Here is a 72,089-nt window from a genome sequence, read left to right on the forward strand (position 1 = left end):
TGAGTGGACAGTACACATAGCTTTCTACTGGCAGTCCTGCCACTCCCCCATATAGTGTCTCTGTTCAGGTAGACTGAGTGGACAGTACACATAGCTTTCTACTGGCAGTCCTGCCACTCCCATATAGTGTCTCTGTTCAGGTAGACTGAGAGGACAGTACACATAGCTTTCTACTGGCAGTCCTGCCACTCCCATATAGTGTCTCTGTTCAGGTAGACTGAGAGGACAGTACACATAGCTTTCTACTGGCAGTCCTGCCACTCCCATATAGTGTCTCTGTTCAGGTAGACTGAGTGGACAGTACACATAGCTTTCTACTGGCAGTCCTGCCACTCCCATATAGTGTCTCTGTTCAGGTAGACTGAGTGGACAGTACACATAGCTTTCTACTGGCAGTCCTGCCACTCCCATATAGTGTCTCTGTTCAGGTAGACTGAGAAGACAGTACATTCCAGCAGGTAGAATACAGATACAGTACATGAGACAAAGGTGAACATAGGTTTTTCCTTTTTACCAAAACTGTGTTTTCATTATTTATATAGGGACTTGTGAGTTAAAATACGAACAATAACTTGTACCAATTGTTGAACATGATTGATGCTTGGGCTGCCATGGTGCATGATGGTAGATTTGGTTGTTGGGCCACCATCAGGGTTTTGTGACTCCCGCTCTTCCTGGGCTAAAATTACTGTGTATCTCCATGTGGAGGTACGTGGTGTGGGGAAATACAGAACGTTGGAAGATGACGTCAGTTTTCTCGTCACAAATAGACGTTTGTCTAAGAAATGACGTGAGACTGTGATATCTGGTTGTTCAAACATCCAGCTAATGGTACAGCTGCTGCTGTGTGTTTTTCTCTTTTCGTCACAAATAGACACTACACACACACACACACACACACACACACACACACACACACACACACACACACACACACACACACACACACACACACACACACACACACACACACACACACACACACACACACACACACACACACACACACACACGTGTCCCTTTCTGTTTGTGCTTGTGGATGGCACATGTGACTGAGCCAATTAGCATGAAGACGGTTAACAGCCTTTTTGAGGTGATGTAGCTGAGTTGTTATATTTGAAGTAGAGACTATGCATGCTGCTGTGGAATTAGGGCAGATTGAGGATGTTTGTGCTGTGTGTCTGCGCTCTGCCTATGTGGCGTATACACACAGCTTTGGGTTATAAAAGGGCTTTTTGTTACCTTTCTGTGAGTCAGTGTCACAGGAATGTCAGTCTCAGGGTTAGTGCAGAGCAGCAGCAGCAGGGGGGGAGTGCACATTGATCTTCCTGTAGAGTACAGATAGCGTCATTTAACTTACTACTGAGGTACTTTTGGGGAGAGATACTGCTGGGGAGAGGGAATGGTGGGGAGAGGTTCTGTTGTTCAGAGATACTGCTGGGGAGAGGAAATGGTGGGGAGAGGTTCTGTTGGTCAGAGATACTACTGGGGAGAGGTTCTGTTGGGGAGAGATACTGCTGGGGAGAGGTAATGGTGGAGAGAGGTTCTGTTGGGAAGAGATACTACTGGGGAGAGGTTCTGCTGGGGAGAGATACTGCTGGGGAGAGGTAATGGTGGGGAGAGGTTCTGTTGGGGAGAGATACTGCTGGGGAGAGATACTACTGGGGAGAGGTTCTGTTGGGGAGAGATACTGCTGGGGAGAGGTAATGGTGGGGAGAGGTTCTGTTGGGAAGAGATACTACTGGGGAGAGGTTCAGTTGGGAAGAGATACTACTGGGGAGAGGTTCTGTTGGGGAGAGATACTACTGGGGAGAGGTAATGGTGGGGAGAGATACTGCTGGGGAGAGGTAATGGTGGGGAGAGGTTCTGTTGGGAAGAGATACTACTGGGGAGAGGTATACTGCTGGGGAGAGGTACTGCTGGGGAGAGGTGATGTGTGCTGCCCCTGAAAATAGCCCAGAAAATATTGATGAATTTTGTGCATTCTAATTAGTTGGGAATATGGACATGGGCATGCTGTCTTGTAATTGGTTAACACTTTCTACACTAACGTCATGTCTCTTAACACATTCATAATAAATACTGTCTATCTATAGTCGTTGAATGATATAATCACAAGATAATAATCAGATAATGATTCAGTCTAGCAGATGGACGGAGGTGAGATGAAGAGGTGCATCCTCTTTGGGTCCTCATTCTTCAATTTAACTCACTTAGTCTGTGTATAAAGGTCTCATTAATTTCAGTGACACCCAGACTTCCAAACATACTCCTCTACACAGTGCAGAAATGTAGAGGTGCTCATACATCTCTATTTCACTGTGATATTTCTCTTTGTCGAGAGGCAAAATGATCTTCTAATGTGTGTTAGAAGCAGAAACAATGGACAGCAGTCATGTGTGGTGGTGTGGTTCTATGATGGGGAGATCACTCTTGTTTTTATCCAATCTCTGTTTAGAGATAATCACTGGTTGTCCCAAACACCTGCGCTTCGATTGGCCTGACCTGCCGCCCAAATGAGCGCAATTAATGACAATTACCCCCTAGGTGTCAACACAGAGACATTAACGAATAGGAAACTAGGGATGCGTCCCAAATGGTATCCTATTCCCTATATAATCAACCACTTTTCCATCAGGAGAGCCCAGGCGTTTGTCCTCCAAGTAAATATGTAATGATTACTTCTGTAAAGCAGCATGGTTGGAGTAGGTTGGTGAGGCGAGGCTCACTACCAAGGCAATCTATTTGTGTTTGCCTCAGCTCTATGGTGGCTGGTTAAGCAGGCTGGACAAAGCAGAATGGATGGACTTGAGTCTCTGGTGCAGCCAGGCTAGGTGGAGGGGAGCAGTAACTAGACCAGAGGTGTGTGAATGGGATTTCTCATCAGATGATAATCAGAGTGGATGCAATGGTCCAGAAATAGTTTCTACACTGGTGTCTGGTTGTATAGGGAATGATGTTGTATTTCACCTTGACTGTTCTTCTAGTATCAAATCAAATCAAATGTTGTTGGTCACATGCACCGAATACAACAGGTGTAGACTTTACAGTGAAATGCTTACTTACAAGCCCATTCCCAACATTGTAGAGTTAAAATGTAAGACAAATATTTGCTAAATAAAAAGGAAATAGTAACACAATAAAAACAATGACAAGGCAATACAGTATATGAGGAGTACCAGTACTGAGTCAATGTGCAGGGGTACGAGGTAGTTGAGGTAATTGAGTACCGAGTCAATGTGCAGGGGTACAAGGTAGTTGAGGTAATTGAGTACTGAGTCAATGTGCAGGGGTACGAGGTAGTTGAGGTAATTGAGGTAATACAAATATTGAAGTAATAGTATGCACTATATATCAATAGCTATGCAGCTCCATGGTTGAACTATATTCCATAAAGTACTGTATTTATAATTATTTAATCCTTCGTGGGTAATATATGGAAATGTGTTAACATTTGTTTACAAATGGCTTCATATTCTTACACATTGTTGTTATTATCATTTCCTCCATAATTCATTCTGCATGGTAATGTTTATTTGACTGCATGGTGGCAGTACTTGGCAGTTGGAAGCAGCCCTGTATGTAAATAGTGTTGTCTGTAAGGGCAGTGTAGGGCCGGGTCCTGAGCCTGTTTCCCACGTGGCAGAACTCTCTCAGGTGCAGAACTCTAACCCCCTTTTTCCTTCTGTGGGCTTAGCCCCTGTTCCCTCTCCATTCCCTCTCACCTAGCATTAGCATAAATGCATTAAAATATGAATAGGAATTAATTTGGACTTTCCCCTCCATAGGAATTAATGGAAGTTTGTACAGCGTCTCTTCTCTCTCAGACGTCGGCAGTGATGGCTTGGTGGCGGGCTCACTCTCTCCTCAACAGTCCATAAATATTAATATTAATACGGCATCACATTTAAAGGTAGCGCTTGGGTAAAGCGTATACAGAATATTATTAGAGATCACGATACGCTTCTCATGAGAAGAACACTTGATGGAGTGCCGTTGTGATCTGTAAAATCCAATCTACAAACAGATACAAAAATAAGTTATTTTCAGAAAGACTTGGAGATTAGGCTGGGTGAATGGCGTCTGTCTAAAGCCATTAGCCTGGTTGGGATTTACACTGCACAGACTTGAGAGAAGGCAGGCAGGCAGGCAGAGACCTTCTTCTTCCTCTTTGTGCATCCCAAATGACACCCTATTCCCTATATAGTACACTACTTTGACCAGGGCCCATAGGGAATAGGGTTCCATTTTGGGATGCAGGCTCTACCAGAGTTGGTCCACACGGCTGTATCTACATTATACAGCTCAGCAGATAATCACAGCAGATAACTATTATCATCGTCTCAACGCATCACTTCAGTCTAGTCAGTCACAGAATAAAACGTTTTCAGACTTTTCATAGAAAAATCACCATATTCAGATTCCTTCTCAAGGACTGTAGGTCCCTGCCTGTTGTGTTTGGGCCATTGGATGCCATCAAGCATACTGGGGTGCTCAGATGACAACAACACGTTTAGTTATTCATTCAGTGCTTCATTTTTAATGCCAGTCTTTCTTTGTGTCAGATGGTTTACCAATGTGTGGCCTGTGGATGTTGTTTTGTTGGCCTTTCTACTCAAGCCTGATTGTTGCATCACTGTGTGAACAGGTTTTATTGTTTTGGTCAGAACTCAGTAGAGCATCAGAGTTGTCTACAGAGCAAGGAGGGGGTCTGTCAATATATTCCTCAGGCTGAGGGGCTCCCTCCACCAAATTTATTAGGAAATTTATAGGCACACAACATATTATTATTATTAGACACACACACACACACACACACACACACACACACACACACACACATACACACACACACACACACACACACACACACACACACACAACACACACACACACACACACACACACACACACACACACACACACACACACACACACACACACACACACACACACACACACACACACACACACACACACACACACACACACACACACACACAGACACACACACACACACACACACACACACACACACACACACACACACACACACACACACACACACACACACACACACACACACACACAGCACACACACACACACACAGACACACACACACACACACACACACACACACACACACACACACACACACACACACACACACACACACACACACACACACACACACACACACACACACACACACACCACACACACACACACACACACACACACACACACACACACACACACACACACACAGCACACACACAATCACACACATAACATTACACACACACACACACACACACACACACACACACACACAGAATACAACACAGACACACACACAAATCACAGACACACACACACACACACACACACACACCACACACACACACACACACACAAAACACACAGTTATTCATTCACACACATTTTTAATGCCACACACACACACACACACACACACACATGTTGTTTTGTTGGCACACACACAAGCACACATCACACACACACACACACACACACACAGAACACAGAGTTGTCACAGAGCACACACACACACACAATACACACACACACACACACACACACACACACACACACACACACACACACACACACACACACACACACACACACACACACACACACACACACACACACACACACACACACACACACACAACACACAGGAACACACACACACACACACACAACAAATTACACACACACACACACACACACACACACACACACACACACACACACACAGCACACACACACACACACACACACACACACACACACACACACACACACACACACACACACACACACACACACACACACACACACACACACACACACACACACACACACACACACACACACACACACACACACACACACACACACACACACACACACACACACACACACACACACACACACACACACACACACACACACACACACACACACACACACAGCCTGCCTGAGGAGTGCTGATCCAGACAGGTCAGAGTGATCAAGGTGAGACATTGTGCTGTTGAGCCCAGTCAGGGAAGTACATTGAAGAGGGAGGCCTGTATAGGTGTGGGTGAGCTGAACGCTGCAGGCAGCAACCCTCTGTGGTTCAGTCAACACTACCGCCTTTAATCTTTGGCACTGCAATCTTTTACTCCACTTGCATTAGTCAATAGACTTTGACTTTGTTCTGGGAGAGAATGCGGGTGTGAGGCTGGAGATGTATGATGTGAACGAAGAAAAGAAAAGTAACAACAGAATGCACAAAATCAATTACTGGGGCAAAGACGCCATGGACAGCTTGACATTATGTCAATATTATTCACATGCTGAGCGATAATAGGCCCAAGCATGTTTTTATGCCAAGTATTGTGATTCAGATATATCTCCATTGACAGAAATATAATAGCCTACAGGGAAGGACTGGATTTTGAAATAAAATGACCACAATGCATTTTGACATTTTCATTAGTCAATGCACAATACTGGCTACTTGAAAAATAAAAAAAGACCTCTGTGCCCTATGATATGTTAATTCCATGCTTATATAATATAATTTACATCTATATTTAATCATCTGCATTGCAACATGGCTTAAGATAACAGAACAGCAGCATTTAGTATGGCGCAATACAAGTGCCCATTATAGTGCAGCATCTGCTTGTGTGGTTGTGTTGCATTGGCAGCCATCTTGTTTTTCCTGTCATTCAGAGCTGAGCTGAGGTTATGTTTGTGCATCGGGTCACTCCTGTAGCGGGTTCATCCGGGTCGCCCAGCTCCCCTCTGTGAGCCCTCATCACCAGGCCAGCCAATGACTCTCTCTGCCACTCGCCCACTCTGCCCGCCGATCGCTTACTCTTCTCCACTCCTTCACAATCCCTATAAACTCTCATAATTGCCGCATTAAACTTTAGTTTATTATTTTTCTCCAGGTGCAGGTGTGCGGATGATATGAGCCTCAGGTTGCATTTACATACAAATTGAAGGTTTTTATTAATCAGGCGGGCAACAGGAATCAAACGGCAACACTCCATCAGCCCTTTAAATACATTTGGTGACATTTTTACCGAGCATTAGCATGATAGGGCAAGCGGAGTATAATGTACCAATGATTGCTTTTCCATTGAAAGCACAAACGGTTTCATTTTTCCTGTCATCTCAAATAAGTGTTAAAGAGGGTTTGGAGGCTATTGTGCGAGCGCCGTATGCTGGGGACTTGGGACCGCTGATGGCCATATTAAATAACCATTAGCGCCTGAGCTTAGATCATTGTGGCATCCGCCTCCCTCCTCTCTGAATTTATACTGGGATTTCAAATGAAGGCAAGCTGTGCCCTGCTCTTTCATAAAGTGCTCCAACCCTCTCCATTTTTCCTCAAACAAAATGCATTACAACGGTAATTTTGTGACTGTTAAGATAACTAGCGTTAACAAGCACTTAATTAAATTGTACAATAAATAGCCGTCTGCAGCCTTATCTCTCCTCCAGAGCGGCGGCGGTAGGAGGCTCCAATGCTCAGACCGGCTGTTCCCCAGCTCGTTTGCAGATTAATTGCTTTTCTGTCTGGCGAAAGCTGCCTCTTCTGCAGCCAGATCGTAAATAGCCAGATAGGGAGTTTATCAATCAGGGGCTCTACCTCACTGATCTCCTCATCCACACACTGCCTGCCTGCATATCTGTCTGCATAGGCCTCTCTCTCATCACACACAGAAACACAACACAGGCTGCCATTACCACAGAACAGTGATCAGTAGAGAGCAGTGTTTTGTTTGTGTGTTCTTGCATTTGTGCATTAGCTTATATGAGTGTTTTCTTTACATGTTTGTCCATGGAAGTACCTAACAGGAGGATTGTTTGTACGTTCCTGAATGTTTTCATAACCTGTATTCGGCACTGCATTTATGTCTTGTCTGTATAGGTAGGAATACATATTTATACATTTTATAGGTTGGACATTTGTATTTCATTTAAGTGTGTACTGGGTGTGTACAAATGGGCCTAGAGTGTATCACAGGGGTTAATCAAACACAAGCTGAACGTAAACCCAGCCGGGGCCTTGTGAGACATGAGAGAAGTGACTGGTAGTATTTACTGTAATAAAAGTTAACAGCGGTCAGTCAAACCCCTCAGGATCACATTACTCCTCAGACATGTGGCTGCATAGAGCTACCTACCTCCTCCCAGGATGCGTCACAAATGGCACCCTATTCCTTTTATAGTGCACTACTTTTGACCAGGGCCCATTGGGCTGGAGTCAAAAGTAGTTCACTACGTAGGGAAAAAGGTGCCATTTGGAATGCAGATGTCCTTCTAGCTGCTTTATGGACTTTGTCCTCAGAGAGCAACCTGTGTGAAGTTGAACTCGTTGTTTTCAAAAGGGAGAAAAGAAAAGAGGTAAAAGCAAACTTCCCTGGATCAGCTGCCCCCTGAAGCTGTCCTTGGTCTGTGTCCCACCCTTAACCCTTCAGGTGATAAATCTGCCCTGAGTTACTGTGTGTGTGTGGGGGGGGTCTGGGGGAAGACCCCCATGCAGAACGACCCCTGTCTGTACCACACAACACATCCTGTTAGTGTCATTAACACAGTCATATTTCATGTGAACACATGTTCACCTACATTTTGCAGTGATTTAGTGAGTCAACATTTATATTCTATTTACTTTTTATTAGATGTCGATGCAACATTGATGTATCTATGTATGTTTCAATAGAAATAATGAAAACAAGCTGTTAGTGTATCTGTCTCAGGATTGTAATAGTTAGTTAACAAGTTATTTTCCTTTATAGGTTCTAGGATCCTTGGCCACAACAAAACAGACAGCGAGTCAGAGGTAAGTACAAAATATACGCCTATCACTCGGACATATCTGCAGTAAGTTCTAGAAAGCTGGAATGCGTACCCCCTGAAATCAGTCCTTTCAAAAAGAGTCACAGTGCTCCATGCTAGAGAACTTGACTCTGTAAAATAAACATTAATTTGCCAGGCAGGTTTAAACAAACATATTCTTGCTCTTGTCACATAGATTTCCCATGACACCGCCACAGTCACTTTGTTTTAGTGTTGAATGACTATGGGAAATTGAAAATGATATTTGTGGAGCTGTTGTGTATGAGGGCCCCTCAGTTCAGTAGCTGCAACCTTTACATTATTAGAAAGGGGTGTCAGATTCGTTAGTGGCTAGCCTAATGCTATAGCTGTTGGCTAATGCTTGTGGCTAGCCTAATGCTATAGCTGTTGGCTAATGCTAGTGGCTAGCCTAATGCTGTAGCTGTTGGCTAATGCTAGTGGCTAGGCTAATGGTTAGGCTAAAGATAAGTCTAGGGCTATAGCTAAGGGCTAAACTCCAGGGGTACCTTCCTGGGTCAATGGGTGGACAGGACAGGTCTGGTGGTCTATGGGGTCTGTGGGCTGTCTGGCAGGGAGATCAGAGAGTAGCACCATCCTCCAGAAATGCTACAGTTATCCGACTCACTTTGTCTGGAATGATTTATAATGTGGGAACATTAAGTGAGCTAGCGAGGCGGCTGGCTGAGGAGGCTGGGGGAGGGAGGTCAAGGATGGCTCTGTCAGTTCCAGGCCTGGAAGCTTCACAGAGGGGGAAGAATAACAGAGGGACAGCCCTGGGAGCCCTGATCAGAGGGAGCGGGAGTCCTACGCCCTGCCTGTCGTAAATCAGCAGCCCTACAGGACCCCAGACACCCTGCCATCGGCCCCCAGCACACGCGCCTCTTCTCTCTTCCACATTCTCTAGCATCCACAAGGAGTTGTGCTCTGGACCGTGTTTAGTGGGTGGCAAACATTTTCAAACACAGTGAAACAGGGACAGAGATTTTGCAAAACGTTTTGCACTACTGAATACAAACCTGCTCTTTGGAACATTGCTTTTTGGGTAGTTTCTCTCTGTTGATATCTTCTTTCCAGATAGATGGCCCTGTATCTGTTCTCTCAGTGAATGACTAGCTGTGATACTGTTGCCTCTGATTATTTTCAGAGACAATAAAGCTCAACTCATCCTTTCTCATCGTTACCCTGTGTTGTGACAGTAAGAACGGATAGAATCAATACCAATATCAATAGCAGCTAAGTGGGTCAACAGGGAAAGACAACTCATCTTTTAAGGAGCTCAGGGAGCACTGGACATTCTGGAAATAGATTAAACTGGAAAACAAAAGAACATTGAAGCAGTTATAACAAAAAGTTATTTTTCTACTATGTTATTGTCCCAAGAAGAGGAAATTAAGTTGTGAATGGCTCTTATGAAAGTCATTGCTTACACACACACACACACACGCACACGCACACACACGCACACTCACATGCACACACACACACACACACACACACACACACACACACACACACACACACACACACATGCACACGCACACACACACACACACACCCACACACACACGCACACACACGCACACACACACCACACACACACACACACACACACACACACACACACACACACACACACACACACACACACACACACACACACACACACACACACACACACACACACACACACACACACACACACACACACACACACACACACACACACACAACACACACACACACACACACACACACACACACACACACACACACACACACACACACACACACACACACACACACACACACACACACACACACACACACACACACACACACACGCACACACACACACACACACACACAACACACACACACACACACACACACACACACACACACACACACACACACACACACACACACACACACACACACACACACACACACACACACACACACACACACACACACACACACACACACACACACACACACACACACACACACACACACACACACACACACACACACACACACACACACACACACACACACCTCCCCGGCCCCCATCCGCCTGCATCCTACATTGGTGTATGATTTGTGCGTTCATGTTCCTGTATACCCCGGCCTCCACCGACAGTAATTCAACACAGAGTATATTTTACATAAATCATTTGCTGCTCATTGATTTCCAATGCAGGGGAGAAATATGCTGGTCCTTACCTCTGGGTGCTGGGGATGTATCAGGTGCTCAGTTTGCGGTGAAAGTTGTGACAGGCAGAGAACCATATCTCGCGATCACATGTCCCGGCCCTTATTTATGGCTGTTCAGGGGCCCACTCGTCAGGGCCACAGGTGTCATTAAGGAAAAGCCAGGAGGTAGCACAGGGAACTGGAGACCATTCAGGGGCCATGGAGCTCACTGCTGGCCCTCAGCTTCCAGCCCCCAGCCTGAACCTGCCCTGGCCTGATTCACTCAGTCATTAGACCTAACCACCCCATGTGTGGCTCTTGGATACAGGGACAACAATGTCCACTAGATAAGTTCTAGAGGTCAAATGTCAGTGATTAGAGGTTAGAATCAGTGGCTCTTTGCCTATTTTTCACCCTCCACTTCCTGAAGTCTAGTGGCCACTAGTGAAGGAGTGTCTCCTCTAGCCTGTTCTGTCATCAGGTAACATGTTGTTGTCCATTTTGTATTGGTGGTACCTCCTGATGGATCAGTGATCAGTCTGTGGATTGGGGTTTTGGGTGTTTGTTGGCACCTCAGAGGAGAAGAGCAGGACTTTATGAGTCCTAATTGGCCTCATTAGCTGCCCTTTTAACGCTATCTGATGGTGTGACTTTATCACACTTAGACCTGGTTAATGCTGTGTGTGTTGTTGAATGGAAGTGTTATCTGTACCCTAGGTGTGGCGGTGGTTCCCTGATCAATAGGGATAAAGCCCACTGGAGAGGGGATCACTCTCACACCATTCATAATGCTCTTCTGTTCTTCATTCACACTTCACAAACGACCTTACTCACTCATCTTATTCTCACCTGTTTTAAACACAGTTGACTATTAGTCTGACCAGTGTACTAATAATATTGAATTAGTCAGATTATAATAAAAGGTCTCCACTTGACAACACTCCAAGACCCCTCACTACGAGGACCTCAGTATAAAGACTGTAAGGGTATTGACATGTTGTTAGCACCATTAGCATGTAGGCAGACACTGGTTACGTCCCAAATGACACCCTATTCCCTATATAGTGCACTACTTTCTGGTCAAAAGTAGTGCACTATATGGGGAATAGAATGATATTTGGGACACAACAATTGACACTGATACCATTCCCATAATGCATTGCCATCCTTGTTCCGTGGCATCTGAGTGACAGACGTTGAGACGCCTCCGGCACGGCAGTGACAATTGGTGAGGACGTGGCAGGGATCCGTGGAATTTGCCTCTGACGCTCGTTGACGGCTCTCGGAGGGCTAGGGTGTCACTCCACTGATGAAACCTCCACTAAGAGCTTTTCATTTTAAACCCTGAGTCTTCCGTCTCCCCTAAGTAACTGGATCCCTCTCGCATGGCTACACTCCTAAATATACATGTTTGTATTTACAGAGAGACTTACCGAGGGAGTTCCCTGGTGACTTCATCAGGAGGATATGATGGATCTTAACTAATGGGATAGCCTGTGTGTGTGTGTGTGTGAGTCTGTGTGCATAGTCAGGAACCCTTTGCGTTGGTGTCCTTTATTGGGATCTTGTCTTGGTAGTGATCACAGAGATATGATACCTCTGTGTTGCTGCCCCAGAGAGGCTATCTTAAGACGCCACATGGTGGTCTGGCATCCACTCTCCCCCCCCTCGGGCTCGGAGGGCTGGGACTGGGCCAGGGCAGGCAGTGGGATGGGATGGGAGAGACGCCTGTGGCCAGGGTTACCCTAACCACCCTCCTACCCCCTCCTCTCTACTCCTACCTCCTCTCTTTGGATGGCATAGGCCCTGTAACAGAACTAGGTAAGCAGTCCTCAAACTTGGCCATGAAACTGCAGCTACAGTGATACTACAATATTTCACTTCGATGTGCCCTTGAGCAAGACACTTAACCCTAATTGCTCCAGGGTCAGCTGTTGATAATGGCAGACCCTGGCTGTGACCCCACTCTCCGAGGGTGTCTCAGGGAGAGTTGGGATATGCAAAAATAGATTTCCAATTCACACTTGTGTATAATACATACTTTTACTTGTGTGAAATAGGACAAATATGAGCACCCAACTAATTATTAAATGATTAATGTCAAGATGACTGGCATGTGTGATGGTAGCACACACATGCACTGTGAATGACAGGCTGTTTTTCTCTTCTCCAAGGCCGGGTGCTGGGCTGCACGGAGCTGGGGGGATAAGCTAAGCGGGCTGCTGCTCTGCTCTGAGGCTGTGTCTGTGTGTGTGTGTGTGGGGGGGGGGATCCTGGCAGCTTCTGGGGTTGTGGCAGATGGTTGAGGGCCAGGCAGAGCCTCCTGGCCGGGCCTGTCTTTGACCTGCATCAGGGGGAGGAGGAGGAGATCTGCTGGGAGACCATGCCCTGACTTTTCCTTCCATCTCCCATCTCCTCCCCCAGCAGCACCAGGCTGGCTGCCTAGCTCCCTCCTCCCTCCCACAGGTTATCCCTCAGATAGGGCCACCAGGAAATGACTGGCTCTCTGATGGTGCATGTACAATAACTTCAGAAAGTTCTTACACCCTTTGACTTATTCCACATGTTGTTGTGTTACAGCCTGAATTTAAAATGGATTACATTGAGATGTTGTGTCACTGGCCTACACACAATACCCTACACACAATAATTAAAACAGTTTAAGAGATTAATGGCTATGATGGGAGAAAAAGCTGAGGATGGATCAACATTGCAGTTTCTCCACAATTACTAACCTAAGTGAAAAGAAGGAAGCCTGTACAGAATAAAAATATTCCAAAACATGCATCCTGTTTGCAATAAGGCACTAAAGTAAAACTGCAAAAATGTGGCAAAGAAATTAACTTTATGTCCTGAATACAAAGCGCTGTTTGGGGAAAATCCAACAAAACACATCACTGTGTACCGCTCTTCTTATTTTCAAGCATGGTGGTGGCTGCATCATGTTATGTGAATGCTTGTTATTAGCAAAGAATACAGCTAAGCACATGCAAAATCCTAGAGGAAAAACTGGTTCAGTCAGCTTTCCAACAGATGCTGGGAGACAAATTCACCTTTCTGCAAGACAATAACCAAAAACACAAGGGCAAATATACACTGGAGTTGCTTACTAAGCTGACATTTAATATTCCTGAGTCACCTAGTTACAGTTTTGACTTAAATCGGCTTGAAAATCTATGGTAAGACTTCAAAACGGCTGTCTAGCAATGATCAGCAATCAACTTGACAAAGCTTGAGATTATTTTGAAATAATAATGGGCAAATATTGTACAATCCACGTGGGCCTAAAATTCTTAGAGACTTACTCAGAAAGACTCACAGCTCCTAGAGACTTACTCAGAAAGACTCACAGTTCTTAGAGACTTACTCAGAAAGACTCACAGCTCTTAGAGACTTACTCAGAAAGACTCACAGCTCTTAGAGACCTACTCAGAAAGACTCACAGCTCTTAGAGACTTACTCAGAAAGACTCACAGCTCTTAGAGACTTACTCAGAAAGACTCACAGCTCTTAGAGACTTACTCAGAAAGACTCACAGCTCTTAGAGACGTACTCAGAAAGACTCACAGCTCTTAGAGACTTACTCAGAAAGACTCACAGCTCTTAGAGACTTACTCAGAAAGACTCACAGCTCTTAGAGACGTACTCAGAAAGACTCACAGCTCTTAGAGACTTACTCAGAAAGACTCACAGCTCTTAGAGACTGTGACTCAGAAAGACTCACAGCTCTTAGAGACAATGCTCAGAAAGAAGGACAGCTCTTAGAGACTTACTCAGAAAGACTCACAGCTCTTAGAGACTTACTCAGAAAGACTCACAGCTCTTAGAGACTTACTCAGAAAGACTCACAGCTCTTAGAGACTTATCTTAGAGACTTACTCAGAAAGACTCACAGCTCTTAGAGACTTACTCAGAAAGACTCACAGCTCTTAGAGACTTACTCAGAAAGACTCACAGCTCTTAGAGACTTACTCAGAAAGACTCACAGCTCTTAGAGACTTACTCAGAAAGACTCACAGCTCTTAGAGACTTACTCAGAAAGACTCACAGCTCTTAGAGACAATACTCAGAAAGACTCACAGCTCTTAGAGACTTTAATATTCCTGAGTCACTCAGAAAGACTCACAGCTCTTAGAGACTTACTCAGAAAGACTCACAGCTCTTAGAGACTTACTCAGAAAGACTCACAGCTCTTAGAGACTTCAGAAAGACTCACAGCTCTTAGAGACTTACTCAGAAAGACTCACAGCTCTTAGAAAGACTTACTCAGAAAGACTCACAGCTCTTAGAGACTTACTCAGAAAGACTCACAGCTCTTAGAGACTTACTCAGAAAGACTCACAGCTCTTAGAGACTTACTCAGAAAGACTCACAGCTCTTAGAGACTTACTCAGAAAGACTCACAGCTCTTAGAGACTTACTCAGAAAGACTCACAGCTCTTAGAGACTTACTCAGAAAGACTCACAGCTCTTAGAGACTTACTCAGAAAGACTCACAGCTCTTAGAGACTTACTCAGAAAGACTCACAGCTCTTAGAGACTTACTCAGAAAGACTCACAGCTCTTAGAGACTTACTCAGAAAGACTCACAGCTCTTAGAGACTTACTCAGAAAGACTCACAGCTCTTAGAGACTTACTCAGAAAGACTCACAGCTCTTAGAGACTTACTCAGAAAGACTCACAGCTCTTAGAGACTTACTCAGAAAGACTCACAGCTCTTAGAGACTTACTCAGAAAGACTCACAGCTCTTAGAGACTTACTCAGAAAGAATCACAGCTCTTAGAGACTTACTCAGAAAGACTCACAGCTCTTAGAGACTTACTCAGAAAGACTCACAGCTCTTAGAGACTTACTCAGAAAGACTCACAGCTCTTAGAGACTTAGAAAGACTCACAGCTCTTAGAGACTTACTCAGAAACAGCTCTTAGAGACGTACTCAGAAAGACTCACAGCTCTTAGAGACTTACTCAGAAAGAATCACAGCTCTTAGAGACTTACTCAGAAAGAATCACAGCTCTTAGAGACTTACTCAGAAAGAATCACAGCTCTTAGAGACTTACTCAGAAAGACTCACAGCTCTTAGAGACTTACTCAGAAAGACTCACAGCTCTTAGAGACTTACTCAGAAAGACTCACAGCTCTTAGAGAATTACTCAGAAAGACTCACAGCTCTAATCATTGCCAAATATGATCATAACTTGTATGGACTCAGAGGTGTAAATACTTATGTGTATGAGATATTTCTGTGTTCCATTTTCCATAAATGTGATAACATTTCTAAAAACGTATTTTCACTTTGTCATTATGGGGTATTGTGTGTAGATGGCTGAGAGAATTTAAATTTGATTTTATTTTAAATTCATGCTGTAACACAACAACATGTGGAATAATTCAAAGGGTATGAATACTTTCTGAAGGCACCGTACATGTCCACCTGTAGTGGATGTTGTTCAAGGATTTCTAATACTACAGGGTTTGTTAAACATTACTGTCATTACCTCTACTGTAAATTCTAGTATGGACAGACGTTTGTGACCAGTCCACAGTCTGTTGGTGAGAGAGTAGCATCACATTAGATTCAGGTCTCAGAATAGAGGAACAGTTTCAACCTCCTGTCTGCACCTGTCTGGGTGAAAGACCCCTCCTCCTCACCGAAGTGTGATGCGGCATTAGGCATTAGGCCTCGCTGAGATAGAGAGAAAGAGGGAGAGGAAAAAGGAGGTTGTTGTAAAGTGAGGAGCGTAGCGTGTCCTGGAGGATCTAATAAGCAGGTTGAGGCTGATAAGACTAAGCTGTCCCTCTGGCTCTGGGGAGGGAGGGAGACTCAGTGTTTTTATTCCATCTCTTCTTATTTCCAGAAACAGCAGAGGCACCTCAGATGCCGCTGCGGTGGAAAAGAGGAGTGTGTGTGTGTGTGTGTGTGTGTGTGTGTGTGTGTGTCAGGGCTCAGGCCTGCCCCTGTCCTCTGGGAATAGGGGAAGAAAAGAGAGAAAGGACATTGACCTTGCATTATTTATATTTAGTGGTATTGGCTGAGGCAGCCGCCGTGTCTTCCCATTGTGTCTTCATAATGAGGAGTAGGACTGAACAGGAGGGAGGGAGGGAGGGAGGGAGGGAGGGAGGGAGGGAGGGAGGGAGGGAGGGAGGGAGGGAGAAACATCACTGAGAGGAGAAGAGGGGAGGAGGAGGGGAGGATGGTCAGTATGTTTGTCTCGCTCCTAAGGTTGGGGGTCCAGGCTGTTAAATGAACAAGGAGAGAGGAGGGATGCGCCAAGGGGGGTATGTGTTGAACGGGTACAACACATATACATGCACACACAGACATGCACACACAGATGTGCACACGTGCACACAAACACGCATGCACGCTTGCAGACACAACCTCCCTCCCTCCCTCATGTGTTCTGTCTGGTGAGAGAGCGGGGCCTGCCCTGTTAAGGTGTTAACAGTCTGAGTGAATAGGAGGGAAGGATAGGTCATGCAGGGTCAGCTATCATTTCCTGAGCTTCACATTGATGTTCTTATGGCAGCTGTGGGACAGGGGAGGTATGGAGCGAGGGAGAAGAAGGAGAAGAATAGAGGGAGCGAGGGAGCACATTAAAGCATGGTTCAGTCAACCAGTTAGTGGTAGAGGAGTTGTACTCTCTCTTAACTTTGTCCAACTGCCAATGTCAGGTGACATGCAGTGTAGAATGTGTTTCATGATACATTATCCCTCTCTATTTAAACCTCCCCCTTCTCACACACACATAGACATACTCCTCTAAACAGGGCCTATACAGTATATGGGGGCTCAAATCCACCTACTGCAGTCATTCCTCTGTAACAGATATGGCCTGTGTCATTAAAACTTAACATTATGCCACTGAGCTCCTCCCCTTTACCTTTGACCCCCTCCAGTGCATGTTTGGCTCATCCACTGTCAGTTTCTCATTTAATTGCATCAGCAAAAAAAGAAATTTTCACTTCAACTGCATTTATTTTCAGCAAACTTAAATATTTGTATGAACATATATTTGACATACACAGTCTCACCCCATCATTACCCTGGCTGTCTGTCTTTTCCCACCCCCCCCACATCAGATCCTGTTCCCTGTTCCAGCCCACTGCTGAGAGGTGTGTGTGTGTGAGAGAGAGAGGCTCCTCATGCACCCCTCTCTCCCTCTGTATGCCTGGGATGTGGAGATTTGTATGGCATGTTAGTCACACTCAGTGTTATCAGAATCTCTGTGATGAGCATAAGCATAGCCTGAGGGGAGTGTCACAGATGGTCCAGTGTCAGGCTCTCAATAAAGGCCCTCGTTCCCTTCCCTCTGTGCCCCCTTGTACCCTCCTGCCCTGGCAGTGCCAAGGTGCCACCTCTCACCCGGGTATGACTGATCCTGTACCCTGCGACCCGCGTCAGACCCCTTTCTAACCAGCCCACCAAATGTGGCAATCGATGCTTCCCAGAGCCCCCTTCCCTTCTAATCCTATTATCCCTTCCCTTCAACAACCTGGAAGGGACAAGGGGCGGGACCCCAAATGTCAGCAGCCAAGAGAGCCGTGCCGAGCCTGCTTCTATCGCTGTGAAAGCGGGCTTAGCCTGGGCACAATAGGTGTGTAATTTCAGGTTTTTGTTAAGCCAAAATCCAATCACATACATGACTGCTAGATCACAGAGAGACACAACAAGGATAGGATAGTGGAGGTGGGGGGTGGTGGCTCTACCTCACACAATCTCCACGCAACTGAGACACCTCTGATGCCTTGATGCCAGCCCACTAACTGCTCACTCTTGACAATGAGATTAAGGAGAGGAGCACAGCTCTCCCAGAATCTCCACTAACAGGGGATGAGCAGGCTGACACCTGACTCTCACTATCCTTCTTCCCTTTCCTCCTCTCTTCCTCTCTCCTAACCTGCCAGATGCTTGCTCAGATTAAGGAGCTGTGGATTCCACTCGTCTTTATAACTAACACTCTCTGCTGCTTTTCCACTTCCATTTAGCTCCACCCCAGGGTGGCACCAGTGTTTCGTGTTCATGTAGCTCTCCTAGTGTCATTGTGTTTCCATCAGGAGAGATACTAAAGACTTGGGGCAGGCAGAATCAATGACCTCTGCATCATTCAAGACTGTTGCTTTGTGAGAAGGTGTTAAAGGCCTAGTGCAGTCAAAAATTACCTGTGTTGTGTATATATTTCCACACTGTGAGATTAGAATAATACTAAGAAATTGTGAAAACTATGATAATGCACTTTTAGTGTAAGAGCTGTTCAAAAGACCGCCTGAAATTGCTGTCTGTTTTGGTGGGATGGAGTTTTGGTCAGCCTGGTTATATCACCAGGCGGTAAATTATTTAATAGACCAATAAGAAAGAGAACTCCAAACCTCTCTGCCAATAACAGATAGCTTCCGTTTTCCCACTTAGACCACTCCCAGACAGTCCTAGCTAATTTCTTGCTTGAGAAATTGTTCTTGCTAAGAAGCTATTAATATTTCTGTTTCTTTTTGACCATTTGGATTGAAAGTAAGGTACAGTAAGGTACTTAACTGTTACCCAGAAATAATTTGTTATTGAGATAAAAATAACGTCTGTATAAATTTCACAGTTAGCCATTGTTATGTAAATGCAGATGAAAAAGTACTGAGGGCCTGGGCTTGGCACCAAGTTAGAGCATGTCTGCTGGAGCCACGGCCCAATGAGGCACGGTCATGGTAAAACACTGGGGTAAATCCTCTGTACAAATACATCATTCCTGTAGACTCACTAGCTGCCCACAGACCAGAGGTACAAAGTAGAATCAATGAGTTAGCCAGCTAACTTTGAAAAGCAAACGGAAATAACTATAGATTTTCTGGTATATTAAAATATCTAAACTTGTGTATGTGTTTTTGTTTGTTAAATCAATTGGACCATGCCCATTTGAAGTTATATCAGAATATTTAGGCTAGTTAGCTGGCTAACTCCTTGATCCAGATTTGTAGTATAACCCACAAGAAGTACCATAGAAACACATGTAAACAAACTAGACTAACCTGGTCAGGGCCCTCCATGGGGGCTACAGGCCACAGGCCCCGCTGGATACACACACAGCTACTGTACATGTTCCTGTTCCTAGACAGACAAGCAGCTTTGTGTCTGCATGCTCATCGCTCTAATTACCCAACCATTATGCCGAATCAATTCCAAATGAAAGGGCATGGTTTTATTAATTTCACTGTGCTCATCTCATAAATGCTTTCATAAGCACTTGAAAAGAAGAGTAATGTAAAGTCTACAGTCTTCTTCTGAGACCCCCCTCTCTCTGCAAGTTGAATACAATTGAAGATTTTGCAGTATAGTTCATCTGTTTTGTTTTGACTCTTGTTTTTACCTATAATAAATTAAATGAATACACACGTTTATTTGAAATGCTGACATGAATACAGCATGACTCCCAGGCAGATTAAGTACAGAAAAAAGAGGAATCCAGTAATCATCACTAACACCACACAAATCCAGGACATGTGAAAATAAATGTTTAACTGCTGAAGTGTATTTGTCTCAGTACTGAGTGTGTGTTAGGAGCAGATTGAATTAATGGTCTGTACTTGACCTTGTTTCTCCATAATGTAGTCTGATGGTGCTTCCTTTGAAGAAGGTTTCTAAGAAAATAACTCCTTGCAGCCTATTTATTTTACGATGTCTTACCTAACGAATCACTGTGAATCCATGTACTGGATATACTACTCTGTTGGCACACTTTATTCGGATGATTTCCATGACCATAAGTATTATTCATGTTAGGCAATTAATATTTGGGTTACCTCTGCTCTGACGGCTTCATTAGCGTGGTCTTAAGGCAGTTATGGACAGATGCTAAAGCTAGTTGAAGAGGGTTTAGCAGCCGAGCGATATTTATTATTGATAAAGGTGGTTGTTTCCCACAGTGTGGCAGAGGCTCTCTCTCCCTGGTAACCCTGACAGAACCCAGCACGGAGATTTACAACTTCCCAATGGGTTTTAAAGTGTTAATCTTCAAAGACACTGGGTTTGTGTCCTGCATAATGGGCCTTAAAGGGGATTGGGATGAACACTGCTTGGTTGGGGGTTTATCTAATATACTCATGTCATGTGACCCCAACAAGAAGCCCTTCCATTGGCTCCCTGGCTAAAATAATATGTCACTCTGTTCTTGGCAAATGGGCCTAATACTTTGTGTAAAGTCAAACAAGCTGAGTATCACATAGAACAAGATACTCTGGCCAGGGATTGGCTTTGCTCCCATTGTCTTATGAGGGTTGGTTTTCAGAGTGCTGTCCTCAATATACTGTGTTTTTGACTTGAGGCTGTAGTATTTTAACTGAATATTCATGTGAGGCAGAGAGCTATCATATGCAATTACGCATCCGTATAAACAAAGCGTATTGTCTTTCTACAGCCCCTTGAAATCGCTGCTCGGTCCTAGTGCTATTTCAAATGTCTCGGACCAAAACAAAGAAAAGATAAACAAATGCAAGATAAACAGTCCAAACCTACTGTATCACTTAGGACACATTATTTGTGGCCATTTCTTATTTGTCGTACAAAAAAGGTTCTGCTCTTGAAACATTTAAGACGGGGCAAAAACAAATCTACATTCTGAAACCTCAAAAGACTGCAGGTTCCAGTAATAGGAGGATAATGTTATGGTGAGGTTTTTACACAACTTAGATTCAATTAAACAAATTCACACAGACAAACCACACATTGGATGATTTTTCTTAGTCATAGGACAAAGGAAACCTATTTGTATCTCATTATAAGGTTTCACTTAAACTACAGTACAGTTTCTGTCCTATCTCTATCCTGATGTGTTCATTGTCAATGGATGCTAATACCTTTTTTGTGACTGTATTTTCCTCTGATTGCAAAATACTGCGTTCCCAAAGGTAAATGTAATATAATGTACTGTGTGAATAGGGATGAAGCACTGCCTACCTATCAGATGAGCAGGGAGGGAGGGAGGCCACTCAGCCCTAGCCTCCAGCCACCAACCACCAGCCTCCAGCCTCCAGCATTCAGCCTCCAGCCTCCATACTTCAGCATCCAGCCCCAGCCTCCAGCCACCTGCATCTAGCCCCAGCCTCCAGCCTTCATCCATCAGCCTCCAGCCACCAGCCACCAGCCACCAGCCACCAGCCACCGACCAGCCACCAGCCACCAGCCACCAGCCACCAGCCACCAGCCACCAGCCTCCAGCCATCCAGCCTCCAACCACCAGCCTCCAGCCAGCCATCCAGCCACCAGCCACAGCCACCAGACTCCAGCCACCAGCCTCCAACCCCAGCTCCAGCCTCCAGCCTCCAGCCTCCAGCCACCAGCCACCAGCCTCCAGCCTCCAGCCACCAGCCTCCAACCACTAGTCAGCCCCAGCCTTCCAGCCCCAGCCCCAGCCTCCAGCCACCAGCCACCAGCCTCCAGCCTCCAGCCACCAGCAATCAGTCTTCAGCCTCCAGCCTCCAGCCTCCAGCCTCCAGCCACCAGCCTCCAACCACCAGCCTCCAACCACCAGCTTCCAGCCTTCAACCGCCAGCCTCCAGCCCCAGCCTCCAGCCTCCAGACTTTACTCTACCCTGTTTCATTTGAGCTCTTGATCTGAGGAAGATGAGAGGGAGGAACGGATATAGATGAGGGATTTGGCAATGTGTAATTGTAAATGATTACCGTCTTTATGCTGTCAGACTGTCTCTCTCTCTCTCTTGCTCACATCAGCAGCCGCCGGATGTAATTCTTTCATGGTTTCTAGGGCCAAAAAGAGTCTAATTCTACCAAATGGTGCAGGAGAACGAGGGAGAGTGAAAAAAAAGCCACCCACTATAGATCTTTCCATCCAGAAGAAATGAAATATTAAACGTGTTCATTATACCCTCAATTTGCAGTTATTTCTCAACACACAGCCATTTCCCCATTTCCCTGCTCTCTTATTGGCACGGTGCTCAGGGCCTTCAGAGGAGTAGAAATCTCTCTTTTATTATTTAAATCCATGCATGGGGGCTGAGTCAGGCGAATCATCATCTCAGGCCTGGCTAGCCAACTGCCTCCCTAATTCTGATTGGCAGCTTGATACACACTCAACGGATGGAGCGGGTGATAATGCGAGTGACAAAGAAAAATATCTCCTCCCTGTTATGTTTTTATTGCGAATGGGAAATGGGAAGTCCACACACAATAAAAGTAGCCTCTGTAATTGGATGTGGCAATGGGCTGTGTCCCCGACTCTGTAGGGTTGTCAGAGCTCCCATGTAAATTTCTTTGACATGTTTTTGTCTGGCTAAAACTTTAATGTCGTGGGTGTGACCAATCAGATGCAAATGTTGTTTTCATCCCACTGCCGAATAGATGACCTCTGTCATTTCCCCTGGGAAATCAAGCTTTAAAGAGTATTTGATAGCTGTACTAACCCCCGACTCTCACTCTCACTCACACACACACATGCACACGGGCACACAGATGCACACATACTTAATGGGCGGCAGTCTAGTGGCTAGAGCATTGGTCCAGTAACCGAAAGGTAGCTAGTTTGAATCCCCGAGCAGACAAGGTAAAACGTCTGTCTATGTGCCCTTGAGCAAGGCACATAACCCTAATTACTCCAGGGTTGCTGTTGATCATGGGAGATGCAGTTTTGTGTATATGTACAGTGTATATATTTACAATTCACATATGCATATAATACACAATTGCACATGTGTGAAATTATTATTATTATACACACACACGCACGTTGACACTTACACGCACACAAGCACGCACGCGGGCACTCACTCACTCACTCACTCACTCACTCACTCACTCACACGCAGACGCAGACGCACACACACACGCACGCACGCACACACACACACACACACACACACACACACACACACACACACACACACACACACACACACACACACACACACACACACACACACACACACACACACACACACACAGCCAGGCACACATAAACTCCATGCGCTGACATGGAAGTATCAGCATTATTTGCCCATCTTGTTTCCCACATGTGATCAACATGAGAGTGATGGTATAAGAAGTGAAGGTATTCAACTGCCTTGAGGTTAATGATTTCAGACGAGATGGTGGACACAGAGCTTCTCTGTCCGTCTGTCAGGATATAGGCTGGGCTAGGTGCTGTGGCGCTGCCTATATCTAGCACAGGCACCAGCGCTTATACGTTTGTACTGAATACCCTACACACATACAGAGACAACACATTGTTTACTGTGTTCGTATTTCATGTGAACGTGCGTGTGTGTGTCTGTGTGTGTGTGTGCGTGCGTCCATCCGTATGTGTGTGTACGCGTCCATCCTTGTGTGTGTGTGTGTAATGTTGCATGCATGTGAAGGGCAGCTTTAATATTGGCTCTGAATAATGGTCTCTTTTGTACATTGTGAGGCAGGCAGCATCTGATGCCAATAAAAGAGTGGCCCTTGGGTCAGCAACGGGAGGATGAAGGTAGGAGATATAATCATACACGGAGGACACAACATCTTTTTTTGTTCTTTCTCTGCATATTGGAGCAGTGGGGAGAGCCTTCATAAGTTTCATACTTTCATAGTGTGACCTCGTGTCACTAATAGAGTGGCTGGCCAATAAGGATGTATTGTATCCTTAAGGGGTGTGCCACTTGACTGCAGAGGGTGAAGAATCACTGTGTTGAAGACAGGGGATACAGATGGATACAGACAGGAAGTGTGTGTGTGTGTGTGTGTGTGTGTGTGTGCGCCCCCATCTTGTGTTTTTCTTTTTTGATACATCACATAATGACTTTTTGGAATGTCTCTGCTATGGAAAACAGATCCTTATACCCAGCTGAGGTTGACTGTCAGAAACCACAAGCTAAACTAAAGCTCCTCTATTGCAGTGAACCATATGCTGAAGTCATGTATCACTAACAGTCGTCTCAAAAGAGCCAGCACCGGCAATTTACTAAATCCCTAAGATAAACAGTGCAGGAAAACAATTTGAGGCCATTTTGGGTAATTTGTTTAATAAAAGCCACTGGTGACCAGCCTCTGGATGTGAACTGGGATCAGTCTCCAACTCAGTGTATTCTAGTTGTGTCATTTCTGGTGATGCAGAGGAAACCTTATTGTCCTCCATTAAGTAGATACACATGCAGATGCAGATGCATATCTGTCTGAGTGACATTTTGATTTCAGACAGCTAATCCTTCACAGGTTTCCTGGGATCACGTGACTGTGTTATCAACGGTCTGAGCCTTCGCCATGCAGCCCTGTGTGTGTGTCTGTGTGTGTGTGTCTGTCTGTGTGTCTGTGTATGTGTGTGTGCGCATGTGTGTGTGTGTGTGTCAGTCCTAGTCCCTCTCCCCAGGAGGTTTCCTACTACCAACACCTGTTTAACTAACTCCTGCAGTTTGAGCCAATCCTTTTATCCCCTGTCTCCCCAACAGTCATTACACACAGCTTACTGGGTTATTAAAGCACAACCTTATCACATTTATACAACAGCCTGATGTCCTTGTGGTGGATACAACTCTACAGATACTTATTGATGGTAGTTTTCCACACATATTTTGATAGTCACGGTTGGTAAGGCAACCTTTATTTGTAGACAGTAATTACACAAGACAGATTATTTGATTTACCTTGATAAACCATTGTATGTAGTTTGTGTATGTACGTGTGTGTGTGTGCCCACATGCATGTGTGTGCATGTGTGTGTGATTTACCTTGATAACCCCTTCAGATTGTTGTCATGCCAGCAACATAATGTCCACATGAACTGTTGCAATAGTTCATCTCGTTTCATTTGTATCGTTTGCTCTTGTGGTCTTTTTCCAAAGCCAAGTTGTTGTGGCCGAGTCCTGGCTGCGTGTCTGGGTCTGCTGTGAGGCTGGGAGGGAGGCTTCCTGGGTCTGTTGTGAGGCTGGGAGGGAGGGAGGCTGCCTGGGTCTGTTGTGAGGCTGGGAGGGAGGCTTCCTGGGTCTGTTGTGAGGCTGGGAGGGAGGGAGGCTGCCTGGGTCTGTTGTGAGGCTGGCAGGGAAGGAGGCTGACTGGGTCAGTTGTGAGGCTGGGAGAGAGCAAGACTGCCTGGGTCTGTTGTGAGGCAGGGAGGGAGGGAATCTGCCTGGGTCTGTTGTGAGGCTGCCTGGGTGTTTGATCTTTGTGGAGAGATGTTAGTTGCCCTGGGCCCTCTAGCTCATTAGTATGTACTACTATGAATGTGAAAGTATTTGTTAAACCACATGACCAGAATACCTCTCTGCTGCAACAGATGTGGTGTAATTAGAGCGGGCTTAACTTGTCGTAGAGCGGTGTGAAAAGTAATCACGAGATGATAAGTTTACAACACTAACCCCCGACACTCAAGCACGCACACACCCACACACACACACACCCACACACCCACCCACACACACACACACACACACACACACACACACACACACACACACACACACACACACACACACACACACACACACACACACACACACACACACACACACACACAAACACACACACACGCGCACGCACACACGCAAGTACACACCCACCCTCTTCCTCTACCCCCCTCTAAGTAGAGCTCACCTAATCAGACAGACAAATACCACAGAGACACAGAAAAACACACACCCACAGTGGAATGCACACAGACTGGAGTAGACACTTCAGCTGTCACTTATAAACTGAAACTGTTAAACACTCACACACGAGTACACCCCCCACTTACATACACAAGTACACCCCCTGCTAACACACACACACACACACACACACACACACACACACACACACACACACACACACACACACACACACACACACACACACACACACACAAGTACACCCCCCACTAACACACACACTCACACAAAAGTACACCCCCACTTAAACACACACTCACAGACAAGTACATCCCTTCTAGCACACATACTCACACACAACTACACCCCCACTAAAACACACACTCACAAATGAGTACACCCTTCACATTCACACACATGTACACCCCAGACACTTCAGCTGTCACTTATAAACTGAAACAGTTAAACACTCACACACGAGTATACCCCCCACTTACACACACAAGTACACCCCCTACTAACACACACACAAGTACACCCCCACTTACACACACAAATACACCCCCCACTAACACACACACTCACACACGAGTACACCCCCACTTACACACACAAGTACACCCCCTGCTAACACACACAGAAGTACACCCCCACTAACACACACACTCACACACAAGTACACTCCCCACTTACACACACAAGTACACCCCCTACTAACACACACACAAGTACACCCCCACTTACACACACAAGTACACCCCCACTAACACACACACTTACACACGAGTACACCCCCACTTACACACACAAGTACACCCCTGATAACACACACACAAGTACACTCCCCACTAACACACACACTCACACACGAGTACACCCCCACTTACACACACAAGTACACCCCCTGCTAACACACACACACACACACACTCACACAAGTACACCCCCACTTACACACACAAGTACACCCCCTACTAACACACACACAAGTACACCCCCACTAACACACACACTCACACAAGTACACCCCCTACTAACACACACACACTCACACACAAGTACACCCCCACTAACACACACACTCACACACAAGTACACCACCACAAAAACACACACTCACACATGAGTACACCCCCCGCTAAAACACACACTCACACACGAGTACACCCCTTAAACAGACACTCACACACGAGTACACACACGCTAAAGCATACACTCACACACAAGTACACCCCGCTAAAACACACACTCACACACGAGTACACCCCTCACTAACACACTCACACACGAGTACACCCCTACTAAAACACACACACCCACGAGTACACCCCCACTAAAACACACACTCACACACGAGTACACCCCTTAATAAAAAACACACCCCTCACTAACACACTCACCCACGAGTGCACCCCCACTAAAGCATACACTCACACACGAGTACATCCCCCACTAACACATGCACTCACACACAAGTACATCCCCCACTAACACATGCACTCACACACAAGTACACCCCTTGCTAACACACACTCACACACGAGTACATCCCCCACTAAGACATGCACTCACACACAAGTACACCCCCACTAACACACACTCACACACGAGTACATCCCCCACTAACACACACTCACACACAAGTACACCCCCACTAACACACACTCACACACAAGTACACCCCCGCTAACACACACTCACACACGAGTACATCCCCCACTAACACACACTCACACACAAGTACACCCCCACTAACACACACTCACACACGAGTACATCCCCCACTAACACATGCACTCACACACGAGTACATCCCCACTAACACATACACTCACACACGAGTACATCCCCCACTAACACACACACTCACACACGAGTACACCCCCGCTAACACACACACTCACACACAAGTGCACCCCCGCTAACACACACACTCACACACGAGTACACCCCCACTAACACACTCACACACGAGTACATCCCCCACTAACACACACTCACATCCCCCACTAACACACACTCACACACAAGTACACCCCCGCTAACACACACTCACACACGAGTACATCCCCCACTAACACACACTCACACACAAGTACACCCCCACTAACACACACTCACACACGAGTACATCCCCCCACTAACACATGCACTCACACACGAGTACATCCCCCCACTAACACATACACTCACACACGAGTACATCCCCCACTAACACACACACTCACACACGAGTACACCCCCCCTAACACACACACTCACACACAAGTGCACCCCCCGCTAACACACACACTCACACACGAGTACACCCCCCACTAACACACTCACACACGAGTACATCCCCCACTAACACATGCACTCACACACGAGTACATCCCCCACTAACACACACTCACACACAAGTACACCCCCCGCTAACACACACTCACACACGAGTACATCCCCCACTAACACACACTCACACACAAGTACACCCCCACTAACACACACTCACACACGAGTACATCCCCCACTAACACATGCACTCACACACGAGTACATCCCCCACTAACACATACACTCACACACAAGTACATCCCCCACTAACACACACACTCACACACGAGTACACCCCCGCTAACACACACACTCACACACAAGTGCACCCCCGCTAACACACACACTCACACACGAGTACACCCCCACTAACACACACACTCACACGAGTACACCCCCACTAACACACACACTCACACGAGTACACCCCCACTAACACACACACTCACACGAGTACACCCCCACTAACACACACACTCACACGAGTACACCCCCACTAACACACACACTCACACGAGTACACCCCCACTAACACACACACTCACACGAGTACACCCCCCACTAACACACACACTCACACTGACAAATATCCACTATCCACACTGACACAGTTTAAACACTTCATGACTTCCTTCCTCCTTTACCTACAGTATGCTCTATAAATAATGGAGGTTCCTAGTATGACTAGGGTTGTGTGTTGGTCTTGCATTCAGCTAAAGGCAGTCGAGGGGAAAAGGGGAAGAGACCTTGGAAATAAACAGTGATCAGAACTATTCTCCATTCCACAGTGAATCAGGATGATAATGGTCTATCTGTCAGCATGGGTCTTCCATAAAGCCATTACCACCTTTTGTTGTTCCCCCCCTGTTCGCCCAACATGCTACCAAGTTCAAAAAGGCAAGAGGCAATCTGTTCGTCCCCTCGTTCAGACCCTCAAGCCTTCCTGAGCCCTCACCACACACACACACACACACACACACACACACACACACACACACACACACACACACACACACACACACACACACACACACACACACACACACACACACACACACACACACACACACACACAAGCAACCTGCCCCTATCTGCACCAGCAGTCTTTATTACCTGGGAGACTGTGAGACAGTCAAATTAGCGTTGATAAAGAAGGCGTCAGCTCCACACGTTGCAGCAAGGCAGCTGGAGACAACCCATTGATGTGGACACCCCACCTCTCTCTCCACTTCATCTATCTGTCCCCACCTCCATCGCACACACACACACACACACACACACACACACACACACACACACACACACACACACACACACACACACACACACACACACACACACACACACACACACACACACACACACACACACACACAATGTCATCCCTCCATACTCTCTCTCTTTCTCTCTCTCTCTATTCTCTCAATCTCTCTATTCCCTCTCCATCCCTCTTTTTATTCTGTCTTTCACCCTCTCTATTCTCTGTCTGACTCCCTCTCCCTGTCTCTGTTGCCTTTGGCGAATTGGCAAATTGTGTTTTACTAACGTGGGTACATGTGTTAAGTGGGGATCAATTGTTTGTTTAACAGGGTGCCTCTATTAGACTGGGAGGATGTAATTAGAGAAGAGGCCCTTTTCTTTAATACAGCAGCCTGTATCAGCCAGGGGAGGGGGAAGGGTTTCAGCGTCGCACACACAATCAATGCCAAATCTCAAGGAAGGATCGGTGGCAGATTGGTTTCTGGAAATTAAAAATGATAAACCTTACAGGGGGAAAACCTCGGCTTCATTCAATGAAGTTGTCCTCGGTGTCTTACTGTGCCTCCTTGGTTCTTAGCCTAAAGCCACATTTCACTATTTATAATGAACCCAGGCAAGCCAGGGATGAAAGCTCCATAATATCTGATTATTCCCATTGCCGTTTTACTGGTTTGCTTTGTTCACATCAAAGGAGCTCTTTGAAACGTCTCATACCTACTGTGGGTTGGCAGCAGCGAACCTCGCTTGCCAGATAGTCGGATTGGCGAGCCGTGCCAAGAAATTGCAGACAACAAGGAAACAAAGCATATTCAGGCTCAAACACACTCTCCGCCCCCAAACACACTCTTCTCGCAAACACCCCCTCCCCACACACACTCCCCCGTACACACTCTCACCCCACCACACATGCTCCCCCACACACACATTCTCCCCCCCCACACACACACTCTCCCCCTCGCACACACTCTCCCCCTCACACACACTCCCCCAACACACACAATCTCCAGCAAACACCCCCCACACACACTCTCCCCCTCGCACACACTCTCCCCCCTCACACACTCCCCCAACACACACAATCTCCAGCAAACACCCCCCCCACACACACACTCTCCCCCCACACACACTCTTCCCCCACACACACTCTTCCCCCACACACACTCTCCCCCCACACACACTCTCCCCCCACACACACTCTTCCCCCACACACTCTCCCCCCACACACACTCTTCCCCCCACACACACTCCCCCCACACACACTCTCCCCCCCACACACTCTCCCCCCCCACACACACTCTCCCCCCCCACACACACTCCCTCCCCCACACACACTCTCCCCCCCCACACACACACTCTCCCCCCACACACACTCTCCCCCCACACACACTCCCCCCACACACACTCCCCCACACACACTCCCCCCACACACTCTCCCCCCACACACACTCTCCTCCCCACACACACACACTCCCTCCCCCACACACACTCTCCCCCCCCACACACACTCTCCCCCCACACACACTCCCCCCACACACACTCCCCCACACACACTCTCCCCCCACACACACTCTCCCCCCACACACACTCTCCTCCCCACACACACTCTCCCCCCACACACACTCTCCCCCCACACACACTCTCCCCCCACACACACTCTCCCCCCCACACACACTCCCTCCCCCACACACACTCTCCCCCCACACACACTCTCCCCCACACACACTCCCCCCCCACACACTCCCCCCCCACACACACTCTCCCCCCACACACACTCTCCCCCCCCACACACTCTCCCCCCCCACACACACTCCCCCCACACACACTCCCCCCACACACACTCTCCCCCCCCACACACACTCTCCCCCCCACACACACTCTCCTCCCCCACACACACTCTCCCCCTCACACACTCTCCTCCCCACACACACTCCCCATACACACTCCCCCACACACACACTCCCTCCCACACACACACTCACCCCCACACACACACTCTCCCCCACACACACTCTCCTCCCCACACACACTCCCCATACACACTCTCCCCACACACACTCCCTCCCACACACACACTCACCCCCCACACACACACTCCCTCCCACACACACACTCACCCCCACACACACACTCCCCCTCCCCACACACACTCTTCTTAAAGAAACATTTGCTCACCATTTTGAAAATGGGGTGAATCAAACAGTCCAGGTTTTTAAGGCACTACCCTGAGATCAAGGGAAAGGAAGGCAGCAGGCCTCTTTTGGGCAAATGTTGAAAGAAAGTAAACCAGTGGATGTGTATCATGTGGGACCCTATCAAGCAGGAAGTGTGTGTGTGTGTGTCTGCGTGAGCGTGTAGAAGTTTGTCTGTGTGTGTGTGTGCATGCGTTTTTGTGTGCATGTGTGCGTGTGTGCATGTGTGTGTGTGTGCGTGAGCGCGTACGTCTGTGTCTGTGTGTGTGTTGTTGTGTGTGTGTTGCATGTGTGTTTTCGTATGTGTGCGTGCGAGCGAGCAAGCGTGCATGCGTGTGTGTGTGATTCTGAGTGACAGACAGGGCCGGAGATGTGCCAGCCCACTCTGTGACACAGAGCGTTCTGGCAGCGGAAGCCATTGTTATCATCCCTGATTTCACACACAAGCTAAATGAGTGTGGCCCAAGCCAATCTGCCCCCAGTAACAGTTACAGTCTACTAAAAGCTGTTCTGTGTAGCTATGTAACATGGGGTGGGAGTAGCAGGCCTTCATGAATAGACACACAGAGGAAGCAAGTACGCACATACACACACATAAAACTAAATTTAAATACCTGTATTTAAAATGTATTTAGAGTTGAATTATGATAATATGTCAATAAGGACTCGGGAATCGTTTTCATAAACTAAGGTATGAAAAAAGCTTTTCAATGGGAAGTATTTTGGGGGCATTATTGGGGGTAGTTGGACTTTCATCACATTACCAATCTAAACAAGAAGAGGTAGAATGACAGTGGAGTGGGGCTGTCCCCTCTCCTCTACTAAAGCATCCTTTGAAGTTGTTTTCAGGTCATTAAGCCCCATTTCCCATTCACAGAGATCTTGTGTGGTGGGCGTTTGAGCCCAACAATGGACCCTAATGACTTAATGCTTCTGTTTTCATTCTCCTCCTCTTCATCTCCCCCTCCTCCCTCCATCCCTCTCTCGCCCCCTCACCCCTTTACACCCCTTTTTATTGGCTGCTCAGCACCCCTCGTTTGGATGCAAACTTTTTTATAGTGCATTGTAACGAGCTGCAGCTGTGGGGTAAAGCGGGGTGTAATGTTAACCCAGACTGAGGAGGGTCACCCGACGGGCCATAAAGGGTCAGAGGTCAACACATTGTGGTACTGCCATGGATAGTGTATATAAGAGGGCTGTAAAGGTTATTTATCTCATTCACAGCTCCTCAGCTCGGCCTCCAACCCACAGACTCCTCCTTAGCCTGACCTCTCTTGTGTTGGCTTTTGAGAGTCCCGATCCCTCCCTCCTGAGCTGTTGGAATAGGTTCATCTCTCTGTTTTGTCATTAAGTGGTCCTTAATTGGTGGAGCATGCATAATTGGTGGCTGTTAGGGGCTGATATACTGTTTCACAGTGGAGAGAGGGGTTAGTTAGTGAATGGAGACAAATACCTGTTCTGCTGCCCTGGTCGTGGAGTCTCACAGCATGGTGGAGCATGTCCAAGCAAGACTGATTAGACTGCTGCTAATATCATTAGAATTGTCTGTTAGTGGACGCACAGATGTAGACACAAGTACACACACACACGCGCACACACACGCACACACACACACACACACACACACACACACACACACACACACACACACACACACGCACACACACACACACACACACACACACACACACACACACACACACACACACACACACACACACACACACACACACACACACACACACACACACAAACAAAGGACAGCATAATCTATCATAAGAAAGTGTGTGATATATTAGCTGCCTGGCGACGGGGGTCCTGTCTATAGAGACGGCTGGGTGGACAAAGCTACACCATAGCCTCCTCTCTTTACTACAGCAGAGTGGCAAGCCAGCCGTGGCAGTAACCTGAGTCTGGAAAAACAAAGAAAAAAGACAATCGCAAAAATCTAACGGACCCCTGTCACTCTCTCCCCTCTCTCCCCCCTACCACTGGCTTAATCTTAATTGAATCAGCTTCATAGAAAGATGTTGACACTGAGAGATTGCAGGAATCTGGGAGGGCCTTGGCAGAGCAGGGGAGTGCTGGGAAAAACTCCCCCCAGTTCATTAAGGTGTCCCCCTGCCTCCCTTTCCTCCATTCCTCACTGTCTCAGGGAGATAATGTCCCCCAGACAATTTGATCTCTCACTGTGGCCCGCAACTTTACTACCCTTCCCTTGACCATGAAGCCTAAAATCCTTCTGCTCTGATCTCAGGTGGACGGACACAGCATCTCTTAAAATGTATGTGGACTCCTTTCGTGAAGTTGTTTTCATGTCATTATTTTAGGGTTACAGGGACAGTTGGGAGTCACAATAGCCATAGTTAAAGTATTTCATATGGAGGAAGGACTAGCCTTATCATGCAGGACACGTTTATTTGTTTGGAGGAGTCATATCTCTGGAGATTACCCATCATGGATTACTCCATCTCCATCACGACTTCATTGAGACTCCATAGGCCATAGTCGTGATCCTCAGAATGTCATATTTAGTAGAAGCACTACAGGTTCTTTTTCGGGAGCCATACATTCTAATGCTTCCACCAATATTAGCCTCTATCCTGATATTTCCCATTGACCATAATGCTGCTGCCAGTGCTAATAGCTAGCACTGCCCAGCCACCACTATTAGTACTGTAGCAAAGATTAAACATGTAATTAGGCCAACATTACACCCCAAAAACAACAACAACAACAACAACATTAGCTATGCTCCCAGAGCAGTAATGAGTGATTTGAGATGAGAAGTGACAGCCAGGCCCTGGTGTGGCTAGATCTACATATGAATGGCATTTAGGCTGCTCCTCTGCACCATGCAGGTGGTGTGTGATAAGGGCCCTAATCTAGATAAGAGCCCTGGCGCAGGCCCCAGGATAGGCCAGGCCTCCTTTATTAGCCCTGAAGAAGCAAGGGGAGTGGGTAGAATGCTAATGCCCAGTGTCCTCCCTACTCTCCCAGCCACGGACTCCCACACTCCCAGCCTACTCCCAGTCTCTCTCCTCCCAGCCCCACTTCCTGCGCTGTTAGCAACACTAAACTAGGCCCAGGTTAGCATGTCACAGGCGGATCACATCAAAAGTAGCACCTGTATCAAGCTGCTTCTGTCCCCCCCCTCCATCTGCCTCAGGAAGAAAGGCAGTCTGGCTGATGTTAGGCCAGCGCGGTGCGTTGCCATCATTTGATCAGGCTCTGCCTCTTGCTACTCTCACTACTATGTAAAGCCTGAGTTCTGTGTTGTTCTGGACAAGAGCTAGAGACGCCAGAGCTAGAGACGCCTCGGGGCTAACTCTCCTCCTCCATTATGCATGGGCATTATTCAGACAATTATTGATCATGCTTTTCACATTGGTGATTATTCATACATTCATTATTGCAGTCGCTAATGTGCGAGTATTAAAGACATTGTTATTAATGTCGAACCATTGGAAGAGTGCCGGCGGTCCCAGAGGCTTGACACACTTTGGTTATTTCAAAGCCAGGAGAGGGAGAGAGAGAGACAGAGAGAGAGAGAGAGAGGGATAGAGAGAGAGACAGAGAGAGATAGCGAGAGAGAGAGGTGGGGGGCTAATAGAGAAGGTAGATAATCCTGATAGGTGATGTTCACAGGAAGTTGGTTATTGAGTTGGTATTCCCAAAGCTGTAGAGAGAGGGAGTACCTACTGTAGTGTGGATGAAGGGTTTAGATCAGCAGAGATGAGCGAGGATACACTGGCAACATAGGAGAGGTTCTGTATACCCAGAACCAGTGTCTTGTTTGATAGCTTCCTGTCTCTAGACTCCGCCTTTCCCCCTGCCTCCCCGGTGTCTCTCCGGTGTCTCCCCTCTCTAGCCCCTCCTTCACGCTCTCTCTGCCCTGTCTCTCCCCTCTCTGTCCCTTTCTCTCCCCCCTGTCTCCCCCTCCTTCTCTCCTCCTGTCTCTCCCCTCTCTCTCCCTTTCTCTCCCACCTGTCTCCCCTCCTTCTCTCCCACCTATCTCCCCTCCTTCTCTCCTCCTGTCTCTCCCCTCTCTCCATCTCTCTCCCCCATATCTACCCCCTCTCCCCCCTGTCTCCCCCTCAGCATGCTTGTGCTTCCTCTGTGAATCTATACCCCAGTCCTGATAGATCACATCCAAGAACACCCAGGGCAGGTCAATGCATCAAGGCTAACCTAAATAATTCATTTTGCATGTGTACATAGTCTTAATTACTGTTAATTATTGATGGCGCTATGCTACTGGAGCTGATTGTATTTATTCCAAGAATCAAGGAGTTGACTTTGGCTCGCACTCTAATACTGCTTAGTAAGACAGCAGGAATTGGACAGCTTTTTGTTATTGCTGTTCTTCCTTAGTTTTTTAGTTTTTTCCTCCAGGGCAGAATGTAGTCTAGTCTTAGGGAGTGTTATCTGTTTGTGTTTCACTGAATTGTCATGGTATCTGTTGGGCAGGCAGGCAGGCAGGCAGCTAGCCCGTATTCAGAGAGGAGACTCCCATGGCTCCATGCACTCATTTGTTTTAACATACCACTCTGTTAAGGGGATGGCTATTGGGATCAGTAGTGATGTAGCTGACTGGTTACTGACTCAGTCAGTGCAGTGGAGTGTGTGTGTGTGGTGTGTGTTTGTGTGCCTCTCACTCTGTATCCCTCTCACTGTCTGTGTTGAAAAAAGAGAAACGGACAGATTCCAAGTGTCAGATGCCTATGTGTTCCCCGGTTTTATCCTCACTCAATAAATAGTCAATCTATTTCCAATGCTGGGCCCGTTTTGTGTTGCAGGAGGCCCTGTGGAAGCTGACCTTTCAGTCAGGCTATTTAGTGAAACCACATTATCATTCCAAACTCTCCTGCTCAGGGTGTAACTCCAGCCCCACTCTGGGTCGACTGGACTGAGATAAGGGCATTCTGGGATGTTTCCAGTCTAGCAGAGACACACACGCACACATGCACATACGTATCCAAACACATACACAGTGGCAGACACACACACACACACACACACGCACACATACTTGCATGCACGTACACACTCACACACACACACACACACACACACACACACACACACACACACACACACACACACACACACACACACACACACACACACACACACACACACACACACACACACACACACACACACACACACACATACTTGCATGCACGTACACACTCACACACACACACACACACAGTCTATCCACCAGGCAGCGAGGCTAGTCCAGGGACCGGCCCTAGTAATCGCTCCACAGTGATCCAGTTACAATCCTTTGTGTTGCATTACAAAAAGAGCACAATTCACCCCCCTAATCGGCTGTAATGCTATTGCCATCGATAAAGTGTGTGAAACATCATTCTTGAGAGATCTTTCTCGGGTCATTTAGCCTGTAATTGACTTTTAAAGCAGTCTGTGGTAATGAGTGATACTGCTGACCAGGTGGGCAGGAGAGGAGATAAATGCAGATATTTATTTTGTAGGAATTGGAATGGATGGCGCTATAGACAAAACCCCTCTGTAATGAGGAGTGGAGACAGACATCTTCCAGCTTCACTAAAAGTAGGAGCTCTCTGTTCGCTCTGTCATCCACAAATGATTCTGATTTTTTTAACGAAACAGATAAGGTAGAAACCCCCTGTCTCAGTGGCGCTGCTGAAGAGGAGCAGCCACCATATTGATTTAACTAAGATGAGGTCTCTGAAACCTCATTTACTCCTGTTGTCATCACAGCCCAACATCATTGTCTGACAACGTGTATTTCCACTTAATCTAACTATCCTGTAGGGCGGCCATATTGGAAATCAGGGTTGGTGCAGATGGTAATGGAGCACACACACACACACACACACACACACACACACACACACACACACACACACACACACACACACACACACACACACACACACACACACACCACAGGAACGATGTTGACAGAACACTTGCATGATGAGACATATAAGACAGATAGTGTTGCTGCTGACTGTTCATTCATTGTAGCGTCTAAATAAAGCCTGAACATTTAAGGAGTGTTGTTATTATGTTTCAGGAATCTGGTCTCTCCTGGGTGGATCTGGTGGCATCTTGGCATGTGGGTGAGGGTGTATCACAGTGTAACATGGCACTACTGTTCCCATAGCTGCTGTAAGTGTCTGATGAAATACATATGGATGTTGTCCGAGCAAACTCGGTAAACCCTTTTATGTCATTATCCTGTGAAGTAAACATTAAGTATAGCAAATGTTACAAACATGCAGCTGGGATAGACAGCTTAGGTCAGCAAATGAACATAGTATTTTATAGAGCACAATGTTACAATTGAACAATACAGCACGTTATGTGAGTAAATGATCCTGGCAAGGCAACAAATAGCACCACCCTGCTTTCAGCTGTATACAGAGTGACAACATAACAAAGACAGGTAAAACAAACCTAGCCACCTACACACTGACTCACCACACAGTCGGCACCACTGAGTAGCGTAGGTTAGCTGCATGCCCTCCTTCAACAGAAATCCATACAATTACTCCTTTCAAAGCCAGAGGGCAGGGATTTCTACGTATTCATAAATGGCAATTGGGATTTTTTATTTCATTATTAAACAGGAGAAAATATGCACAAAGATGTGTCTGTGTGTAATTAAACTAATTAAAGAACAGCATTAATAAATAAATATCAGTCAAGCCAGCTGTTTACAGAGTAACGCTAGGGGCCTGGGGAAGAGTGTGTGTGCGTGTGTTTTAATATGATGTGTTTTTAAAGAGCTCCTGTGGTGTGTGTCCTCTCCAGGGAGAGAGTGAGGAGAGGGGCCACCTCTGTGTTGTCCCCAAGGATAACAAAACACAGATATCAACAACACCCTCAAATACCATCAGCACTCTGGTAGGGAGAAAAACACTGAAATAATATTATAGTACATTTACCCACAATCACTATTACGTCTTGTGAAATACTGAGTAGACCTACATTTACTGCTGTGACTTCTATTATAAGAACACTACAGATAACTAGTCAATCAAGTATATGCTATGGGGCTACTGAGTTGTAAAACAACTGAGTAGACCTACTTTTTCACTGCTATTGCTGTGACTGCTGCCATAACTATACAAAAGGTATTTTTAGTCAGCCAAGTAGTCATTGATCTAATGGGGCTACCTTGGACAGAGCCAGAACCCAGCCAACCCTTTCAAATGAATAGATCTTCTCTGTCAGGTGAAGCCCTGTCAGTGTTATTGTATACACATGCTGTGTCCTGTCACGTATAATGGCCCTTTCTGCCCAGATAAATGAGGAATGGCTCTATGGTGATTGTCAACATGCTGATAAAGGAGAGGCAGTGAAAGAGAGACTGATTAATAATGCATTGGTGTCTGTCTGTCTGGCCACGGGGACAGGACAAGGCCGGGCAGGGTGAAGAATGGAGGTCAGATGTCCTCTTCAAGTGGTCAGTGATGATCCTTTTGTGCCACCCACCCAGTGTCCAGTGTCCAGTTCCATCTCTTGACCTGTCCTGCCTGTCTTCAAGGAGGTGTGTATGTGTCTGCGCATGAGTGTGTGTGTGTGTGTGTGTGCGTGTGTGTCTTTGAGGGTGTGTGTGTGTGTGTGTATGGGTGGGTGTTTGAGTGGAAGGTTAAACTATTGTACTTATATGTTGGAGTGTGAGTGTGTGTGTGTGTGTGTGTGTGTGCGCGTGTGTCTTTGAGGGTGTGTGTGTCTGTGTGTATGGGTGGGTGTTTGAGTGGAAGGGTAAACTATTGTACTTATATGTTGGAGTGTGTGTCTGTGTGTGTGTGTGTGTGCGCGTGTGTCTTTGAGGGTGTGTGTGTCTGTGTGTGTGTGTGTGTGTCTTTGAGGGTGTGTGTGTGTGTGTGTGTATGGGTGGGTGTTTGAGTGGACGGGTAAACTATTGTACTTATATGTTGGAGTGTGTGTGTGTGTGTGTGTGTGTGTGTCTGTGTGTCTGTGTGTATGGGTGGGTGTTTGAGTGGAAGGGTAAACTATTGTACTTATATGTTGGAGTGTGTGTGTGTCTGTGTGTCTGTGTGTATGGGTGGGTGTTTGAGTGGAAGGGTAAACTATTGTACTTATATGTTGGAGTGTGTGTCTGTGTGTGTGTGTGTGTGCGCGTGTGTCTTTGAGGGTGTGTGTGTCTGTGTGTGTGTGTGTGTGTCTTTGAGGGTGTGTGTGTGTGTGTGTATGGGTGGGTGTTTGAGTGGAAGGGTAAACTATTGTACTTATATGTTGGAGTGTGTGTGTGTGTGTGTGTGTGTGTGTCTGTGTGTCTGTGTGTATGGGTGGGTGTTTGAGTGGAAGGGTAAACTATTGTACTTATATGTTGGAGTGTGTGTGTGTCTGTGTGTCTGTGTGTATGGGTGGGTGTTTGAGTGGAAGGGTAAACTATTGTACTTATATGTTGGAGTGTGTGTCTGTGTGTGTGTGTGTGTGCGCGTGTGTCTTTGAGGGTGTGTGTGTCTGTGTGTGTGTGTGTGTGTCTTTGAGGGTGTGTGTGTGTGTGTGTATGGGTGGGTGTTTGAGTGGAAGGGTAAACTATTGTACTTATATGTTGGAGTGTGAGTGTGTGTGTGTGTGTGTGTGTGTGTGCGCGTGTGTCTTTGAGGGTGTGTGTGTCTGTGTGTGTGTGTGTGTGTCTTTGAGGGTGTGTGTGTGTGTGTGTATGGGTGGGTGTTTGAGTGGAAGGGTAAACTATTGTACTTATATGTTGGAGTGTGAGTGTGTGTGTGTGTGTGTGTGTGCGCGTGTGTCTTTGAGGGTGTGTGTGTCTGTGTGTGTGTGTGTGTGTCTTTGAGGGTGTGTGTCTGTGTGTATGGGTGGGTGTTTGAGTGGAAGGGTAAACTATTGTACTTATATGTTGGAGTGTGTGTCTGTGTGTGTGTGTGTGTGTGCGCGTGTGTCTTTGAGGGTGTGTGTGTCTGTGTGTGTGTGTGTGTGTCTTTGAGGGTGTGTGTGTGTGTGTGTATGGGTGGGTGTTTGAGTGGAAGGGTAAACTATTGTACTTATATGTTGGAGTGTGAGTGTGTGTGTGTGTGTGTGTGTGTGCGCGTGTGTCTTTGAGGGTGTGTTTGTCTGTGTGTGTGTGTGTGTGTCTTTGAGGGTGTGTGTCTGTGTGTATGGGTGGGTGTTTGAGTGGAAGGGTAAACTATTGTACTTATATGTTGGAGTGTGAACGATTCCGTGTTTGTATAAGTTTATGTGCTTTGTATATATAGTACATATAAGTAGGACTATCTATGAGCATGTGTATCTATAGTACCCTTCAGATTTCTTTAGGGTACAGACATCCCTTCCCCTCTGCCCAGCCCTGTGTGTGAAGAGGCGTGGGTGATGGATGGCCGTAGAGATGACCTCTCTTAAGAGCGGTCAGCAGCGAAGGGCCTGGCTCTGACCCCAGCCACTTATCCACATTAATCACAGACCTCTCCTCATCTCCTGGAAGGAGCTTTTATCGGCCCTGCTGAAAGCTACTGTCCAGTCCTCCTCCTCATCTCTCATCCCTCTCCCCCTCTTACTCCCTCCTCCTCCCTCCTCTTCCCCCCTCTCTGCCTCTTACTGCCTCCTCCTCCTCCTCCCTTTCTCCCTCCTCCCTCTCTGCCTCCTCTTGTTTAGCCTTCCATAAGATGCCCTGTGTCCTAAATGGCACCCTATTCCCTTATTTTGACCACTGACCACAGGACTCTGGTAAAACGTTGTGCACTACATATGGAATAGGATGCCATTTGTGATGCACATTCTGTCCTCCTCTCCACTCAACATTAGGCCACAACTATCAGGCCATCCTAAAACACATTCATCAGGCCTTGACTGTCCAGATAACCCAGAAAGGCTTGAATATGGAAATGGGATCCTGCCACTGATAAGACCAGGCTTGGATTATCTCCTGCTCTCCTTCATCAGATAGTCACAGAGGAATGGTAACAGGCCGGAACATTCCCCCATTGTTTTGTAAGGGTGCTGATAGGGTTGGGCTGGGGGGGTAACACACACACATACTGAATCACACACACAAACATGTGGACACTCACATACAGGTTAGGGCTGTGCTGGTGGTAGGTGGGTAGGTAGAAGGTGAGGGAGATGGTTGTAGGAGGGTCATAGGGAGTGCAGGGGATCACAGGGCTGCTCCTCACTCCTCACCTGTTGTCACACTGAGGTGCACATACACTGTGGTCATTACTCCCTGCCCCATCATGCCCCTGCAGCTGCAGATTTCACCTGGTCATTCTCCTTGTCCCAAAGACATTGATATGCATACTTCTACCACTAACATAGACACATATACTAACTCAAATACATGTAAACACACACATTAATTCATGAGCACACACATCTATTTATGCACGCACGAACGCACACACACACACACACATTAGGGGCTAGAGCTGGGCGATATGGAAATAAATCCATATCACAGTAAATGGACAGAATTATCACGATAACGATACATTTAACGATACGTTTTTTACATTAATGTTCACCACAGTTTGTTTTTACATTACCCTTAATACTACTACTACTACTTGAACATTGTAGCTATCAAGTGTCCCATTAACAATTACAAATATTAGCTAACCTTTTAAATTTAAAACCTCACATTTCTCTGGTAGGACCCTATAGGTTATTTATTATAATTAACAATATCAGACAAATATCCATGATAAGTGTTTGGTTTGGTCGGTATCGATAGGGCTCGGGTTTATAGCCCCAGCTCTAACACACACACACACACACACACACACACACACACACACACACACACACACACACACACACACACACACACACACACACACACACACACACACACACACACACACACACACACACACACCCCCGTGTCTCCTCAACACGTGTGCTGTACTAACTAAACTAAAATAGGGCAGGTTTAATTAGGGCCTTGCTACCTGAGCAGTTCTTCAAAGCCATCCCGCCCCTGTGCTAATCTTAGGCAACGCTTCGTTATGAATTCTTCAAAGTCTCACCAAGCTGTCAGGAGGGCTTGTTGAGAGCTCCGTCATTAGTAGGGTACGGCAGGTACAAAGACTGGCCTGTTGTTCTGGTGGAGGTTGGAGGGTAACATCTTGCAGAGATAGGGGGCATCCCAAATAGCACCATATGACCTATTTAGCACACTACTTTTGACCACTGCCCATAGAACTCTGGTCAAAAGTTGCACTATAAAGAGAAAGGTGTGCCATTTGGGACCCGAAGCGGTAGAGGAGTTCCCTGTAGGTACTCTGAACTGAAGTACTCAGGTGTGTTGACTTGGACTTGGACACAGTTGCTCACAAAGGATAGTATTGACATGACTAGGAGGGTAAAATCCCTCTCGTGTTTGACTGAGCGGAGAGGCACTAAAGAGAGCGTATCTTATCAGACACATTATTAGCTGTGATCGGCAAGACTCTCAAAAAACGTTAGCTGACAAAAGAGGGCCTGTCCAAAACACTGTAATAAAGTGAGCCGCTATTGGCTGGTAAGTGATTTAAATGAGTGTCTAAATGGCTTTGACTGAGGCTTTGATAAGACTGATGCAGGCTGGGCTGCAGGGCTGCCATGATTCTACAGCTGATTATTAACACACTGATACTATACAGCACTACTAGGCCTCCAAGCAAACAGCTGATTATTAACACACTGATACTATACAGCACTACTAGGCCTCCAAGCAAACAGCTGATTATTGACACACTGATACGACACTACTAGGCCTCCAAGCAAACAGCTGATTATTGACACATACTGATACACACTACTAGGCCTCCAAGCAAACAGCTGATTATTGACACACTGATACTATACAGCACTACTAGGCCTCCAAGCAAACAGCTGATTATTAACACACTGATACGACACTACTAGGCCTCCAAGCAAACAGCTGATTATTAACACACTGATACGACACTACTAGGCCTCCAAGCAAACAGCTGATTATTGACACACTGATACGACACTACTAGGCCTCCAAGCAAACAGCTGATTATTGACACACTGATACGACACTACTAGGCCTGCAAGCCAACCGATGTCATAATGGGCTAATACAACTCAATACAACTCAACATTACAACACACTCCTTAAATTACCTGTCACTCTTATCCACCTCATTTTCGAACGCTTATAAAATGCTGAGGCCAAATGCGGGAAATATGAATACAACTTCCTCTGCGCTCGAGCATTATCATAATTCATATACGCGCCATTAGAAATCCCTGCAGTAGCATGTTTCTGTTATCTGATACATTAGCCTTGTTTGCCTAAACTGTAGAGAGAAGCCCCATAACGAATCCAAATGGTTGCCAAATTAGGCAGGCTAGATGCACTTATTTTGAAATGAATATGCCTTCTAAATGCCAGGCTTTTGAGTGTTTATTTAAATGAAATAGAAAATGCATGTTGGGGAAGGTTTAGGAGAGAAAGCACATTAGTGTGATCACTTTTGTCCTGTTATGACAACATTGTTGCACTTCATTTGCAAATAGTTCCACAGGACAGACATGGAGATGCAATGACATACTGTGAAAGATGCAAAGACTAAACAGTGTTTGTTGTTGAATCCCTACATTTAAATACCAGTTACTGTATTCTTCTTCATTAGGCCTACATGTACATTGAAGTATTATCTGCAGTTGTCACTATGACAATGAACACACCCTGAAAGCACTGAATGGTCTGAACCAGTATCTCTGTGTTAGAGACCTCATGAATGGTCTGAACCAGTATCTGTGTGTTAGAGACCTCATGAATGGACTGAACCAGTATCTGTGTGTTAGAGACCTCATGAATGGACTGAACCAGTGTGTTAAAGACCTCATGAATGGTCTGAACCAGTATCTCTGTGTTAGAGACCTCATGAATGGTCTGAACCAGTATCTGTGTGTTAGAGACCTCATGAATGGACTGAACCAGTATCTGTGTGTTAGAGACCTCATGAATGGACTGAACCAGTGTGTTAAAGACCTCATGAATGGTCTGAACCAGTATCTGTGTGTTAGAGACCTCATGAATAGTCTTAACCCGTATCTGTGTGTTGAGACTTCATGAATGGTCTGAACCAGTATCTGTGTTTAGAGACCTCATGAATGGTCTTAACCCGTATCTGTGTGTTAGAGACCTCATGAATGGTCTTAACCCGTATCTGTGTGTTAGAGACCTCATGAATAGTCTTAACCCGTATCTGTGTGTTAGAGACCTCATGAATGGTCTGAACCAGTATCTGTGTGTTAGAGACCTCATGAATGGTCTTAACCCGTATCTGTGTGTTAGAGACCTCATGAATGGTCTTAACCATATCTGTGTGTTAAGACCTCATGAATGGTCTGAACCAGTATCTGTGTGTTAGAGACCTCATGAATGGACTGAACCAGTATCTGTTGTTAGAGACCTCATGAATGGACTGAACCAGTATCTGTGTGTTAGAGACCTCATGAATGGACTGAACCAGTGTGTTAAAGACCTCATGAATGGTCTGAACCAGTATCTCTGTGTTAGAGACCTCATGAATGGTCTGAACCAGTATCTGTGTGTTAGAGACCTCATGAATGGACTGAACCAGTATCTGTGTGTTAGAGACCTCATGAATGGACTGAACCAGTGTGTTAAAGACCTCATGAATGGTCTGAACCAGTATCTGTGTGTTAGAGACCTCATGAATAGTCTTAACCCGTATCTGTGTGTTGGAGACTTCATGAATGGTCTGAACCAGTATCTGTGTGTTAGAGACCTCATGAATGGTCTTAACCCGTATCTGTGTGTTAGAGACCTCATGAATGGTCTTAACCCGTATCTGTGTGTTAGAGACCTCATGAATAGTCTTAACCCGTATCTGTGTGTTAGAGACCTCATGAATGGTCTGAACCAGTATCTGTGTGTTAGAGACCTCATGAATGGTCTTAACCCGTATCTGTGTGTTAGAGACCTCATGAATGGTCTTAACCCGTATCTGTGTGTTAGAGACCTCATGAATGGTCTGAACCAGTATCTGTGTGTTAGAGACCTCATGAATGGACTGAACCAGTATCTGTGTGTTAGAGACCTCATGAATGGACTGAACCAGTATCTGTGTGTTAGAGACCTCATGAATGGACTGAACCAGTGTGTTAAAGACCTCATGAATGGTCTGAACCAGTATCTCTGTGTTAGAGACCTCATGAATGGTCTGAACCAGTATCTGTGTGTTAGAGACCTCATGAATGGACTGAACCAGTATCTGTGTGTTAGAGACCTCATGAATGGACTGAACCAGTGTGTTAAAGACCTCATGAATGGTCTGAACCAGTATCTGTGTGTTAGAGACCTCATGAATAGTCTTAACCCGTATCTGTGTGTTGGAGACTTGAATGGTCTGAACCAGTATCTGTGTGTTAGAGACCTCATGAATGGTCTTAACCCGTATCTGTGTGTTAGAGACCTCATGAATGGTCTTAACCCGTATCTGTGTGTTAGAGACCTCATGAATAGTCTTAACCATCTGTGTGTTAGAGACCTCATGAATGGTCTGAACCAGTATCTGTGTGTTAGAGACCTCATGAATGGTCTTAACCCGTATCTGTGTGTTAGAGACCTCATGAATGGTCTTAACCCGTATCTGTGTGTTAGAGACCTCATGAATGGTCTGAACCAGTATCTGTGTGTTAGAGACCTCATGAATGGTCTGAACCAGTATCTGTGTGTTAGAGACCTCATGAATGGTCTGAACCAGTATCTGTGTGTTAGAGACCTCATGAATGGACTGAACCAGTGTGTTAAAGACCTCATGAATGGTCTGAACCAGTATCTGTGTGTTAGAGACCTCATGAATGGTCTTAACCCGTATCTGTGTGTTGGAGACTTCATGAACGGTCTGAACCAGTATCTGTGTGTTAGAGACCTCATGAATGGTCTTAACCCGTATCTGTGTGTTGGAGACTTCATGAATGGTCTTGTGTTACCACCTTATTAATAGACAGTGTGTAGTAGGCTAGGTTGCATTGATTGGTTGATTGACAGGTGTAGAACGATAAACAATAAACTTTCCTCTAGCGTGGATGCTCACCAACGTTTTATAGTTATGTAGCCTATAGTTAGTTAATCATTATAGTTATAGTTATTTACTTGGTGGATGGCCTTGGCCTTCATCAACTCAACACAACTAATGTTATTATCACAACAGAACTAGCATACTCGTAGGTCTAGCTAACATTATTATCACAACAGAACTAGCCTACTAGTAGGTCTAGCTAACATTATTATCACGACAGAACTAGCCTACTAGTAGGTCTAGGTAACATTATTATCACAACAGAACTAGCCTACTATGGTTCTAGCCAACATTATTATCACAACAGAACTAGCATACTAGTAGGAGTAGCTAACATTATTATCAAACAGAACTAGCCTACTAGTAGGTCTAGCTAACATTATTGTCACGACAGAACTACTCTACTAGTAGGTCTAGCTAGTATTATTATCACAACAGAACTAGCCTACTAGTAGGACTAGCTAACATTATTTTCACAACATAACTAGCCTACTAGTAGGACTAGCTAACATTATTATCACAACAGAACTAGCCTACTATGGGTCTAAATAACATTATTATCACAACAGAACTAGCATACTAGTAGGACTAGCTAACATTATTATCAAACAGAACTCGCCTACTAGTAGGTCTAGCTAACATTATTGTCACGACAGAACTACTCTACTAGTAGGTCTAGCTAATATTATTATCACAACAGAACTAGCCTACTTGTAGGTCTAGCTAACATGATTATCATAATAGAACTAGCCTACTAGTAGGTCTAGCTAACATTATTATCACGACAGAACTAGCCTACTATGGGTCTAAATAACATTATTATCAAACAGAACTAGCCTACTAGTAGGTCTAGCTAACATTATTATCACAACAGACCTAGCCTACTAGTAGGACTAGCTAACATTAATATCACAACAGACCTATCCTACTAGTAGGACTAGCTAACATTAATATCACAACAGAACTAGCCTACTAGTAGTCCTAGCTAACATTAATATCACAACAGACCTAGCCTACTAGTAGGTCTAGCTAACATTATTATCACGACAGAACTAGCCTACTATGGGTCTAAATAACATTATTATCAAACAGAACTAGCCTACTAGTAGGTCTAGCTAACATTATTATCACAACAGACCTAGCCTACTAGTAGGACTAGCTAACGTTAATATCACAACAGAACTAGCCTACTAGTAGGACTAGCTAACATTAATATCACAACAGAACTAGCCTACTAGTAGGACTAGCTAACATTATTTTCACAACATAACTACCCTACTATCAGAACTAGCTAACATTATTATCACAACAGAACTAGCCTACTAGTAGGTCTTGCTAACATTAATATCACAACAGAACTAGCCTACTAGTAGGACTAGCTAACATTATTATCACAACAGAACTAGCCTACTAGTAGGACTAGCTAACATTAATATCACAACAGAACTAGCCTACTAGTAGGACTAGCTAACATTAATATCACAACAGACCTAGCCTACTAGTAGGTCTAGCTAACATTATTATCACGACAGAACTAGCCTACTATGGGTCTAAATAACATTATTATCAAACAGAACTAGCCTACTAGTAGGTCTAGCTAACATTATTATCACAACAGACCTAGCCTACTAGTAGGACTAGCTAACATTAATATCACAACAGAACTAGCCTACTAGTAGGACTAGCTAACATTATTTTCACAACATAACTACCCTACTATCAGAACTAGCTAACATTATTATCACAACAGAACTAGCCTACTAGTAGGTCTTGCTAACATTATTATCACAACAGAACTAGCCTACCAGAAGGTTCTGGTTTGCTCTAGTCCTATCAGAGGGGAGAGCTGTAAATAAGTGGGTGACGTGTCATAGAGACTGTGGCCTAATAATAGAACATGCCTTCCTCTAAGACATGTCTGTCTCATACTCACTGCTGTTGAAGGCCAGAGTGTGTGCGTGCTTGTGTGTGCATGTATGTATATGTGTGTGTGTGCATGTATGTATGTGTGTGTGCGTGTGTTTGTACACGGGGAGCTAAACTGATTTTAATTGCTGCTCCGAATAGCTTCGGAGTGACAGCGAAAAATGTGACGATGGCTCTTTAGCTCAATCAAACAGGCGTGTCTGGGAGCTCTGTCTCTCTCACACACACACACACACACACACACACACACACACACACACACACACACACACACACACACACACACACACACACACACACACACACACACACACACACACACACACACACACACACACACACACAGAGAGAGATGATTGCAGTGGAAGTGAGCTCTCTGCAGCCTCAGAGAAGGCTTTAAAAAATAACATTACCTTGTTTCTCCAACCCCCATCTCAATCAAACATCCCAAACCCAACTCCTTGAATGTCAAGAGCTGCTGTCTGGCGCATGATCTATATATGATCACTTAGCCCAACATGTTCTGTTGTTGTGTAAAGATGTGAGAAAGTTTCCTTCTCAGAAATATGAAATATCAGAAATCTGAGGTAGCTACAGAAACCCTTTGTTAAGCAGCTCGCTGTGACACACTGAAAGGTCTTTGATTGGCAAGCCATGCAGCCAGGCAGGGAGTGTGAGTGTCAGTGTCAGTATCACAGTCTTTCACACGTTTAGTGGCCCATATGTTACTACAGTGAGACAGCCAGGGCACGGCCTGTGACTGTGTGCTTATAGACCCGATTCTGACCGGCTGTATCACGCGCAAATCTCCATTTAATCACCAAGCTCAAGTTACCCCACACGTAATAAACGGCAGATTAGTTTATTCTTCACTGTGCTTGACACATATCTCCCTCCATAACGTCTTGCTGCGGGCGGGGGTTAGGCCTCATGGTTGGCATAGCGAGCCACGTTAAATGGCTGGGCCAAACGTGTCATCTGGCACTCACTCGTCTAGAGCCCGCGGCTCCACCGCACCGGACGGAATGGATGGCAGCCATTGTTCTAGAAAACGCAGACCCAACACCCACACATGCTGTATGCACAAGCAAATGCACATGTAAATACACACGCACGCACGCACGCACACACACACACACACACACACACACACACACACACACACACACACACACACACACACACACACACACACACACACACACACACACACACACACAAACACACACACACCATAACCTTTTGTCAAGAATTTGTTGAAGACACATTTGTAAATATTCATATTGTTCTGGTAATATGATCAACAGAGAAATGAGAGGGACAGAGAGAGACAGAAAGATGGGTTACAATAGTAAGAGAGAGAGAGAGAACGAGAAAGAGCGAGAGAGAGAGCGAGAGCGAGAGAGAAAGATTGAGAGACTAGACGACAAAAATAACAATCCACCATTGTGTAATTAGTGAGCTGGCTGCACCAACAATGGGTCGGAGATGTAATATTGAAAGGTTACTTGGGTTACTCTGCTGAGTCTGTCTGTCACCTCCTTGCCTCCCGGGGCCCTAATCAGTTCACCCTATAATTATGGCCCCACAAAAGGCCCTGTTAAAGTTCCTGTAAAATGAACCTGATGATATTGAGAAGAAAAAGAGAGAACAGAGGCCCTTCTTTTAATTAGGGCCATCCATCTTAACCTTGTCTACTGGAGGTGGAGTGAAGGTAGGTTGGGTCAAGCTCTGTAACCTCTCCCCTGGTATTGTCTTCCCTCCGTCGCTGACTGGAGGACAATAGTGACGCTAGCTAGCCGCCAGAGACCTTTTGTTGGCCATGAGCTGGCTCCTCGTAGGATTTACCACTGAATAGTTTTTTTTTACAGTGACACAATACTTGAAATTGACAATGGGAACCCAACACTGCACGCATCACTGTTGTATACGAAACATGTGCGATGAGCGGCTATAAAAAAATCAAGTGTAACCTCAGATCACTACACAGCTGTTGGTGTGACGTAAAGCATTGACTTTTGTAAGAGGAAACAACTTGAGGCGTGTGAGAACAGTTTTTGTTGTTGGGTATTCCTGAAAGTGGTATCCAGGATTACATGTTTTACAGCTAATCCTTTGCTCCGGTGTTTGATACGCTGTCTACGTGTGTGTGTGTGTCTGTGTGTGTGTGTGTGTGTGTGTGTGTGTGTGTGTGTGTGTGTGTGTCTGTGTCTGTGTCTGTGTGTGTGTGTGTCTGTGTGTGTGTCTGTGTCTGTGTCTGTGTGTGTGTGTGTGTCTGTGTGTGTGTGTGTCTGTGTGTGTGTCTGTGTGTGTCTGTGTGTGTGTGTGTGTCTGTGTGTGTGTGTGTGTCTGTGTGTGTGTGTGTCTGTGTGTGTGTGTGTGTGTGTGTGTGTGTCTGTGTGTGTGTGTGTGTCTGTGTGTGTGTGTGTGTGTGTGTGTGTGTGTCTGTGTGTGTCTGTGTCTGTGTGTGCGTGTGTCTGTGTGTGTGTGAGAGCGTGCTTGTGGTTCTGCTCTGCTTTTGTTTGTGTGTGCGCATGTGTGTGTGTGTCACACAGCATGTGTTATACCAGCCATGCTTGTTTAGTGGTGCCCCAGTCACACAGCATGTGTTATACCAGCCATGCTTGTTTAGTGGTGCCCCAGTCACACAGCATGTGTTATACCAGCCATGCTTGTTTAGTGGTGCCCCAGTCACACAGCATGTGTTATACCAGCCATGCTTGTTTAGTGGTACCCCAGTCACACAGCATGTGTTATACCAGCCATGCTTGTTTAGTGGTGCCCCAGTCACACAGACAGACGTTGTGTTTAGAATGACTGTCTCCCCTCCAAAGGCTTCTAGGTGAGGAGCAGAGCCGGATCTGATGATCAAGAGTACTGTTTGTTTTTGCTTCCCGAACTCGAGAGATGGAAACGCCACGTCCCCACTGAGCGCAGCACAGACGGGTTACCCCTCGCACTGATCAGCTCTCTTGAGAGGCCGCACAGTGTGTGTGTGTGTGCGTGCTGCTGTTTCATCACTGTGCTAGTTGCCTCCTCCACCTTCCTCCTCCTCTCCATCCTCATCTCTCCCCATCTCACTCTCTACTCCTCCCCCTCCTCTACCCCCTTCTCTCTCCCCATCCCTCTTCCCCATCCTCCCCCTCATCTCCTCCCCCCCGTCTCTCCACTCTCATCTTCCACCTACCTCTTCCCCCTTCTCCTCTCTCGCTCTCCTCCACATCTTCCCCCTCATCCACCCCCCATACTCCTCTCTCCTCCACCCTTCTCTCTCCCCTCCTCCCACCCCATCACTCCCCACTCCTCTCCATCTCCCTGTCCCCCTCTTTTCTCCCCCTCAGTCTCTGCTACCTGGAGCTGACAGTGACGTGTGCTGTCACCCCTACTGCCGGATCTAGGAATGAAAGGCAGGGCACACACACACACACACACACACACACACACACACACACACACACACACACACACACACACACACACACACACACACACACACACCTTACAAACACAGAAAGAGGGATTCTAGGCCTTTGGATGGTGTGTCTTTTTCGCTACCAACTCTACCTCTTCGTCACAGTCTCAGCCTGCCGTAGCGTAGCCGACCCATAGTGGCGTGGTCTTTCATCTGTACTGAGGTGGCGGTGGCAGTTGTATATTATTCATGGTTCATGCGATCCAAGGCAAGCGTCATGTGGCAGAAGTAATAAGACTCTGAACTGGGAAGGAGGTGATGAACATGCAGGAGAGAGAGATAGACACAGGCCTCCTTTCCTTCTTCTACACTGGAAGATACACCCTGTGTACCTTAGGCATGATGTACAACTTTGATTTATTCTGCATCGGTTGACACAACAGGTCGTTTTTAGGGTGTTCTGTTGGTTTTTCAGTTACATGTTTGAGCAGAACAGGACATATTTCCTGGAGGTATGGGGGATAACATTGCTTGTGTTTTCAGTACTACTAACTTAACAAATAAAAATAACATTTGTAACTGACTGAGGAACATATTTAAAGACCCCTCTGTAAAGTAGAGGTGCTGTATGTGTCCACTCCTAACCCAGGCCACACGTAGCTGTTTCACCAAACAGAAGAAGGAGGGGAAAATTTGACCTCCCAGAATGCCCCTCTCTGGACTAGTGTGCTGCAGGGGGCTCATAGGTGAAGGGAAGGGTAGAGAGCAGAACAGCTGACTGGGCTCAGCCTATAAGACTGTGAGTCCTGGTGTGCAGTGTCTGGGGGCGATATGAGATTAACCACCTGGCCTTGGAGCTTGACCCACTGGAGCGAGAGAAGAGAGATGGAGAAGGAGGAGGGAAGGAGGAGAGAGAGAGAAAGAGGGAGAGAGAGGAGGAAGAGAGAGAAAGAGGGAGAGAGAGAGGAGGAAGAGAGAGAAAGAGGGAGAGAGAGGAGGGGTGTGGTATGGTAGGTAAATGGACATTGGGGTGATGTAGGAAGAAAGACAGAGATGGGGTGAAGAAAGAGAGAGATCGGGAATAAAGAGAGAGAGGGAGAGGGGGAGAGAGAAAAAGAGAAATGGTGAGTGGACACAGTCTGGACAGCCATTAGCTCATCAATGGAGGGGCATCACTGCCACTTAACACAGCTTATTGATCTGGTCAGCCTGCAGGGCCTCTGGTGAGTGTCCATTTCCTATTGAATATACCAAGTCTATTCTTATTGACCGATATCCTCACTACTGCCAACATCTCTTCCATCCCCACCAGGGAATGTTTTAAACACTCATTTGAAATTATAATCTCTGTGAGTAAATGTCATAATCGCCCCTGAGGCCTGGTGCAGATTGGCTGGAGAGCGGTGGTCTCAGAGGTCAGGGGGATTGGTCAATACTGACCTCTCTGTGGTCAGCCAAGACACTCAGTCATTGAGAAACAAAATGGCTTCTGTTGGTCAGCTGTTTACTGGGTTCATGAAGCCGATGGGGGTCATGATCCATTGAATGAAAAAAGTGGGACATAAAATACATGTTATAAAGATGTGAATGACTGGAGAAATATCTGTGTAATTGTTTAATATAACCTGTTGTAGTATGTGTGTGTGTTTGTGTGCACAAGTACGTGTGTGCGGGCACCATGTGACTGAATGAAGAGTGACGCAGGAGTGACGCAATCCCTGACTGCTCATCAATGCTTCATAGGTTAGATAATTAGATCTGAAGTGACAGGTCTACACTGAGCTGAGCTGGGGAGGGGAGGGAACGGGGAGGGGCATATTGCTATTGATCCTCTGCTCCATGGGCTTCTACTGTTACCATGGTTATCTGTGAGGGGGCAGGGCAGGAAGGGAACACTGCAATATGAGGTGATTTAGTTGCTATAAATTTGTATCACAATTGCATTTCAGTAGAGATTCTAGTTTAATCTTTGTTTTTGTTAATTTTGTGGGGCTCCTCACCTGATTTTATTGTACAAAAGTTTCTATATGCCTATTATAATTAGTCCATAATTGAATTTGTCATAATTACACCACAGACGAATAGGACACTCATCTGATATACATGTTAGCTAAGGTTCTGTGGTCCTATAACCATTACTCTTCCATAGCTCAATGAGTCAGGGGTTTATTGTGGGCAGATAGATAGATAGAGCAGAGGGGTCTGACAAAAGCCTCCCAAAGCTCCCAGTCAGTCAGCCAGGTTGGGCCGGGCCCAGGCAGGCCTGCCAAACTCCTCAGCTGTTACTCTAAAGCAGGCTGAAATAAGAGCAGGCCTCAAAAGCCCTTTGATCTTTTACTGCAGGGGTCAGGGCTGAAATGACCCGTAAATGAAGGAGGAATGAGCTTTCATTTTGTCAACCTGCTCTGTTATTATAAAGCAGGGCCTTCGGGTGACATGAGCTTGTCTTAAGTGCCTACACCGGTGGAACAGCCAAACATGTTTTGGTGTTACCCAAAGCCCTGTTCACCTACACAAGAAAACATTTACTGGGCCCCCATTGAACAGCTGTGGGAATTTACTGAGGACTGTGTGTGTGTGTGTGGGGGGGGGGGTCGTGTGTGTGCTCGTGCTGCGTGTCTGTGTGTGTCATGGCAGTGTGTATGTGGGACTTTTTGCCTGTGAGTGTTTGTAGGTAGATTTCTAAGGGAGTTGCTCTCTAGTCTACATATGCCAGCGTCTGAGGTGCGTTGTCATCGAGAGATGAAGAGGAGCAGACATCACATAGGAAACAAAGCAACAGCAGTAAATACTGGGCTAAAAGGGAGCAGTCTCTCTACTGGAGCTGCTGTTTACAACATTCACATATCCAGACTAGTAGAGCCAACCTGTGTTGGCGGAGCACATAAAGGTAACAAAACATGATCATTATGGGATGCATTTGTACAAAATCGTGGTACAGAACACCTTCTTCCGAGTGCTGACATCGCCCACGCATCACTCCGACTACAGAGAGAAAACCCCGCAGCTGACAAAGGGAAAGCTGGGGAAGAAAGAGTGCCATTTCCATCACTCAAGTCTCGGCTCGTGTTTAGAGTAGTTCAATATTGTGCCCCATTTTGATTTGAACCTGACATTTTTTCTGAAGCTCCCCTATTCCGAATCACAGGGAGAGAAATGAGAGCACTGAACTCACTAGATGTGGAAGAATGGGAAAAACCCCCGGAAGAAAACAACAGGGAAACAGAGAGAAAACAAATAAATACATAAATAAATCAACAATAGTAGTGTTGAGCCGGGGAAGGAGCCAAACAGGGAAACGTTACAACAGACATTGCAGTGGGGAAATATTTAAATTGCGGTTATATCAATAATTGAGGTATCTGAGACACAGTGTTTTTGTTCACCATAAGGTTTGATGTAACGGTAGGAAGGTTGAGATTAGGAAGTGTTTGTTTTATTGATGCCCTGGTGCAGATCACATCTGGTGTGAACACTCCCCATTACCCCCATACATGCACACACACACACACACACACACACACACACACACACACACACACACACACACACACACACACACACACACACACACACACACACACACACACACACACACACACACACACAAACACACACATACCAAAATCCACATCAATCAATTAACAGTAGCCCCGTCTTAACAAGTCCAGTTGTTAAGACTAGTTAGACCCAGGTTACAGACCCTTGTGAAATTACAACAGTACAGTATGTAGGATATTAATTTGATCACTCTTTTGTTGCTGAGAATTTTCCTGCACGGCAGGAACTGCAAACTTGTAGTTTATTCAAGGTTTAAAAATGCTTCTAAAGTTAGCAATTTCCACTTTAAAATGTCAGACTTGATTTGCCCTAACGAACAATGTGTCTGTGGGAGTAATTACATATTCCCCTCTGTACGGGGTGCAAGGTGACCTAGTTGATAAATACTGTGTTGAAGCCAGATAAAGTCACTCATATTTCTTACTAAGTCTAGTGTCCGCGTCCCCTCACTTCATAAAATAAGTAGTCGGGTTTATTATGTCACGGTTTGGAATGAAAAAGTAGACTTGAGAACAAGTTTTACCGGCATTTGATGTCAGCTAACTAGCTAGAAAGCAAGCTTACTAGTTAGCTACATTAAGAACAATGCTAGCTAAGTTGCAGAAGCTAGCTTGCTAAAGACCACATGTCGGAACCACAGCAAGATAATAATGAGAATGCAGAACCAGCACACAGTTCACCCTCTTCCAACATTTCAGACAGGCATCTGGCTTGGACAAGCAGCCGCAAGACAGGCAAGTAAACACGTCGCTATACTCAATGGCCACAGAGGCTGAGACTATAGTATGCTCCAGAAATCTGACAACTGACGAGCTAATGATTTATGACACTGTCAGAGCAGCGCTAAACAGCCACTTTGTGCCGAAACAGAATGTGATTTTTGAAATAGTTAGATTTAATAAACGCATTCAGGAAAGTGAGGAATCAGTGGACAAGTTCATCATTGCTTTGCATGAGCTCAGTGAACATTGTGATTATGGACAATGGCAAAGATGCATAAAGATGGAAGAATTCAGATATGATGTTGTTGCTTTCAGCACTACCCACAGAGTTCTTAAACTACGGCGCGCGACATGGTTCAATGTGACAGTAAATCAGCACAATCTACTTTTCCTGTATCCTGTGCTAATGCCAATACAAAAAATAAGTAACTTAGAGAAATGTACAATACGGCGAACTTAGCAAACAAGGCATTTGTGGTAAGTACATGGGGGCTTATCTTTATGGACCGGGGGGCTAGGGTCAGTTTGTTATATCTGGAGTACTTCTCCTGTCCTATCCGGTGTCCTGTGTGAATTTAAGTATGCTCTCTCTAATTCTCTCTTTCTTTCTCTCTTTCTTTCTTTCTCTCTCTCGGAGGACCTGAGCGCTAGGACCATGCCTCAGGACTACCTGACATGATGACTCCTTGCTGTCACCAGTCCACCTGGCCGTGCTGCTGCTCCAGTTTCAACTGTTCTGCCTGTGATTATTATTATTTGACCATGCTGGTCATTTATGAACATTTGAACATCTTGGCCATGTTCTGTTATAATCTCCACCCGGCACAGCCAGAAGAGGACTGGCCACCCCACATAGCCTGGTTCCTCACTAGGTTTCTTCCTACGTTTTGGCCTTTCTAGGGAGTTTTTCCTAGCCACCGTGCTTCTACACCTGCATTGCTTGCTGTTTGGGGTTTCTGTACAGCACTTTGAGATATCAGCTGATGTACGAAGGGCTATATAAATACATTTGATTTGATTTGTGATTTGATTTGATTTGATCTTCAGTATTACGTGATGATCTAATATTAGTGGTAGGTCTTCATGACAGAGCCCTATCAGAACCAATACAGGTGGATCCAGCCCTTTCCTTACAGAAAGCTTAAACCATGGCCCGTCAAAAATAAATAATAAAGAAACAACAATCCTTACTCAGTGAACGGCGAACAAAGACAAATGGTAGAGGTTATAGGAAACACAAAGTAGCCTTTCTAGCATTCTTGGCGACCAAGATACATTGACACTGCTAGTGAACCAAACAGGGCTACACAGAGAAGTGACTCACAGTGGAAAAACACAAATCAACAGACAAAACCATGTTCATGGTGTGGAAAGGGCTCCCATAACAGACGATTTTGCCCAGACAGAGATGTTATCTGCAGAAATTGTCAAAAGAAGGGACCACTATACAACAGTCTGCAGATTACAACCCTCAGTGTCAGAACTCCTAGAGGAAGAGGAGTGTGAAATTGCATTTCTTTCTATCGGGACAGATACAGACCAGCCATGGGTAACTACACTCAGTCTGTGTAATCAACAGGTCAAATAAAAGTTGACACAGGCGCAGATGTCACAGTCATTCTGGAGATCATATACCAACAGCTGACCAAAGACCCACTGCAGCACACACCTAAAGTTCTTCAGGGCCCCAGTCAAATACCCCTTAATGTGAGAGGTAAATTCCAGGCCACACTCATTTATGGGCAACGTTCAAATCAAATCAAATCAAATCAAATTTATTTATATAGCCCTTCGTACATCAGCTGATATCTCAAAGTGCTGTACAGAAACCCAGCCTAAAACCCCAAACAGCAAGCAATGCAGGTGTAGAAGCACGGTGGCTAGGAAAAACTCCCTAGAAAGGCCAAAACCTAGGAAGAAACCTAGAGAGGAACCAGGCTATGTGGGGTGGCCAGTCCTCTTCTGGCTGTGCCGGGTGGAGATTATAACAGAACATGGCCAAGATGTTCAAATGTTCATAAATGACCAGCATGGTCGAATAATGATAAGGCAGAACAGTTGAAACTGGAGCAGCAGCACAGTCAGGTGGAAGTTGAAACTAGAGCAGCAGCATGGCCAGGTGGACTGGGGACAGCAAGGAGTCATCATGTCAGGTAGTCCTGGGGCATGGTCCTAGGGCTCAGGTCAGTTGAAACTGGAACAGCAGCATGGCCAGGTGGACTGCGGACAGCAAGGAGTCATCATGTCAGGTAGTCCTGGAGCTCAGGTCCTAGGGCTCAGGTCCTCCGTGAGAGAGAAAGAAAGAGAGAAGGAGAGAATTAGAGAACGCACACTTAGATTCACACAGGACACCGAATAGGACAGGAGAAGTACTCCAGATATAACAAACTGACCCCAGCCCCCCGACACATAAACTACTGCAGCATAAATACTGGAGGCTGAGACAGGAGGGGTCAGGAGACACTGTGGCCCCATCCGAGGTCACCCCGGACAGGGCCAAACAGGAAGGATATAACCCCACCCACTTTGCCAAAGCACAGCCCCCACACCACTAGAGGGATATCTTCAACCACCAACTTAACATCCTGAGACAAGGCTGAGTATAGCCCACAAAGATCTCCGCCACGGCACAACCCAAGGGGGGGGCGCCAACCCAGACAGGATGACCACAACAGTGAATCAACCCACTCAGGTGACGCACCCCTTCCAGGGACGGCATGAGAGAGTCCCAGTAAGCCAGTGACCCAGCCCCTGTAATAGGGTTAGAGGCAGAGAATCCCAGTGGAAAGAGGGGAACCGGCCAGGCAGAGACAGCAAGGGCGGTTCGTTGCTCCAGAGCCTTTCCGTTCACCTTCCCACTCCTGGGCCAGACTACACTCAATCATATGACCCACTGAAGAGATGAGTCTTCAGTAAAGACTTAAAGGTTGAGACCGAGTTTGCGTCTCTGACATGGGTAGGCAGACCGTTCCATAAAAATGGAGCTCTATAGGAGAAAGCCCTGCCTCCAGCTGTTTGCTTAGAAATTCTAGGGACAATTAGGAGGCCTGCGTCTTGTGACCGTAGCGTACGTGTAGGTATGTACGGCAGGACCAAATCAGAGAGATAGGTAGGAGCAAGCCCATGTAATGCTTTGTAGGTTAGCAGTAAAACCTTGAAATCAGCCCTTGCTTTGACAGGAAGCCAGTGTAGAGAGGCTAGCACTGGAGTAATATGATCAAATTTTTTGGTTCTAGTCAGGATTCTAGCAGCCGTATTTAGCACTAACTGAAGTTTATTTAGTGCTTTATCCGGGTAGCCGGAAAATAGAGCATTGCAGTAGTCTAACCTAGAAGTGACAAAAGCATGGATTAATTTTTCTGCATCATTTTTGGACAGAAAGTTTCTGATTTTTGCAATGTTACGTAGATGGAAAAAAGATGTCCTTGAAATGGTCTTGATATGTTCTTCAAAAGAGAGATCAGGGTCCAGAATAACGCCGAGGTCCTTCACAGTTTTATTTGAGACGACTGTACAACCATTAAGATTAATTGTCAGATTCAACAGAAGATCTCTTTGTTTCTTGGGACCTAGAACAAGCATCTCTGTTTTGTCCGAGTTTAATAGTAGAAAGTTTGCAGCCATCCACTTCCTTATGTCTGAAACACATGCTTCTAGCGAGGGCAATTTTGGGGCTTCACCATGTTTCATTGAAATGTACAGCTGTGTGTCATCCGCATAGCAGTGAAAGTTTACATTATGTTTTCGAATAACATCCCCAAGAGGTAAAATATATAGTGAGAACAATAGTGGTCCTAAAACGTTCTAAAACGTCCTAAAACGTTCAACTCAACAAGAAATCTATGTCATTTGTGACCATTGCACTGTTCTACTGGGCCACCCCGCTGTCACTGCACTCGGACTGGTCACAGGGACTGAACAGATACAACCGCTGTCACTGCACTCGGACTGGTCACAGGGACTGAACAGATACAACTGCTGTCACTGCACACTGACTGGTCACAGGGACTGAACAGATACAACCGCTGTCCCTGCACACTGACTGGTCACAGGGACTGAACAGATACAACCTCTGTCACTGCACACTGACTGGTCACAGGGACTGAACAGATACAACCGCTGTCACTGCACACTGACTGGTCACAGGGACTGAACAGATACAACCGCTGTCACTGCACTCGGACTGCTCACAGGGACTGAACAGATACAACTGCTGTCACTGCATTCGGACTGGCCACAGGGACTGAACAGATACAACTGCTGTCACTGCATTCGGACTTGTCACAGGGACTGAACAGATACAACTGCTGTCACTGCATTCGGACTGGTCACAGGAACTGAACAGATACAACTGCTGTCACTGCATTCTGACTGGTCACAGGGACTGAACAGATACAACTGCTGTCACTGCATTCGGACTGGTCACAGGGACTGAACAGATACAACCGCTGTCACTGCACACTGACTGGTCACAATGACTGAACAGATACAACCGCTGTCACTGCACACTGACTGGTCACAGGGACTGAACAGATACAACCGCTGTCACTGCACACTGACTGGTCACAGGGACTGAACAGATACAACCACTGTCACTGCACTCGGACTGGTCACAGGGACTGAACAGATACAACCGCTGTCACTGCACTCGGACTGGTCACAGGGACTGAACAGATACAACTGGTGTCACTGCATTCGGACTGGTCACAGGGACTGAACAGATACAACAGCTGTCACTGCACACTGACTGGTCACAGGGACTGAACAGATACAACCACTGTCACTGCACTCGGACTGGTCACAGGGACTGAACAGATACAACTGGTGTCACTGCATTCAGACTGGTCACAGGGACTGAACAGATACAACTGCTGTCACTGCACTCGGACTGGCCACAGGGACTGAACAGATACAACTGGTGTCACTGCATTCGGACTGGTCACAGGGACTGAACAGATACAACTGGTGTCACTGCATTCGGACTGGTCACAGGGACTGAACAGATACAACTGGTGTCACTGCATTCGGACTGGTCACAGGGACTGAACAGATACAACTGGTGTCACTGCATTCGGACTGGTCACAGGGACTGAACAGATACAACTGGTGTCACTGCATTCGGACTGGTCACAGGGACTGAACAGATACAACTGCACACAGTGTCATCGGATCTGGAACAAGAGATCAAAGAAACATTTCTCAAACTTTTCCAAGGGACACAAACTGGAAGTTGAATACCATATCAAACTCGAACCTGAAGCTCAGCCATTTGCGATGTCCACACTCAGACAAGTGGTTCTCCCTCTCCTGGCTAAGGTAAAATAGGAACTTGGCCGCATGGTGGTAGACATTATCACAAGAGTGGGAGAAGCAACGGAATGGTGTGCTGGGATGGTGGTAGTCTTCAAGCCTGATGGTAATGTGCGGATCTGTATGGACTTAGCCAACCCCTAAACGAAAGCGTCTGTTGGGAGCTACACATCCTACCTTGCATTTAACACACTCTAGGGCAGCTGAAAGACGCCAAGATCTTTTCCAAGCTCGACGAACAGTCATAGTCCTTTCAAATCCCTCTGTCAAAAGACTGAAAAATGCACCACATTCATCACCTCCTGCGACGGATTCTGCTTTCAGAGGCTCCTGTTTGTAATCTCGTTGGCACCAAAACATTTCTAGTGCAGAATGTCAAAACTGCTGATGGCCTTGAAGGAGTCGTCTGCCAAATGGATGATATCCTGGTGTAAGGGGCAACTCAGGATGAACACAACAACTGGCTGTTTGCTGAACGCAAAATGTGAGTTTTTCAAACAACAAGTGAAATTCCTGGGCCAGACCATCAATGGAAGTGGCGTTCGAGCTGACCCAGCCAAGGTGTGTTGGTACTGGAATTTAATGCCAGTACCAACAAACATAAGCAAGGTATGGGGAAATACAACCCTCACCTTGCAGAGATTTCCAGACCCCTCAGAGAGCTACTGAACAAAAAACAGCACGTGGACTTGGGATCCCCAGCAAGCGCAGGGATTTAATGACTCCTTCTGGATTAGCCCTTTACGACCCTACAGCAGATGCAAGGTGTCAGCTGATGTGTCCTCCTATAGCCTAGGAGCTCTTCTGCTACAGAGGAAAAGCGACACAGACTGGCGTCCCATCGCGTACGCTCGGAACATTGCACAGATCAAAAATTAAGCTCTTACTACTACAGTGGGGCAAAAAAGTATTTAGTCAGCCACCAATTGTGCAAGTTTTCCCACTTAAAAAGATGAGAGGGGCCTCTAATTTTCATCATAGGTACACTTCAACTATGACAGACAAAATGAGAAAAAAAATCTAGAAAATTACATTGTAGGATTTTTTAAAATGAATTTATTTGCAAATTATGGTGGAAAATAAGTATTTGGTCACCTACAAACAAGCAAGATTTCTGGCTCTCACAGACCTGTAACTTCTTCTTTAAGAGGCTCCTCTGTCCTCCACTCGTTACCTGTATTAATGGCACCTGTTTGAACTTGTTATCAGTATAAAAGACACCTGTCCACAACCTCAAACAGCCACACTCCAAACTCCACTATGGCTAAGACCAAAGAGCTGTCAAAGGAAACCAGAAACAAAATTGTAGACCTGCACCAGGCTAGGAAGACTGAATCTGCAATAGGTAAGCAGTTTGGTTTGAAGAAATCAACTGTGGGAGCAATTATTAGGAAATGGAAGACATACAAGACCACTGATAATCTCCCTCGATCTGGGGCTCCACGCAAGATCTCACCCCGTGGGGTCAAAATGATCACAAGAACGTTGAGCAAAAATCCCAGAACCACACTGGGGGACCTAGTGAATGACCTGCAGAGAGCTGGGACCAAAGTAACAAAGCCTACCATCAGTAACACAATACGCCGCCAGGGACTCAAATCCTGCAGTGCCAGACGTGTCCCCCTGCTTAAGCTAGTACATGTCCAGACCCATCTGAAGTTTGCTAGAGAGCATTTGGATGATCCAGAAGAAGATTGGGAGAATGTCATATGGTCAGATGAAACCAAAATAGAACTTTTTGGTAAAAACTCAACTCGTCATGTTTGGAGGACAAAGAATGCTGAGTTGCATCCAAAGAACACCATACCTACTGTGAAGCATGGGGATGGAAACATCATGCTTTGGGGCTGTTTTTCTGCAAAGGGACCAGGACGACTGATCCGTGTAAAGGAAAGAATGAATGGGGCCATGTATCATGAGATTTTGAGTGAAAACCTCCTTCCATCAGCAAGGGCATTGAAGATGAAATGTGGCTGGGTCTTTCAGCATGACAATGATCCCAAACACACCGCCCGGGCAATGAAGGAGTGGCTTCGTAAGAAGCATTTCAAGGTCCTGGAGTGGCCTAGCCAGTCTCCAGATCTCAACCCCATAGAAAATCTTTGGAGGGAGTTGAAAGTCCATGTTGCCCAGCAACAGCCCCAAAACATCACTGCTCTAGAGGAGATCTGCATGGAGGAATGGGCCAAAATACCAGCAACAGTGTGTGAAAACCTTGTGAAGACTTACAGAAAACGTTTGACCTCTGTCATTGCCAACAAAGGGTATATAACAAAGTATTGAGATACACTTTTGTTATTGACCAAATACTTATTTTCCACCATAATTTGCAAATAAATTCATTAAAAATCCTACAATGTGATTTTCTGGATTTTTTTCTCATTTTGTCTGTCATAGTTGAAGTGTACCTATGATGACAATTACAGGCCTCTCTCATCTTTTTAAGTGGGAGAACTTGCACAATTGGTGGCTGACTAAATACCTTTTTGCCCCACTGTACATGGGGTTGTGTGCGCTTCAGAGACTTGCTTATAGGCCTTGCATTTCAAGTCGACACTGACTTTAATCCTAGCACTGATTAGCTTAAAGCGGCTAGGCAAACTACCACCAAGGATCCAATGTATCAGAATGAGACTCATGCCATTCAACTTCTCTATTGCATATGTCTGGTAAGTGCTTGGCCACGGCCAACACACTGTTCAGAGCACCAGTGCTCTAGAACCCTTCAACAGAGAACCAGACAACCAATCTGAGGAACAGCTAATTGAAGGGTATGTGCACAGTATCCTCTCTGCTCTTCCCATTATGGAAAAACGCTACTGCCTAGTGAGACAGTGCTGTGAACAAGGTTGGGCAGAAGAAGTCCGACACAACCACGCTCTGAAACCCTATTGTGCCGCCTCAGGTGACCTCCATGTGGCACAAGGACTCTTACTAAAAGGTCATCCCCCTCCAAAACGCAAGATGATATTCTTCTATGGTTGCATGAGGACCACCAAGGTATCCCGAAATCCAGAGAGAGAGCCAAGTCCTCCGTCTGGTGGCCAGGTCTCAGCAAGCAGCTACAAGTGAAATTAGAACAATGGGACAAATACAGAAGACAGACACCAGAGTCCCTCCTCCCAAGTCCGACACCAGATGGCTCTTGGCAAAAGCAAGGGGCTGACCGTTTTCACCTCAACAACTCCACCTACCTCGCTGTCTTTGACTATTTCTCTGGATTCATGGAGATGGCAAAAATGACCTCAACGAAATCTAGCATAATGGTGGAGAGTATGAGGTCATGGTTCACTCGTAGTAGGATCCCTCTTCTCCTTATCTCAGAAAATGCCCCCCAGTTTGCCTCTGAGAATTTCAAAATATTCACAGACACCTGAGGATTCACACACACAACCTCAAGCCCGCTGTTTCCCCAAAGCAACGGTGCAGCCAAAAGAGAAGTACAGACTTCCAAACAGCTCCTTTTCAAATCATCAGACCCCTACCTGACGCTCTTATCGTACAGATCAACCCCCCTCTCTAATGGACTGAGCACAGCAGAGTTGTTGCGCGGCAGGAAGCAGCTTCTGACCATTCCTACTCTGCCCTCACCGGTGACTCCAGTGTGGCCAGACCTCTCTGAGTGTACACACAAAGACAGACAATATGAGCTCAGCCAAAAGAAACACTTTGACAGCCGACATTGAGCAAAGGCCTATCGAGCCTACGCCCAGGAGATACAGTATGGATACAGGACTCCCGGGACATAGGTATAGCGCAATGACACTCAGACACAGCACGCTCCATCCTAGTAAACACTCATGGCCAGACAGTCAGGAGAAACCGCCGACACCTCACCCTGGACCAACAGAAACTGCGTCACCACAGCTGCACTATGACTCCACTGGAAACCACAGCACCTCTGACTCAGGCTCTGCGGAGCCTCCCCCAGCTCGGACATTACAGACAGAGACATCCATTACCTCTCCGCAACCTCTTGACGGTACCCTGTGAGGACTAGGCTCCCACCCACTTACAGTACCTTAAAGACTTTACAGCCCTATAGGTCACACCAAACACCTTGAAGGGGGACAGATTAAAGGCCCAGGTGTATGGAGAGAGTTACAGGTAGTCTACCCTGTGCTCTCTTTAAAAAACATTTTGACTGGATATGAACGTGTTGTTTACATGTTAGTTTGGGTATTTATTGAAATGCTGGTTTAGAGAACTGTTACAGTAACTATTGTATGTTAGGCAAGGCAGTATTGTGCTTTCTGTTGTTCCTTAAGAAAGGGAGATGAGTAGTTACATGTCCCCCTCCGTAAGGGGACGCAAGGTGAGGTGTTTTGAAGAAAGATAAAGTCACTCATGTTTCCTACTAACTGTGGTGCCCACGTCCCTTCACTCCATAACGTAACAGTATCAACCTGTACAGAAAATGTCCATTTAGTCTAATCCACATAAAAATGCAAAGTTCCTGTTGCTGCAGGATTATCTTCCTTCTGTAGCAAACTGGCTCAAATGAAGATCCTACCTCTATAGCTCCTCTGAGCAAACAAAGAAGATTTATAAGTAAACTCCCTGACCCATCAAAGGAGTGTGTCTTTAGCTCTAATTACGGACTGTGTTGACTCTCTGTCTCTCTGCTAGTTTGCACAGGCCTTATTACTGTTAGTCTGTCAAATCTGTCTCTGTCTGGGACACTTTCCCCTTCAAGACATTCCAGGCTACTGACTGTGAGACTATAGGCTACTGTGAGATAAATTAGCATATCCCTAGAGCCATGGCCCTATAGCTTTGATCATGTGACGCCTGCCCTGCCTGACCAGACCTGGTTGTAGTTAGTTAGAGACATGGGATGCGTACTTGTGGTTCTGTATGTTAAAGCTCTAGCAGACCTGCCAGTGTAACCCCCATGGCTGTAAGCCTTCTTGTCACGCTGCTATAATGCAGTGTCACTCCTACTGCTAATGGTTAGCATCACGCTCACTCCCCTCCCTCCCTCCTCCTCTCTAGCTCAGCCAGGCATAAGTGACCCGCGCCAGTACACTGGATCTGTCGTGAACTTAATCACTTGAGCAAATTGAAACCACTTGCTCAGCAGTATTTTTACAGCGGTATATAGTGTGTGACCCAGGCCTATTGTGAAGTGACCTCTGCTTTTTGAAAGAAGGCTGGGAGCTGGGGGACTGTACCGACGAGAGACCGAATGCCTTTGAAAAGACATGAGATGGTTAACTTTCCCTTTTTCTCCCTTTCTCCCTCCTTAGCTTGATCCCCTCAGTATGTTGGTTGGATGTTGGACATTCCTCCCTTAAACCCACTACCTGTTAGATTTACTACGCCTGGGTAATCCCCTCACAGTTGACATTTAGAGGACATGTTAAGAGTCATGCCTTTAGTGTGAATGTGTTTTTATCTGGAGTGCTTTATCGCCAGTAGGATCCACCACTTTGAAGACCTTCCTGTCCCTCTAGGAAAGTTCTTGACCCTGATTACAAGGTGTGAGTCCCAAATGGCATGCTATTCCCTATTAAGTGCACTACTTTTGACCAGAACCTATGGGCTCAAAAATAGTGCACAATATTGGAAATAGGGTGCCATTTGGGACTAATACCACTCTTACCAGCTCTCATCTCTGGGTCCCATCAGCAGGGGGAGCAGGGAGTAAGGGAAGCAGGAAGGGTCAAACAGCCCGCAGCCAGAGGGTTTAACCCAGGCGGACCAACACTGATCAGACACAGAGCTGGAATGCTTCTCTGCTTCTCTTGTCTTTGGAAAAATAGAGTATGTTCTTCTGTTGAGAAAAAGAAAATGTTCACTTATTACAAAAACTTGGACTCGAGTGATTGGCGGATACATAGATCATAGCCACGGATAGAGAGAATTTTTTTTACCAGGAAAGTCACAGGCTAGTTGTTAGCAAACATGTAGCTTTCCTAACCCCTCTGCTTTATCCCAGGGACTAGGAGAGCAAGGGTCCAGAACATGAAAGACTTAGCAATGACTTCAGACGGGGTCTGTTTAACTTTAAACGCCAAGTAATTATGTTGTAACGCAGAGGACATACAGTACATGTTCACACAACACTCTTTCACAGGCCTTCTCCACTCTACAAGTAGCCGTAATCCTGGGACATCCAGGGGTTCCCTATGAAATTCCCAGTCCTCTTTTCCCGCCCCCTTTCCTAATCACAAACAGACGAGCACATTAGAGCCTCTGTGCCCTCCTTAATACCTCTTTAAATAATCCGTATTTCGTTTGGATTTACACAGAGCTGTTAAGGTAGTAAATCTCTTCAAAGTGCTGTGTAACGTTTCATAATGGATGGTGAGGACGGTGTCGGTGCATATCTGTTCTTCATTACCTTTAATCACTCTGTGTTTTACCTGTTCGCTTTATTGTAACAGAGGTCATAAAAACACCCTTGTGAAAAAATGGTCCCGACTCTCAGATTATCTCGTTAACACAACCAAACAAAGTGCTGCGGCCCACTTTTAACATTTACCTTTCTGACAGGAGTGCATTCAGGGCTAAATCATGTTTTTACAGATCTTTCTCTTTCTCGTTCTCTTTCCCTCCTCTCTGGGCTGAGTTGGAAAACAGAGAGGCAAGGTGGAGAGGGAGGGGATTTCTAGACTGGTCGAAGCCAAATGAATGAATATAACATTAGAGGAAACTCATGTAAACGCTACTGAAGCCCTGTGATGTCATGAAGCACCCATGAGGAAGTAATGATAAAGTTATACAAGTTTAACAAAAACACATCAATGAACTTATTACATGTCATTGACGGAGTCTTTTGTATTAGCGGTTCCAATCCTACTACTACTGAAGCGTGTTATTAATTAGAGCCCATCCAGCCCCTCTCCTCCTAACCCAAAGCCCCAGAGGAAGAACTAGGGGCTGTGTGGTGCTGGTGATATTGGGTCCCGCACCAACCCATGACACTGACCATAGCCCTCCTGTCACAGTGACAGGGGGGTGGGGACCTCGGCTGAGGTATTTGACCTATTTGACCCTTAACCTCTAGGATGATTGAAGTGGCTGGCTTTCCCTGGTCGGCTGCTCATGGAGGGATGACGGTGACGAGTCCTTTAGGACCTCTCTGGTTGCAGGGTGGAGAGGGGAGAAACACACACACACACACACCTTCAGAGTCATAGAGGCCAGAGGGGTTGTAAATCTGTCTGATGGGCTTGGCTCAGGCCTGAAGGAGGACATGCTGGTCAGTCATGAGAGAGAGAAGGGCAGTAGTAGCAGGCTGTAGGCAGTGACCTTGGGTTGTCCAGAATGTGTCAAAGCAGAGTGGAGTTTCCTCTAGGGCATCTCTTACTCATGTGTCCTGCATTAGCCTACTCACTTAACAAGAGAGTAAGTAGCCAGGGAGACTTGTGTTACTGGGGTTTGTCATGACGTGGCCCTCTTTGGGTATAGCGAGTACCATGCCCCTCTCTCACCACCTCTCTCTCCCTCTCCTACACCCAGGTTCTGTTATCTCAGATCATAAATTCCCAGAGGAGACTCTCTCCCCCATGGCCATGCAGTGTATAGAGAGAGAGTTCACAGTAGAACAAAGGAACTTCTTCTACATCACAGAACTGAACAATATCCATGTTTTGGAGAATGTGTAAACGGTCAGTGGAGAAGCCAGCTACGACCCGGTCCGTTTTGTTTCATGTTGTGACCTCATGAAAGACAATACAGCCACATTACCATAACTCTGTTTATACAGGTGCCTCCGTTTGCATCTAATTACTGTTTAGAATTAATGAGTTAAGATGAAACTATTTGTGAAATTATGTAATGTGATTTTAAACCATTTAATGTGAGAGAATTGTATTCCCATTAAAGTTTAACTACGCCATTGGCCCGCCCCCATGAGCACAGACATTGATCTGGCATCATGGAACAGCCGTTTTCTACTGAATAAAAACCCCACCTGAAGAAATCCTCTTTAGACCATGCGTACCTCGACCATCGAGGTGGCGAAGGTTTGAGTAGACCCCCAAAACCTCAGTATAAGCTAAGGTTGTAATAGTTGTTGAATTCCTAACCAAACCACGTAGAGCATTGGCTACACGGGTGGAAATGCTTCAACTCTAAGACTATCGATCCCGACAGAATAAGAACAACTCTTCGATACTAATTACTAGTCTGCAGCTAGAAATTATGTACCATTGAATGCGAAGACCGAAGAACAACTACTGACAAAACATCTATTCTATAAGAACATTTCTGCATGGTACTCTGACGTATACATTCTAACCACGAAAGACTCCAGGGAAGCTTGGATGAACATTCCAACAGAAAGACGGACGATATCAACAGAGATCACGACGACGCATTGAGCGTAAATATGTATCGATTGCAATTATTCCCGAATGAGGGAGCGTTCATGTGCAAAGGATTAGCATTTCAATTAATATAATTATCAACTGTGTAGTGACTCTTCTGTCTTTCACGCCCTTCTCAGTCCACACCCACTTCCCTTTGTCCACCAAGCCGTCATATCGGCTTAGCCCACTAGGGAACCTCCCCTATCATTTCCTTGTAACCATATCTACGATTTGTTTGTTTATGCATTTCTGTGATTATTTAGTTAGTTAGTAAATTAATGATTAAGACAATTGATGTATGGATGATTCATAGCAAAGGCTGGGTTCGTGCAGATAACCAACGAGAGAATTGATTTGATAAAATAACAGTCTTCAATTTAATGATGCCAAAGACACGACAGGGTGTTATTGGGCACATTGCTTTATTTATAGATTATCTTAAAACTATTCAATATTGTCTGGTATCTTGTATATAAAGTAATTTTTCTACTACGACAGATTCAAATTAAACAACAGTACTGTATCAATGTCAATTGAAGTCCTTGGATTCTTGTGATAAAGACATATAACATTGAGTCTGTATCCCCTATTGACACAGATACATCTAAATCTTATGTTTCACCTCCACTAATCTAATAATCTCTCATAGTTTTCACCTTGTTCATGCCTCAAGGTCAAACAACTTTTCTGTCTTCAGTGTTCTCAAATAATCTGCTCTGCTCCCGGGGTCATCCCCGCTAATCCCCAGTCGCACCATTCCTGGTGGGTTCTCCCATAGGGCCAGTGAAACTAGACCCCAAAACCCTGAGCTGGGTAAAAGATGTCCGCAGAGATAAAGAGTCCTGAGCCCACTCTCAGTCAAGGGTCTCAGGCAGGATTTCAGCGATACATCATCACAAAGCCATTAGGACTGGTCCCCAGCCCCACCCAGCCCCACCCAGCCCAATGCCGAGCTGCATCCAAGTCCCAAGCTCCAAGACCCTGACCCAACATCTAGGGTTGGGCGATATATCAAATTAATTCAATGAATTCTAATGGATGTTTCTGGGCGACATTCCAAATGCCTGCACCAGTGTTTATGATCGCTTGTTCTCGTGTTGTCTTGTGTCTCGTCTCCTTCGCTCATTCTATGCTGTGTGCACCTTCTCATTTACACCAGAGATCTGTATATAATGAAGAGATGCACGTCTTCTCTCTAACAATGGGAGTTGTTGCTCCAAAGGCAGGAAGGCAGGCGACAAGCTTAGGTCCAAAATAAGCCCATTAAAATGAATTGGGTTTATATTGGACAGATTTTAGCGAGAGTGAAACCGAGAGTGAAACAGGGGAGAGCAAGGGGGAGGAAGGGAGGGGGAGAGAGGGAGAGAGAGAGA

Source organism: Oncorhynchus tshawytscha, linkage group LG12, assembly GCF_018296145.1.
Source record: "Oncorhynchus tshawytscha isolate Ot180627B linkage group LG12, Otsh_v2.0, whole genome shotgun sequence".
NCBI lineage: Eukaryota > Metazoa > Chordata > Actinopteri > Salmoniformes > Salmonidae > Oncorhynchus > Oncorhynchus tshawytscha.